Source organism: Convolutriloba macropyga, chromosome 9 (assembly GCF_964194025.1).
Source record: "Convolutriloba macropyga chromosome 9, txConMacr16.3, whole genome shotgun sequence".
Lineage (NCBI taxonomy): Eukaryota > Metazoa > Xenacoelomorpha > Acoela > Convolutidae > Convolutriloba > Convolutriloba macropyga.
This window is the reverse complement of record NC_134476.1, coordinates 4,222,082-4,291,374: the sequence shown is the minus strand read 5'-3', so window position 1 is coordinate 4,291,374 and position 69,293 is coordinate 4,222,082. Positions and strand designations below refer to the sequence as shown.

At 36.4% G+C, this 69,293-nt stretch overlaps 1 protein-coding gene across 2 annotated transcripts; it reads left to right on the top strand.

Moving 5' to 3' along the window:
* Positions 1-37,850: 37,850 nt before the first annotated feature.
* Positions 37,851-57,401, top strand: LOC142345569 (protein YIPF1-like). Of its 2 annotated transcripts, XM_075397672.1 has the most exons (11): positions 37,851-37,955; positions 38,026-38,068; positions 38,146-38,288; positions 43,495-43,581; positions 43,647-43,734; positions 43,949-44,089; positions 44,359-44,513; positions 48,920-49,039; positions 52,435-52,497; positions 53,291-53,306; positions 57,032-57,401. In XM_075397672.1, exons 1-10 carry the CDS (start codon positions 37,935-37,937, stop codon positions 53,300-53,302), a joined length of 873 nt encoding a protein of 290 aa, XP_075253787.1. In that variant the 5' UTR covers positions 37,851-37,934; the 3' UTR covers positions 53,303-53,306; positions 57,032-57,401. The 2 variants fall into 2 exon arrangements, with proteins under 2 accessions (XP_075253787.1, XP_075253786.1); XM_075397671.1 differs by lacking the exon at positions 53,291-53,306 and having other exon boundaries at positions 37,854-37,955.
* The last annotated feature ends 11,892 nt before the right edge of the window (positions 57,402-69,293 follow it).

Genomic DNA, 69,293 nt, shown 5'->3' with positions numbered 1-69,293 from the left:
AACATGAACAAGAATAATTTCGTTACGTTTCTTTTCTCAGATAAAAAATACAAAAACCAATAAATGTCCAATAAAGAAAAAAAGCCACCATGGCACACAAAACTTTTATCACAAAATTCATCAATTTTCTTTTACGGAATTCTTTTATTCCACATATCTTTCTTTAAAAATTATGGCAGTTAAATGAAAATTGGACCTGCCTGTAGATTTATGATGCAAAATTTTCTTAGGATTTTAAATTTACCGTCCGTCAGGATATATCTATACTGCAACTTGAATCTATGTCTCCAAAAATTCGATCAAGAAAACTATTGCGTAAAGTCATGTTTGCTGTGCAAAAGCAAAAAAAAATGAATTTTAGTCAAAGATACATATTGGATTAGCTTTTAGGAATGCTCATTAAAGGCACTTAATCTGAACTTAGTGTAAAACTACACTGAAAATACTCTGTTCTGGATTCCAGTTAGGATCCTTCTTTTTTCTAGATCCCCAGGAAATGATAAGCGACGAAAGAGTTTCATCAGTCAATCACGGAAAAATTTAACCCATTTTTATAAATCGCCATCAATTAAAGTGGGGACTAATTATTCACCAATAACCTTTAATGAACGCAATACAGTATAATTAGCAAAACATGGGGGCTATGCTTTATATATATATATATATATATATATATATATATATATATATATATATATATATATATATATATATATAGTGTAGCCCCCATGTTTTGTTAAATATACCATAATGAGGTCATTAAAATTTAGTTAGTGATTATTGAGTCCCCGCTTTAATAAATGACGATAAAATTTCCTCACAAAATTGTGAAAATAGGTTAATTTTACACGTGAATGGGTGATGAAACTCTTTCGTCGTTTATGATTCCATGGGGACAGAAAAGAAAAGATCATAACGGTAATCTAGAACAGAGTAAAATTAGTGTTGCTTCACACACAGCTCAGATACATTGCTTTTGAAAACGCATTCATAAAAGCTAATCAAATAAGTATCTTTGCTTGAAATTGTTTTGTTGTTTTTGCACAGCAAATACAACTTAGCGCATTAGTTTTCTTACGTTCAAAGTTTTAGATTCATAGATTCATGCTGCACAATAGATATATCCTACAATAAACTTAAAATCTCTAAAAAAAAATTCCATCATGAGACTATACAGGCAGGTTCCATCTTTTTGAACTGCCTACATTTTTAAAAATCACATGTGGAATAAAGGAACTCTGCAATAGAAATTGGTGAAGACTTTGTGTTAAAGGTTTTCAGGTGCCATGGTAGTTTTTTGTCTTTTTTGGTGGGCGTTTATTGTTTTTGTATTTTATATCTGAGAAAAGATTGCCTTTCAATTTTCAACAGTTTTTTGATTTTTACCTTATTTTATCAGATTTTTAGGCAATATTGTCGGATTCAAGTTATAATAAGTTGAAACATCAAAGCAAACGCTAGTAAAAAAGTTCTCATCTAAAATTTAACATGGCAGATCTTTAGAGTATTTCAAAACTGTTTCCTTGAAAAACGATTCCTCTACATAGTTGTCGATTTTTGTCCACGTACTAACATCCCCTACAATCTTTGGGTGCATAAAATTTGCACCCGCTAAACTGCCTTTCAATTTCCAACAGTTTTTTGGTTTTTACCTTATTTTATCAGATATTTTAGGCAATATTGTTGGACTCAAGTTATAATAAGTTAAAACATCAAAGCAAACGCTAGTAAAAAATTTCCCATCTATAATTTGACTTAGCAGATCACATTTTCGGTACTGGTTAGGATAAGACTCTAAAACAAGGTAAATTTATAAGATATTACTATTTTCTCCTCTTTCAAGCTTGCAATATTTTAATATTTTAGGACACAGTTCGTACGTTTTTTGATGTACATTTTCATAGCAAATTTTGAGTAATCATTAATTATCCTTTCCCATGTTATTTGTCGTTTTTTTGCAATTCTCATTCAAACAATAAATCACCGAATAGTCACAATTAGCACAGAAAAAGCTTTTCCCAATGAAAGGGTTGGTTACAAAACAACTTCATTAGGTAAAGATGTGGTATTGTATTAGTTCTCCATAATTCGTCAAAAAATATAACATTTTTTTAAACCAAAAACCAAAAAACGTCATTACTAGCGCTTGTATTGTTTTCAAAGCGAGATTCCTAGATATATATATATATATATATATATATATATATATATATATATATATATAAATATATATATATATATATATATATATATATATATATATATATATATATATAGATATATCATCGCTAGTATGTCTTCAAAGTATATCTTCGCTTGTATATCTTCTTGTGAGATTTTCATTTTGCAATGCAGTTATTATGAATCAAAAAACAAAGTTCATTATAATTTCATAAACGATTCTGAGTTTATTCTGAACATACTGCAAAAGAAAAAACTCTTAGAATACCATCATTAAGTACTGATTTAACATTTACTATTGGAACAGCATGAATCAGTAGTGACCATCTATGACACTCGGGTTCGGGTTGGCCACTGAGCTGAGGTGGGGTTTGGGGGGGGGGGGGTATAATAGTTTATCGGAACAACCATAGAGAAAAGAACACATGCTGTTGTTGGGCATAATTTTTTTCACATGCACCCACCTGCGGGGAGGGAAGGGGGTTGGGACTGGCGGCTTCAGATATTTCCAGAATTTAAGCAGTCAAATTATGAAAACTTAACTCACCCCGAAAGCACCTGATATTATTAGCAGATAAAGGAGAACATTGATTGTCTGGCATGTTGTTTCATCCATAACTGGGATTTGGTAAGGGTAGAGAAATCGGTCCCATTTTTCCACCTGTGCCCGTAAGGAGGCATTTTCCATCTGGTCACAGAAGAATATGTCCGGCGTGATCATAATGATGATCTCTTTAGAGTATTTCAAAACTGTTTCCTTGAAAAAATGATTCTTTAAACATTGATGTCGATTTTTTCCACGTACTAACATCCCCTACAATTTGTGGGTGCATTGTATTTGCACACGCTAAACTATCGTGGTGCATTAACTTGCAAGGATCTTAAAAGTTTACTCTAAAAGTACTTAGATATATTACTAACCAGCAGCTATGCCAAATAAAAAAAAACAATTTTGTCCATTTTACCTCTTTTGTTCCACAAAACATACCTTTTTACATATAAACGGTCCGTAGAGTTTATTTTATGACGACAAAGGAACAATTGCATTATTAAACAATAGAATAAAGTAAATTTACAATGATAAAGTATTATAATTGGTATTATACTATACAATGCCTTCCCAGATCAAGGTGCCAGACAAAAATTAAATGTGATCAGACTAAAGTCATACGCACACGGTGTGTTTCCAGATCCAAAATATTGAGTCGAGCTGACAATTGGTTCGAGCTTCAAAAAGTCTGGATAATGATCTGATTTTGGTCAAATCAGAGGTCATTTCGGTCTAGTATGGTCTCATCAGAGGTCATTTCCGTCTGGTTTGTTCTGAGCAGAGGTGGTTTCAGGCGCATTTCAGTCCAATCAAAAAAATTTGAGCGCATATAGATCTGCTCAGAAACCATTTCAACCGCTTTTTATTAATTTTTTTGGAATTCTTTTACTGAGGAATGTTGGCTATGCTATGAGGCAACAATAAAGCAGCGTTTGGGTCAGATACTCTGTTAGAGTCTGATGGTGCGGTCCAGAAGCAAGGGTTCCAGCTGCTAGCAAATGCCGTTTCCCTTTACAAATGAATTTGTATAACCGCAGAACAAATTGTTTTTAATAAAAACTATTTAAGTTCATCTAAGGATTCAGGAAAATTCACCAACGGCATACTAAACAAATTATTTCTTCAACAATTTGTTTTTTATCAGCAGTACTACTGAATATATTACTGCAAACGCGAGTTTTATGAAAAGAATGTTCTAAAGCAATTTTAAGTTATTTGTAAATAATTGAAACCATTATCTTATCAGAATATTTTAAGCGCACTTGAGTCTGATTAGAGAGAAATTCGAGCGCATTTAAGGCCGATCAAAGGCGGCTATGAGCGCACTTGACTCTGCCCAAAGAGGATTCGAGTGTACAATAGTTTGATCAGGAGTGACGTTCGAGCACACGGTAGTCTGATGAGAGGTAATTTTGAGCGTGCTAACGTCTAGACAATGGTGTGGAAAACATCTGGGCCCATGGTATGATGATATGGGAGATGGTCTGATCAGTGATAGTTTCTTCGGGGTGGTCTAATAAGAGGCAATTTCAAGGACATAAAAGTCTGGTAAATGGTCTTATTTGGATCCGACCAGTGGAAATTTCTGATCAGAGACAAACTTGAGTACAGTTTGAGTACACATAGGGTTCAAGCCTACATCAATCTTTTCAGACGTTACTTCGTCTTTGATGAGTTGATTAGAGATTTTTTTGGTCTAGAACGGTCACTTCAGTTTCGTACCTCAACTTTGTCGTTTTCGCAAACTTCCATTGATTGGCGCATTACTCAATAAAGTCTATTGGCCGGCGTGCTGGCTTGAACTGTTAATATTTGCAAACAGGAAATGCTCATTCAAAAATAACTCGAAAATTTGCACTAAATTTACAAGCAAGTTTAGCTGCTACGTTTGTGGGTAAGCATAATTGAAAAATTAGGCTACGTTTGTGGGTAAGCATAATTGAAAAATTAGCTGCAAAATAGTTTTATGCAGCTTACCAAGACTAAATTACCTGACAACTTTAAACAAAAGATTTAGATCATTTATGTAAAATTTTACACAGCTTCTCTTCGGTAGAAAAATTAAGAAAATTTAAATGAATCAAAGCTACTAACCAGCGCGTTAGAAGGTGGATTAAGAACAACCAAATGTAAGTTACGCATAAGATTAGCTTAGATTTCCCAAATGGATGATGATTTTGTGAAGACATTCGTGCGTTCATTATCAGACTTTCATGAATTTTCCAGTTTTTTGGGCGTTCACCAGACTTTCGTGCGTTTTTGTATAGACTTTCGTGCGTTTTTGCAAAGTCTCAACCGGGGTATTTGTCAGTATAAAAATTGTCTGCTTAATTTAAGTTAATTCTATCAATTGTTTTCTGCTTTTATGTTTGCCTTAGTTTTCTGTCAATAAAGTAGTCTGTGATAGAAAATGAAAACGTTCGAGTATCTTGTCGTAAGTTGGCTTCGAATTATACAAAACAATGATTTTTTGGTTGATAAGTCAAAAAAATCACTTTTCTTTGATACAAATCAAAATTAAGTCAGTTCGCTATGATAATTGGAAGCTTTGTTGTTATTTTACCAAAATTTCCAAATAAAAATTTACCAGATATTAACTGGGAATGCCTTATTATGATTTTTGTATTACTAATGAAGTAATACAGAGGAAACAGTTTTGGAATAATTCTTGCCAATTCAAGGAAATTTTCTCCTGTTCCAGATTCTAGAAATTTTCTCTGTAAATAAGTATCCTAAACTATATAACAGAGTTAATTTGTAAAGTTGAATTTTGTCGAATTTTTTTGTATGTAGGCTATCTGTCCATCAATAATAAACATCCCCGGTAAAAATATTTACTAAATTGTAATAACCAATTTTGTAAAATGTTAATAATCTGAAGGTTCTTTTAATACCAGGTCGACATCAAATTAATTTGATCAAATGTGACTTTTACTTGCTATAAAACGCTAGTTTCTCTTGCAATTTTGTGAAGGCGAGTGAATTCAATTTTGCGATAGTTCACAAAAATGCGAATGCGTGAAGTAATTTGTATACAACAAATTGTTTATTGAGTTTAACGTGCCCTTTCTAAACAAATTTCAAACAATTTAGTGCGACGGTTTCGAATTCTCGTGATGTTTTGAGATGACTTTTAGAATTGAACCAGGTCATAATGTAAATTTGAATAATTAAAAAGGGTAACAGGTCACAAACTGTCTTGGGGTTTAACTTAATAGTCTTGACCTTGTTTCTTGCAAGAATTTGAGTTATTGGCCGTTTCTGATCTTTGTGTTAATTTTCGTTCAAAAAGATATTTAGATATTTTGACCGATGCATGTCTTTGTGATAACTTTTCTTGAAAAAATATAAATTGGGTTATACTGATTTTTGTTATAATTTTTCTAGAAAAACTGCACTTCCGGATTTTCTTTTGCGAAAAGACATCGAAAAAATAATCATCGTTATTATTCAATTCAAGATATTTTTGCTCACAATGAATTAGGCAGACACATATCTTAAATTGATTTGACGAAGGTGTTGGAAAAAAGCAAAATTTCAATTGCAGGAACTGAGCTGTGATTGATTTTAAGCGCAGCTTTCTAGACTAAGGGACTATTTTGTGATTTCTTTACATGTACATTGTGAATGAATAATACAGACAGGGACAGTGTAGCAACCCAACTCTAGTAATAGCTAACTCCATATACTGCTAAAGAATCAGCTTTAGAGAACTCGAACATACTATCGCCAGAACCGCGGCCAGGCATTCTACTATTGTACCAAAGCTGTGATGAACTTTGTTAATTGATATACCACAATGTGTGTTACCCAGGCTCAGACGTGACTTACGAAAAGACCATCTCGACCGAACAGCGGTACGAAAAGACCATGCTCGACCGAAAAGTGGTATGAAAAGACCATTCTTGACCAAAAAATGGTATGACAAGACAATGCTCGAGCAAAAACTGGTATGAACAGAACATTCTCGACCGAAAAGTGGTATGAAAAGACCATGATTGACCAAAAAGTGGCATGAAAAGACCATGCTCAAACGCAAAGTGGTATGAAAAGACCATGATCGACCAAAATGAGGCATGAAAAGATCATGCTCGACTGCAACTGGTATGAAAAGACCTTGCACAACCACAAAATGGTATGAAAAGACCATGCTCGACCAAAATGTGGTATGAAAAGAGCATGCTCGACCAAAAGTGGTATGAAAAGACCACGCTCAACCGCAAAGTGGTATGAAAAGACCATGCTCAACCGAAAAGTTGTTTGAAAAGACCATCTCGACCGAAAAGTATTATGAAAAGACCATGCTTGAGCGTAAAGTGGAACGAAAAGACCATGATTGACCGAAAAGTGGTATGAAAGACCATTCGCGAGCAAAAAGTGGCATGGAAAGACCATGCTCAACCAAAAATTGGTGTGAGAAGACCATGTTCGACCAAAAAAAGGTACGCAAAGAACATGCTCAACCGCAAAGTGGTATGAAAAGACCATGCTCAAACGCAAAGTGGTATAAAAAGACCATGCTTGACCAAAATGAGGTAATGAAAAACCATTCTCGAACAAAAATTATCATGAAAAGGCCATGTTTGACCGCAAAGTGGTATGAAAAGACCATGCGTAGCCAAAAAGTTGTTTGAAAAGACAATTCTTGACCTAAGAGTGGGTCTGAAAAGATCATGCCCGACCAAAACGTGGTATGAAAAGACCATACTCAACAGCAAATTGGTATGAAAAGACCATGTTCAACCGCAAAATTGTATAAAAAGATCATGCTCGACCGAAATGTTGTATGAAAAGACCATTCTTGACCAAAATCGGGTATGAAAAGACCAAGCTCGACCGCAAAGTGTTATGGAAAGACAATGCTCAACAGAAAAGTGGTATGAAAAGACCATCTCGACCAAAAAATGGTACGAAAAGACCATGCTTGACCGCGAAACATTACGAAAAGACCATGCTCGACCAAAAAGAGGTATGAAAAGACCATTCTCGACCAAAAGTGTTATGAAAAGACCATTCTAGACCAAAAATGGTATGAAGAGAACCAAAAAGTGGTATGAAAAAAAGTGGTATGCTCGACCAAAAAGTGGTATGAAAAGCCATTCTTGACCGAAAAGTCTTATGAAAAGACAATGCTTCACCAAAACGTTGTATGGAAAGACCAAGCTCAATAGCAAAGTGGTATGAAAAGACCATGCTGGACTAAAATATGGTATGAAAATGCCATGCTCGACCAAAAAGTGGTAAGAAAAGACCATGCTTGACCAAAAAGGGGTATGGAGAGACCATGCTCAACTTCAAAGTGATATAAAAAAACATGCTCGACCAACAAGTGGTATGAAGAGACCTTTCTCGACCAAAAAGCGGAAAGAAAAGACCATGCTCGGCCAAAAAGGGGTATGAAAAGACCATTCTCGAACGAAACATCGATACTATTGGCCAAATTCAGTTTGGCAAGAAGAAGTGGTAATTAAATTGTCCTCTTCCACCAGTCATTGTTGATTAATTTGTCCTCTCCCTCCCTTCATAGTTGATTAGGCTTACGTGTTTTCATAAAGTGTTCAACTATTCACTTAGCCTGAAACAATGAATGCCTATAATGAGAGCTCTGTATGAATGCTTTGCAATACTGTTTTTTGTGAATTATTACCTAGCTTTATTTTTTTCTTTGAATTTTTTTCGTTCAAGTTGACTTTGATGCCAAAAATGTCTCGTCAACGCCTACTCAGCGTATTTCAATTACAAAGTTATTTGAAGCTTCGTTTGGTTGAAATCATAGATAGATAGGCTGTGCAACGTTGTGATATAATCATTGGGCGATTCTCCATTCTTTCAAAATGGATCAACATATTTTCTGAAGCAGATTGAAATCCAAACTTTTAGGACTGCTTCAGCAACCACAACTTTTTTGTTATCTCCTTCTTTAATTCAAGAAAATGTTGCAATGGAATTGTTTGTACTAATTGAATACTTCAGTTGAGTCTTCTTGAATATTTGCAAGGTTTTTGGTATATGGTCAATGTAGGGGTTGACTATGTAGGTGCATTGTTTTTGCAGCAATTGAATTTTTTTCTTCTTTAGCTTTTCATTTGAAAGCAAAATCTGCTCATGCTCGAGCTTGTTCAGCTCCAAGTAAATGAAGCCAATTTTTTATACACGTGCAAGATCGTTAGTACGCGAGCGCCAAAAGAACTTCAGTAGATTTTTTGGAATCGGGGCTTGTAGATACCAAAAACCGATTTGATATAGATTGATATGGATATTAGTCCCTCAGGAGATCTGAATATTGTTCCAATAATTTCATGCAGCAGATTGATTTGTGCTGGCAGGGAGTCATTTAGGCATATTTCATTGTACATTGAAAACGCGTCTTCCTCTACAATGTTGATTTACTTTCATCTATAGATGTTTTGCAAAATATCAATGTTTCCCGAAGGTGCCTGTGACTTCAGGTTCCTTTAATGCGCTGACGCATCCTTGCTCAACGTTTTTAACTGCTGGTTTTTAATATCAATTTTTCACATCGGGGCTCCTTTATATGATTTGCCCCAGTGAAAAGGATTACCCAGGTCTGCATTTCATGTGTTCGGTAGGTTTGGCTCTGGTACACTCCCAGCGGACTTAATCTGCTTGTTCAGATCCTACAATGCTTGACTGCATACAATTATTTTGAAACCATAGCGTTCTATGTCCCACCACGTCTTGATACTATTGGTCAATTCAACTTTGAGAGGAGGAAGTGGTAATTAATTTGTCCTCTCATACCCGACATCAATGCTTGAACTGTCCATCCCAGTTCTGTTAGACCGTCAAAAGTTTTCTTCTGTGATCCTGTTAAGTAGCTATGTGTGCCTTGTAGCTCAAACGTCGTCGCCAAGATTGATCCTAGTTTCCAACTATTTGAAATCTTTTTTCGAGAGATCACTCATGTGACTGAAAGAATTTCCAGTCCATTTCTTACAACCCTAGGTTATGTCTTTCCCTTGAGATCGAAAGGTGTGCAAATGCTTCAATCGATTGGCCCTTCAAATGCATTCCACCTATTTTGAGCGTCTTAACGTTTTTGTTCAGTGCAAGCAAATATGTTGAGATGAACATCGGCGGACTCTTTATAAGTTTCTGTGAACACTTTACTCGATGAGTTAAACTGTTGACCGAATGTCAACAAAAACGGGTGTTTTGCCTGTTACCGACACTTTTATTTCAAACAGAAAATATCTAAAGTAAGATCGCTAATCTGGCTGATGATTGTGGCCCCCGTCTTTTTGGTTTTCCGAGTGCAGCAATCAGTGGTGGGCAGAGTTTGCTGCTCAGCTGGTACCGGGTTGTGTTTGTTTTATTTCACTAACCGAGCTTCCCTGGCCCTGTTTTCAATCTTGAAAAAATCAGCACAGTTAGAAGAACTCGAGTGATCTTCATTATTGGTCTCTTGTAGACTCCTTGCCTTATCCAATTTTTCTACTCAAAGAATGACACTGTCATAGTCTGCAAATGCCTCCGTGAATGGAACCAAATAATTATTTTCTCCTTTTTCACAGTATTTAACCAAAGATACGAGATGCCCTTCTTTATGTTATTCGTTCGCTGTAGACTGACATTTCTTCCAATTATTCTAACTAGACCAATACTCTTCGCAGGCTCTATCCCAAACTAAAACTTCAGAAGCTCGAGTTTGTGGAAATGTCTTTTAATCTTCAGCAATTCATCTACTCGTGATAGGAAAGGTGAAAAACAGTTTTGTTTCCAAGCAGGAAGTAATTAGTAAATTAGGAGCCAAAAATTCTTCTTCGTTAACGGCTAAAATGAGAAACGTCAACGGTTTCCACTACATTTTTTCTGACTAATACACATCCTTGTTAAACGTTCCCCAGGACTACACATTCCAAATGTACTCGGCCCAATTATGTTTCTGCTCCAATACAATTTGTCCTGTGGTCACTAATCATTGTGTTTGATTTAAATGTTCGTACAATAAAGTGACAAATTCAATGAAACAACTAACGGTGTCTAACTTGTTCCATTTTTTGTGTGCGTGTGTCACTCTAACACTTAGGCAAGCAAACAGAAGTCGCCAGTGCTTTAAGTTTCTTGTTCCAGCCATCAACGTGGAAGAGCCAAGGGAGTCCACTTCAAAAATTGCAAAGGTCTTAGAAGACTGACACTTCGGTTAATAATTGAATAGCTGCTTCCATCGTGTGTACTATTCCTCTTATACAAAGATTACACATATCAATTGTCAAATTTATAGCAAATGGTAGGCCTAGGACTCATATCTTCTGTGGGGTGATGTTTCTTACATTTTCAATGCCTTCATGTTGACTGTTCTCGTGTTCATGTCCCAAAAATAATTCAACTGCGTGATGTTTCCAATGTGTTTTGGCTGCTTCGCATTAAAGTCTAACCGACTTCAGTGTACTCACTATTTCGCATGAAGTAGTTTCTCTTCTTCAGTGTACTACTCTGTATTTGGCCTGAAGTTCTTTCTCGAGGGTTACGATCTTTTGAATTTATTATACCTTTTTTAAAAAAAAATTTGGTTTTGAGAGACTTCTATTCTTTACCTAACTCTAATTTAAATTTAAAGATGAATGACTTTCTTTTTCACAATGTGTTTATATATTTTATTGCCTCTTTGCGTTTAATCAATGCTAGCTGTATTCATGCCATAGTTTTCAATAGCTTGATGAAATTATTGTGTTATCACTGAATCTGCCCAAAAAAATATTTTTCAATTCAGAGTGTTTGCAGGAGCTGCGCGGGTTGGTTTACATCATCTCAAGCAAACACTAGGTTCACTTTTTGTGCAATTTGTGACTGCGTTGGCCGTCTAAATTTATGCCGTAAACCATTCTGGCCCAGTACTCACTTCTCCTAAGTTCATCTTTGGTGATGGTGCCAATATCCGCTTGAAAGTTGATACTGATTACGTGTTTTCATATCTTATTTCAACTAATCAGAAACATCAAACTCTTATAATGGGAGCTCTGCGTGCGTCCAATTTCCATTTTATCTTCATTTCATTTTCACTGAAATAATTTTTTCAAATTGGCTTCAATGACCAAGACTGGTATCATCGGCGGCAATCTGCATTTTTCAATCAAAAATAATAAGTCAAGCGCGCATCCCCATGGTTGTGATAATAAAAATGCCACTGCACTCATGGTCTCATAGGAAAAATGACCAAACACATTACTCTATTTTTGGTGCACCTTTGTGATAAATTTATTCTATTGATGTTTTTTTCGGCTATTATTGGGAGATTCTTCCAATTCGCCAGGCGATACTTTGATGATCCATGGTTGTCCATTCTTCGAGCACACGTTGTATAGAAGGTCTTCTCATATAAACACTGAACGGAGCAAATTTCGCGTTGAGGTTGAAATAGCAAAAGCATTACAAAAAAATTGTTCCTTGAGCTATTGGACTTTCTTTTTTGTTGGTTCTTCTCAACAGTTGACATTTTTTGTCAGCAACAATCTTTTGTAGTGCAACTACTTAGGAATCTTTCATAAACGAGTTCAATATCATTTGTGATGAATTTTGAAATCCAATCTTTTAGGACTTCTTCAGCTACCACATCATTTCTGTAATCTCTTTCTGTAATAGCCAAAAACAATACTGATAAAATCTTTCTTTGAGCCGTTGATATCTATTTTTTACTTGAGGATTTTTTTCAGTAACCGTTCCTTGTAGTACAAATATAGAGAAACATTTCGTTTTCGGTTCAGCATCCACTTCTTTTGTGACTCCTTTTGAACCTCAAACTTCTGGGACTGCTTCAGCAACCACATTGCTTTGCTTATCTCCTTCTGCAACTGTAATTTATTCAACGTATCAATTCCGTCTTCTGGTGTTTTTACAATTTTTGTGATATGGTCAAGATACAGTCGAGAGCAGTAAAGAAGTCAAGCATATCGATGGAATTGTTTTTTTAACCAAATTTATGATATTGTCAATGTAGGGTTTGGTTTTCGTAGGGGCATTGCCTTTACTGCAATTGTATATAATACTTCTTTAGCTAGATTCTTTCATTTGAGAACAAAATCTGCGCAAGCTCGATTTTCTAGCTCCCAGTAAAAGCCGCCTATTTTTGAACACACTTACAGGTTTGTTAGTTCGTGAACAACATCGAGACTTCAGTTATGATTAATCCCGATCGGGAACTTGCACATACCAAACAATGGGATTGATATCGACTGATATGACTACTACTTTCTCAGCAGATCTGAATAATTCAGTCCAAGCAATTCCTGCTGGCATTGGTCATTTGGCCATATCTCATTGTACAATGATAAAGCGGCACACTTTAAACTGTTTGTTTCCGTTTTAGCCATAGTTGATTCGCAAATATCAATGTTTCTCGAAGGTGCTTGTGACTTCAAATGCTTTTATTGTAAATACGAAACCCAGTTCAACCTCTTTATCTATTGACTGCTGATGGAATCTTTCCAGATTTGCGCTCCTTTGGAATGTTGACCTCAACGAAGAATTTGGCCCAGTGCTGAGATTTAGGTGTTGGGTAAATTTGCCTCTGTTTCTTTCCCAGTAAGTTTACATGCATTTCTATTGTTCTAACTCTGCATTTCCTTCTCTACTTGACTGCCCATAATCGTTTTGGAACCATAACGTTCTATTTCCCACCATGTCTCGATACTGTCAGCCAATTTGATCATGGTTTTGTCTTCCTGCACCCGTCATCGGTCCACGGATTACTCATCCTAATTTTGTTGGATCGCCAAAATTTTTAATCCATGTTCCAGTCTTGTATCCCAGTGGGCCTTGTAGCTCAAACGTCTTGGCCAAAAATGATGCCAATTTCCATCCACTTGAAAACCTGTTCGAGAGATCACTCAAATGACTGATTGAATTTCCAGTTCATATGTTATAGACCTAGTTTGGGTTTTTCCCCATGAGATCAACTTTTTCGCAAATTTCTCAATTGAAAAAACCTTCAAATAAAGTCCAGGCAGTTTGAGATTAACTAGTTCAATCTTCAATTCAAGGTATGCAAATATGATGTTGATATCGGCATCGGTGCTTGGACCTTTAATTTTTTCTATGAAGTTATAGTCCATGAGTAATACTTTTAAACCCATGTCAAAGAAAGCAGTTAGTTTTCTTGTTACCACCGCTTTGAATTCAAAATGAACTACTGGAAGTAAAGTCGTAATATCGGTTTTCTGGTTGATAGTTGCTTCGCTATGATTCACATGGTAACTGCCCTCAACTGTATATTGATCATATCATAAATGTTGTTAAAAAACCAATAGACTCAAAGAAGAATTCAATCATTGCAAAGAATTCGACTGCTTCAATTCCTTGGGTTGCAGAAAGAGATGTGCAAAACGATGTGGTTTCTGAAGCAGTCCTAGAAGGATGTAGTTCAATCTGCATCACAAAGGAACTGGATGTTGAACCCAATATAAAAGTTTACTCGGTAATTGCACTACAATATATGGTTACTAAATCTTCAAGTGTGAGGAAGAAACAATATACTAAAACAAACGGAAACCATAAGGAAAAGATGACAAAGCTGCTTACTTGCCAAAGCTGTAAGTGTGTACTGTAAGTGTTTACTTGCGAAGAAAAAACAAACCCTTATCACACTTCAAAACAAGCTGAATGACAAGATGTTATTCTATGAATTCGGTAATGACTCAGTAAATTCATTGGGCTGCTGGATACAATAGCATATATGCAGCTAGCATTGACTGAACTTACAGCATTAAAAAATATAAGCATTGAGGAAAAAAGAAAGTAATTGGTATTGAACTTTAAATTACATGGGCAGTCAGGAAAAAAATGAGATCTCTCAAAACCTGCAACGCTATAGAAAAATCAGGTAGTTGAAATATTCTTGGGACATGAGCACATTTAAAATAAAGGCGATGAACAAAAAAGAACATCGCCCCAGAGACTCTAAAAATACCATGCCTACCATTTGCTATAGGTTTGACAAATGATATGAGTATTCTTTGTAAAAAAGAACTAGTACACATGATGGAACACACTAAAAAAAGTTCAGGTAAATTTACCTTAACGCAGTTAAGGTAAACCTTTGTTAAGGTAAAATTAAGGTAACAATTACCTTAACTTTACCTTAACTTGAGTTAAGGTAAAAAAAATTACCTGAACTGTGTTAAGGTAAAATTACCTTAACTTAACTAAACTTTTTTAAAACTTTCTGCAGTACATAATTGTATATTTTTAGTAACGTTAAGCAGCAATAGCTGCTTAAGCAGCTATTGAATTTTCAACCGAAAGAGCAGTAGAAGCTTCAATAACCTTTACAAATTTTGAAGTGGATTCCTTTGGCTCTTTTACTGTGATGACTGGAACAAAAGCCCTGGTGAATGTTGTTTAATTGTCTAAGTGTTAGAGCGACACACACACAAAAATTACAACAGTTAGATATCGATAGTTGTCTCAATGATTTTTGTAAATTTATTGTGCGAAGATGCAAATCAAATACAATGATAAGTTATAACGGGACAAACTAATTGGTAGAGGGACAAGTTTTTGGCCAATTGTGTTGAGCCCTGGGGAACGTACAACAACTATGAGTATTGGGCAAAAAAATTAATTAACACTAATTTCGAATGTTACAAACAATAATTTTTAGCTCCCAATCAATTGGCAGCAAAATATATTTCACTTTTTGTATCATGCACAGAAGAATTTCTTGACCGTCTAAAGATATTTCTTCCAGCTAAAGATATTCTTCCAGAAATATCGTCAACCTTAGTTTGAGACAAAGTTTGCTAAAAATTACTCGCTTACTAATTATTGGCTAACTTCTATTTGCTAAGTAATTGGAATAATTGGCAAAACTGAACAAACTGAGCAGTAAAATTAGGTGGCATAAGAAGCAGAACTAAAAGCCGAAATCGATCCAAGCCTAATTTTTGGCTCTGTTAACGTAATTAATTATATTATTATTCATCTGACACGAGAATGTTAAAAGAACCACCAACTAAAAAACTAAAAAAAGGTCTGTTTTAGTATCACCAAATGTTTACAAAAACTAAGAAATCTAATTTAATATTTCTTCAGATTCAACACGATAGGTTAGCGGGTAATTCCTATTTAGGTAATAAATATTGGACAGAAATTCAAACGATTGAAAACTTTACGTTTACAACAAATTTACGTTGAAATGATTCCGTTACAGTTGACATTTTTATTTACAATCAATCAAAAATGAAGGTTCCAGTCGCAATTCACGTTTCCTGTAACCTATAGATTTTGAAAACTTAGAGAGAGACTTTTAAAATTAGAGAGATTTAAAAAACTGATCAAATGAAACTGAAATACAAAGCAATATTGAAACACAGCCACAGGGTGGTAAATTTAAAGCCGCTGTTTTTTCTCTGTATGTCAAGATAATGATTGCACAGCAAAATTATGCTTGCTTTGTTGACGTGCATAGTCTACGCAATGCTCATAGCCACGCACAATAATATCTTTCTTTCTTTTACGGTTATGGCGATAAACTTAGGCAGAGAATTAAGAAATTTTGCATTCTATTAAATATTTGGAATTGATTTGAAATGTTTGATTAATTTTGGCTATTAATTATTGGCTACTTGCAACTCCTAGCAATTGTTTTTTTGATAAACGGAAACCCTGACTAACTGCTGCTGACCAACAAATGGGAAATAATATATGATGTTATATGATACAATAAAAAAGAGCGTAGTCGGTTTTATCGGGGGCACTAAATCAACTCCTAAGTATAATTATGAATACTGAGTGTTGGCGCCACTTCAAATGAGCTACAAAAGCCATCGGACAGCAAGAAATAACGTTTGAAACTGAAAAAACTAAGAAGTTGTCACAACTCAAAAATAGTCAAAACTGAAAATTTTTACAAGTTGGGACCGAAAAACTGTACACCCCCACCCCCGATTTTTGGAAGGCAAAACCCGAGCAACCCGAGGATATGGCAAACGGTTAGGGTTACCTCTAAGCTACTCATGGACCCAACGAACGTTATTGCATCACACCCACAAGTGTGGCTATTAGCACTTAAATGGTGCAAATTTGGCATTTTTCGATATTTTGTTATTTATTGTTAAATTTCTTAAATTGTTTAATTTATTATACTTTAGATGATCATTAAAGGTCAAAAACCGTACATTCGAGGCATCTAGAGCCACGTAATAACCATCCGTGCTTATGTCAACAAAAATAAATATTGCAGTAATTTGAAATTTACTATGTAAACAATGACCTAAATCATTTTCTTGATTAACCAATCAGAAGCAAGTAGCAATGATGTTACAAATGATAAGTATTTGATTATTTACTTTAACTTAATTGTTTGAATAGTGAAACCGAATTGTTTTTAGAACCATTAGAAACTGTTATACAGAGCAGTTGGCTCTCAGATTGACTAAATTTTGATTCTTTGACAACTTTAGTCTTTTTTGCTAAGTTTTGCTAGATCTTAAGATATTGCAAGTTTTAAGTAAGTTGAGCTTACTTAACGAGAAGTTAGCAACAGTACTAACTACTGGTTGAAGCCTTACAAACCTCAGCACGAGATTGAACATAGACTATCACTAAGGATTTTCTTAACTTCAATCAACAAAATTAAAGTTACAGTCCTTTAATACGTCCGAGCGACTAATTATTTCTGCGAGATCGTTAGTCAATTGAACCCAGTGAAGAACCAGGCCGGCGTAAAATTCGAGAACCAGCCTGTGATATATCGGTTCCACTGAGATTCTTGAGCAGCCGCAACATTTGGTCTGCCGACCCGGACAAAAACAACAGCATTGACACGAACAGCAACGAATCTTCGATTCGACCTGGTGGACCAAAACACAACCAGCAACGATGGCCTGCAAAAGTTCCAACAGACATTGGAAGACAGCTGATTTGAAAGCGAGTGGTCAACTCAAGACGTTAGAGAAAGAGCAAGTTGACCTACTCAAGTCCTTCTCCCGACACCTCAAAGAGCTAGAAGGCTACACGACACAAAACAAAACAATGACGGCCGAAGGTGCTTATCGATGTTTCTTCGAGACGTACGAAAACTTGGAAGACAAACAACAACAGCAGAGGTTACTATTAAAACCAAAGTTTTTTGAAAGCTTTGACAAGCTTTGACACCAAGCGTATGACACAAAATGTATGTTAGAAGAAAAGAGTAAAGTTTTGCGATGGGTAGTTGACAAAGTACCAGATCTCCGAGACATTGACGATTGTCGCGCAGTAGTCGTTGACTACCAGAAAGATACATTGCAAGTGTACAAATTATTGGAAGATTCCGTTCCAATAGAGAACGAATTGTTAAAACTCGAAAAGAAATTGAAAGCAGAAAATTTAAGCGACTCCGAAAAACAGATTCTGTGTAATCAGGTGGAACGGTTATTAGAAAAGCTAGATGAAATTTTCGCAGAATTTCTTCAAATAATGAAGACAGAAGCTTGTCCCCAAGGGTTTGCGAATTTCAGTAATGCTAGAAGTTACTATCGAGACTTGATCAAGCAGTACAGGATCAGCAAGGATTGTGGAAATCATACATCACAAGTGTCATCCACATAGGCTGTTGAAAAAGACCCAAATGAATTTGTAATTCATACAGGAAATGGAGCACTAGAAAACGCTGAGGAGAACGTCGAGGTCTCTTCCAGGCATTCTGCTACACAAGGAAGCAGAAAACAACCAAGTATCGCTAACTCGCGATTATCGAGAAGGCGAGAGATCAAAGAAATGGAGCTCCAAAACCTAATAGCTAAAAAAGAAACAGAGCAACGACTGCAAGAGTGGCAGTTGGAGTTAGAGCAGGAGCGTGGAGAAATAGAACTTCGCCGTCAGCAAGAAGAATTGCGTTTACAGCAGCAACAACAACAACAACGAGAAGAAGAGTTACGTTTATAACAACAACAACAGCAACAACAACGAGAACAAGAGTTACGCTTACAACAGCAACAACAAGAAAAGATATGCTTACGTCTAAAGATGCAACAACAAGAGGACGATCTGCGTCTTCGACAGCATTAGCGAGCCCTTGAAAACAAAAGAAGGAAAGCAGAGGCCGACGAAGAACAAAGACGTCTGAAACTTGAGCTCACCAAAGGAAGCTCAAGGGCATCTGGATCAGTGACAGTTGAGATAGAAAGTGTTGGATCAAGACGCAATCAGGAAAGAACAGCAGGGTGGGCAAAATCAGTGGCTCAACAGTCTGTTCCTAGACGGCCACTCTCTCCAGAAGTTGTTATCGACCCTTCAACGAATGTCACACAGGACAGAGTTGACAAACGTTTCAGCACCTACCCAAAAACTACCCCGTTGTTCCAACATGGTGAAGAATTTTTCTCGGCGCAACTGACATAACCGAGCATTCTCAAGATACCAGAAATCCGTAAACCAACTAGAGTAATGAACCCAGCCCCGCCGTTGACAAGAACGACGTTTCAGCAGATGGGAACATCAGCAGTTCAAGACAGAAACAGGAGTCGGAGTCCCATTAACAACTCTCGAAACAGGTCTGCCGAAAGCAGAAACAAAAGCACAATGAATCATACCTCTCCCCAAGTCATTTACCAACCAGTACCAAGCAGAGGTGCCAGTGGCTTGCCAAAACTAAAACTGACTGAGTTTTCAGGAGATCCTCTGGAGTGGCCAGAGTGGCCAGGTCTTTTTGATGTTGTTGTTCATCAAAAGCCAATCAGCGATACAGAAAAGAGGCAATACATCAAGATCAGTCTCACGCGTCAAGCAAACGCAGCAATATCGGGAATGGGATTCAGCTCGCAATCATACTATCATGCTTGGGATATACTCTGTGAGAATTATGGCAGATCAGATGTCATAGAAAGCGCTCAATTCAAAAAAATACATACTCATCTTCAAATTCGACACGACAATTCTACGAGCATCGTAAAATTTGCAAATGTGGTTACGAATGTGGTGAACACCTTGACTCAACTTGGAGACACATCAGACCTAGAAGCCAAAGCAGGGCTAAGTTCAACAACGAAAAAATTTTCGCCGCAACTGAGAGAACAGTGGTTGCAGTATACGCAAGATCGTCGACTTTTGAGAGGCAATCTGATTATTTTCAAAGAATGGCTTGCCTCCAAAGCTGTAATTCATGAGAACTTGTTAGCACAGACAAACTCGTCGTTTGACAGAAACAAATTTCAAAGCCGCATTAAACCGAAGACGAGTACTTTCGCTTCAAATGCTTAAGAGTCAAGCAAACCCAAGAATTTTGAATGTCTCTTTTAAGAGGGACAAAACCCCGTTTGGACTTGTAAAAAGTTCAAATCGATAAAAGTAAATGAACGACCAGAGCAGGTCCAGAAATTCCGACTGTGTTTCATTTGTTTGAGACCAGGTCACATGTCGAAGGACTGCAAAAGCAGGACATGCAGTGTACCCAGCTGTGGAAGGCGACACAACGGGCTTTTGCACAGCGAACTACCGAAGAAGGAAACTACAAAGAATGTCTCAGATGCTACAACGGCAGTGGCAACTAAATTCACCCAAGGAGGACTGGTACGAATTAAGCTGACAAACGGAGACTTAAGCCTAAATGTACTAGCAATGTGTGATTCAGGATCCTCGATTTCTTTTGTAGACAAGTCAGTGTCGTCTTACCTTCAACTCCAAGGCCGCAAAGCGTCCTCATCAGTAGCAGGGATCCATGGCTCACAAGATGTCAAGACTGAAATAGTTCTGATAGCTGTTTCAGCGCATGAGAACTCTCAACCATTGACAACATTACAATTCTATGTGCACGAGAAACTGAATTTGGGAGACCAGATTGTGGAGCTGTAAGAGTTGAAAGACCGCTACCCACATTTGAGGGACTTGCCAAATCAGAGCTAAAATCTAAGAGAGGTTCAAGTGATTCTTGGACAAGATTGTTACGACATTCATCATCCCTTTGAGTTCAAGAAGTCGGAAGACAAAACTGCAGAGTGGGCCCTGAGTGGACCCCTACCAGCGAAGCAAGCAGCAACTCTTGCAACCACAGCAACATCAATTGCAGATGACAAATTGGCAAACCAGTTGAGTAAATGGTGGGATATCGAGTCCTACGCCTCAAACTGCGATGTCACATTGCATTCAAAAGACGAACAACGAGCAATCAAGACGTTGGAACAAACTACCCGATTCAACGGTGAAAGATACGAATTTGGACTTCTGTGGCGAGAGGAAGAAGTGAAGTTACCGAACAACTTCTACTCTGCAATGGAGCAGCTCAAGTCCCTAGAACGACGCCTACAGAAACACGAGACGCTACGAAAGCGCTATCAGGAAACCATTGACACGGATGTCAACGCTGGATACGTTCGGAAAGTTGACCAAACAGAACTCAATGAAACCCGAAACAGGCTACAATGGTTTTTTCCACATCATCCCATCATAAACCCGCACAAACCCGAAAAGTCAGAGGAGTTTGCAACGCAGCAGCAAAGCACAAATGTGTAGCCTTGAACGAAAAATTTCTATCTGGACCAGACCTGCTGCAGAGTCTGATCGGAATCATTTTTCGCTTCCGAGAACACCAAATAGCTTTATCAGCCGACATAGAAGCAATGTTTCTTCAAGTTGCTGTCCCAAACGATGACAGCCGATGTTTGCGATTCCTCTGGAAAGAAGATCCAGAGCGGAGAATAGACGTCTGTGAGTATACACGCCACGTTTTTGGGGCGAAAATCTTGCTGACTTGTGCGAAATACGCTTTGCACCAAGTGGCGAAAAATAATGCAGTCAACAACAAAAGTCCCGTCAGAACGGTTCAGCGAAAACTCTACATGAACGACCTCCTTAAGTCAGTCAGAACACCTCAAGAAGAAATTGACGAAATGGATAACAAGTGACGATGAAGTCAAGTCACAGATCCCAGAGACAGACAGGTCAACGAAAACTTTCGAAACAGAACCACAATCATCTTCAATCTTATGACTCAACTGGAATGTGGACACAGACAGTCTCATTGTCTGTCGTGGAACTGAGCAAGATGTTCCGGCAAATATAACTCAGACAAATGTTCTCTTGTTTGTCTCAGCAGTGTTCGACCCGCTTGGAATATGTTCACCCTTCACAATACGAATGCGATTTCTACTCCAGAGCATTTGGGCAACAATGGGACAAGCATGGGACAAAGAGTTGTCAGCAGAACACTCAATACTGTTCAGTGATTGGTGCTCTGATTTGAGAGATATAAGGACAATGTGAATAAACCGACTTTATTTTGAAAACGGATGCACAAACCTGAGACTTCACATCTTTAACGATGCACCAAAGGAAGAAATGTGCATTGTTGCATATCTGCAAGATGAAGCAACGCTACAACTGACATATATAATAGGGAAATGTCGTGTGGCACCCATCAGACATATGACAATACCGAAGTTAGAACTCCAAGCCGCAGTTTACGGAATTCGTCTCAGAAAGCATTCTCAATGAGCATGATGTCAGAATTGAAAAAATATATCATTGGACCGATTCATCAACGGTCCTACAGTGGCTACAGGCACCGCACAAGTAACAACAAGTGCTCGTTGCGAACAGAGCAGCGGAAATACTGGAAAATTCATCGATGGATCAATGGAGACACGTCAAAGCTGTCGAAAACCCTGCGGCATCGGAACCCGAGGAATGTCCATCGAAGGCCTCAAGGAGTCCTTATGGCTAAACGGGCCGGCATGGCTCCAGGCAGATGAAGAAAAGTGGCCGAAGCCATGGTGTCAGGTGAACGAAGTTGAAGCTAAGGAAGCTACCAGTAAATAGCAAATAGCAGAGAAATCTCCAAAACATTAAAAATTGCCAAATTGTCAGAATTCATAGAAGAAGATGGAACAATTAGAGTGAAAGGCCGACTGAAGCATTGAAACCTTGATTACAATGCAAAACACCTAATAATATTAACCGCGAAACATCTAGTTGTACAACTTCTGTTGGAGAGAGCGCATCGAGACAACCTACATGAGGGCACAGAATACGTGAGAAACATGCTCCAACAAGAATACTGGATCATCGGGCTGAGAAATGCATTAAGAAAAGTCAAGTCGAGATGTATCAAATGCAGACACAGGAACGCAAATCCAATTCACCTACCGATGGCGGATCTACCCCGAGAACGACTTGGTGAACATGTGTTCTCATTCAATCATACCGGAGTCGACTACTTCGTACCCCTTAAAGTGAAGTTCCGGAGCTCCTCACTTTGGTGGAATCTGAGAAAGACTGGTTCAAAGTTGCAAGAGGGTTATGATGGCAATCTTGGACAACAGAATCCTCAACGACAAGATACTCAGCACCGCAATGTGTCTTGCAGAGCAGGCTCTCATCGCAAGACCCCTGACAGCAGTAAGTGACGACCCTGAAGATTTGACAGCGTTCACATCAAATCATTTCTTGCTTGGACGAGAGAACGCGAGTGCACCATTCCTGGCATCCAGTGAACGCTACTACAACCTGAGAAAATCTTTCAAAACGGCTCAAGCATATGCCGACATGATCTGGAAAAGATGGACTCGTGAATATCTTCCACAATGGAATCAGAGATCGAAGTGGTCAAAAGAACATGTGCGAAACCTGAAAGAAGGTGAGTTAGTTTGGCTATTAGATGACTCTGTGAAACGCTGTGAGTACAAACTTCGAGGAATCATTGCGATCTTCACTGGCAACGACGGAGTTGTGAGATCAGCGGGAGTCAAAATGGCACATGGAGAACTAAACCGGCCAGTCGTGAAGTTAGCGCCAGTATTCTACGATGGTGTTTCCGAGATCAAAAACAGGGCCGGCGATGTTGGCGCCACTTCAAATGAGCTACAAAAGCCATCAGACCGCAAAAAATAACTTTTGAAACCGAAAAAAACTTAGAAATTGTCAAAACTCAAAAATGGTCAAAACTGAAAATTTTTACAAGTTGGGACCGAAAATCTGTACACCCCCCATTTTTGGAAGGCAAAACCCGAGGAACCCGAGGATATGGCAGACAGTTAGGGTTACCTCCAAACTGCTCTGGGACCCAACGAACGTTAATGCATCAGACCCACAAGTGTGGCTATTAGCACTCAAATGGTGCAAAATTGGCATTTTTCGATACTCTTTTATTTATTGTTAAAATTCTAAAGTTGTCTATTTTATTTTACTTTAGATGATCATTAAAGGTCAAAAACTGTACATTCGAAGCATCTAGAGCCACGTAATAACCATCCGTGCTTATGTCAACAAAAGTAAATATTGCAGTAATTTGAAATTTACTATGTAAACAATGACCTAAATCATTTTCTTGATTAACCAATCAGAAGCAAGTAGCAATGATGTTACAAATGATAAGTATTTTTATTATTGAAAAAGTCAGAAATGAAATAATCTGATAAAGTCCTCCTTCTCAACGCTGATACTGGAAGCCAATTTTTGTATGGTTTTTGATGCTGATGAACAAGCACCTCCTGTTCAAGTGAAAATTAATGGAAAAAGGTGGCTTACTCGACGTCTATTATCTTTTGCTCGTATTTCTTCTTTTTGATGGACTCGTGACATTGGGCAACTCTTAGCGTACGGGTTAAACTCCTTGACGTCAAAAAATGTTATATTCTATTGTGATTTGAAGATGCCATTAGCTTTGATATCAAGTCAAGCGTCGTCATCACTTGTGAAAATTCTACTTTAGAAAGTTAGACCTTATAAACTCTGATCACAAAGCCTTTCTTCATTATTGCAGACCTCATTGAGCAGGTTGGCAAAAAAGCCACAGATTTATTTGTGTCTAATTTTTGTAGAGCCACCTTTTTACCAGTGAAAACGATTCGCTACTTTAAAATATTTTGAAAATGCTTACGCTGATGGAAGTTTTACGAGAGTTCATCCATATTCAAGGGCAACTCCATCTCTAAACTCTCTCTTGGTTAAATCGAAATGATTTCATTCCAATGGAGGTAGTGCGTTTAGCCAGCATGATGCTCTTTTTTCCCGTGTCACATCTAGAGATTTAGCCTCGTTTTCATTCATGAGATGTTTCAACGCAACGTTTTCGCTCGAGCTTGTTCCTGCTATTCTTCTTTGATTTTCTGAAGGATTGTCTTCCTGATGAAATTCTGCATCTACAGTTTTTTGAATCTGCAAAGGCGAACAAATCCGAAAATATCTCTCATATTCGTCTGCCTGTTTTCAATTAGAAGAGTGCTTAGGCCACCTTCGTTAACCGAAATAGAGAAAAATTTCCGTTATCTGTCATTGTAAGATGAAAGGTTCAACATTGTAGGGATAAGATTTTTCTCAATCAGTTTTTGGCTTCCCTGACTCTCAGAGTTTGGCGTAGTCCTAGCAAAAAAGTCGTCTTATGGTGCCTACCATTTTTAAGTTATTGGTGCACATTCTGACGGGACACCTTACTATGCTTGCCGTGTTTCTTAAGCATGTTAGAGTAGTTATTGAGTTTTTTCATAAAAATGTAGAAGCTTATGAAAACAAAAACTGAACACAAAACCCGACCCTCATCAACATGAACAGCTAATCACGAGGACGTTTTGATATAGTGAATATAAGCTTCGCGAAAGGTAACGTATTAAAAGCATTCGTAAAACGAAGTTACGAATTGTAAAGTTTTTCTTGTTATTAGCGTGAGAGCAGGCTTCACTTCTGGTCGTCCGCTGATTGTAGAAAATTAAATGAATTGCAATCTAATTAGTAGAATGCTAGTGGCACCAATTAGAAACAGCCGGACGGAATATTCAAAATTGAGATTCGGAAATAATATTTTAGAAAACTTGTAGAAAATTGAGCTAAGAACCCTGCTTTAAACAAATAAGCTAGGCAACAGAAAACAGAGAGACAGGTCAAATACGTATCAGCACAGGACAGTTTCAATCAAAAATACACAACGCGATAGAGTGTTGGGATGTAGGGAAATATACTTAACCCTTAAAATCTTGTCCTTTTTCAGAGACGATAGAAATGTCAATTAAATCATAAATTGATTTAAAAAAGCGACTGTTTTTGAACATTATGTTCAACGTCATGTTTAGAAATTAAATGAAATCATTTACAAACTATATAAACTTGGTTTTGAATATAATTCTAAGGATTGATTTAAAATAACAACCATTTTTTGAATTTATTTACAGTTTAAATCACATTTACTACATTTCATTTGCACTTTCTACACTAAAATTAATTCAATCTTTATTCCCAAATTTTTTGAAAATCCCGGCTATAGTGCTTTCTATTCCTGAAAAGAGATTTTTTACTTCCAATCCTATCTTTTCACCTATCTTTTTTCCGGTCTTGTTATTTTTTTACTTGTTGGGGTAGACACAATTTCGAATTAACATGTACCAGAATAAATTTTGAGTTGCAAAAGTTGAAAGTCAATTTTTTTTGTATTTGAAATAATACTTCATTGACAGTTCCCGTCCCCGGTACTCATCGTTGTCACTTAGAAGAGTCCTTTTTTGATGCTCCAAAATTTTAGAGGTAACATGTCAGTTTGTTTGGCCATCATAGGTGGAACTGTATCCATTAAATGTAAATTTACTTACCACATGTGATTTCAGATTCTTATCAAAAGATTATTTCAGGGTGGGCAAGTAAATTCAATGTTTCCTCGTTGTGAAATTGATTTGATTATCATGCAATTTTTGCAGTTTACTTGCAAAATGTTGAGTAATGTTTCCTCTGTATGGAACAAAAAACCTCGGTTAATCTCTGTTTGTTCAGACTTTTAACTAATTTAAGATGTTGTTCTTTTTTGGGGGATTTTATTGTAAATATTTCCTTCTTGGATTTTTTTCAGACGTCGTATTAACGATACTGGATGACCGTTCAGTTGGATATTGATTTTCAGTAAAGATCTTTTGATTTTTCTTAAGAGATACATCAAAAGATTGTCATTCGCTGGTCGCATCAAAAATCCTATGCACAGTCCCTTGAATCACATTTTTACTATGTTGTATCGATGCACAGCTGCTGAAAATTAGGATTATGCTTGTATCGGTCCGAACACATAATCCGAAAAACCAGTGCGTTGAAGCTGCTGTGTTCGGTTTCGCGGATTCGCTCTTCGTACTTATTTCGCTTGATGCTCTCGTGATATTTTTATGTATCTTTTATGGTCTTAGGGCAGCTCTTTGCGTGAGGGTTGAAAATCTTCGCATCGAAGAAAATGCAATTAAAGCGGCAGACTTTTTACCTGACGTCCAGTTGAGAGTCATCATCAGTAGTGGTGGAATTACTCAAGAAAATTTCTCCATCGGGCGGCTGAAGTTTTCGCTCCATCTGGACATCGTGGCAAACGTCATCCATCAGGTTTGCAAACACGTCTTTGATTTCGTTGTGTTGTAGGTGTTTATACTTGCCTTTGGCGCAATGTAGGACATGAGTGAGGCTAAATTCTTTCCCGCATGGGCATATAGCTTGCGTGTTCTTCGCTTCCCAGGTGTAGCGAAGTGCTATTTCATCACGTAACTCAGTCTTCGTGAGGTCAAAACCATGTTTTGATAACTGAAGTGCGTTAAGCCAGCTACATGCTCCGTTCTCCGAGGCCAGCGAGATGGTATAATTCATTTCTGGTAGATTGTGTTCTATTCTAGGTTTTTTCGAGATGAGTTCACGTTGCATATCAGCTTTCTGTCTGAAATTGTTCTTGGTTTTTTCTAATTCACATTGTTGAATTCCGAAAGAATCATTATTGAATGACGTCAATGGACTTGAGAGTTCAATTGATCGCTCAAACTTTTGTGAAGATTTTGTGGGAGGGCGATGTTAAGCCCACCCATTCTGAGAAGGAGAGAAAATGGTTCTCTTTGCCCTCGATGTTCCGTTTCATTCGGCCAAGTTGCTCCTGCACCTTGTTAAAAACCCCGTCCATGGAAATTTAGAACGCGAGAAGAAAATCAACTTCTGTTGAACCCCCTTCGTCAAACATGCATAGGAATTCTGGGGAGAGGTGAGAGCAAGTTGACCAAGTCTATCCAATCTTTATTGTATATTTTTTCAGCATCTTTTAGGAAATTTTTGCTGGCCTCAGAGCATTCGATGACGGATCCCAGAACCCGACCGCCCTGCGTAATTTCCACATTTGTGCCTGCACACACAGTTGACGCTTGGCGCTCACCTCCTGGCTTAATTATCATCTGACACTTCGGAGGATCAACATGATATCCGTAATTGGGACCAAGCTGAGTGAGCTTGTCGAAGAGTGCCCTGATATCTTTCAAATTACCGACAATGCTACCATCATCAGCATACCATTTTGGTGTCAAGGAGTCATTGTGAAGTCTTGTAATTAGGGGTACGATTGCGATTCCATACCTTGCCAACGCAAGGGGATCGCCTTATGTTGTACTTTTCTGAGGAAGAATGGCCGACTTACCGATGTGGAGATGAGATGGGTGGCTATAGGAATTCTATAAGGCAACCTGCAAAGATGGGCATACGGATTTTTTGTTCTCTAATGCTGTTTGTCCATTGTGCACGTTAAATGCGTTTTTGGCATCAATTAGTAGAATTGCTTCGTTTTCAGGATCATCAAAAATGTGGCGAATTGAATGTATGGCTTGTTCTTCGCCGCATTTCTGGCCCCGGCACAGCTGCATGTTTCTACCGATGTATGTTATTTCTTGCCTCATGCAGTCGACGATTATGCGTCCGGTGACAGTGATGCGAAGCATTAGTTCACCAATACCAATAGGTCCTACTCTTGGACATTTATCCAGAACCACTAGTCGAAGACCATTGAATGCAATCAAGTCATCCGGTGGTATTATGGACGCGGCCAGCCTTTTAGCAAATTTGGCAACAAGTTTGCACAGATTCGTGGAGGTTTGCCCGAAAGCAGAAAGTAGTCTACGCCAGTCATCGGCAACGAGACCTGAAGGCCCGGCACAGCCATGAGTCTTCATGGCATGTTTTTAGACGAGCCTGGAACTGATTTTATCGAAAACAGCGGGGTCGTAGAGAAGCGTGCGTGGATGTTCGCTCTGAATGCAGTTGGGCTTGCAAGGGTTGCCCCTCAGGAATTTTGTCGCTTGAAATCTCGAGGACCGGTCTAACGTCAATGAGATCGTTAGGGGCAAGCAGGCCGTCTTAAGGCTCATCCGAAAGAACGCGAATGACATTACTGAACTCACCACAAGGCATTAAATTGTTGAACATCTTGAGTTCAGAGTGCTGCTTTTTGTTCCTTGAATTCATTCTCCTTTGGATTGCCTTCGCTTCACAGAACAGTTCTGGGAAATTCCAGCTCTGCCATGTAGGCAGTCTACGCTTGATAGTCTTATTGTTTGATCCTTCGTCCGTGTTCTTTGTTCGACTGAGGGTTAGTTGCGGAAGTATCATACAGAGGGTCAGAGATATATCGGATCTATCCGTTTTTACGGCAATCGGGGCAAGGACACTGCAAAGGGCTTCGGAGAACTGTTCCCCTGTATTGTTCATACTGAGCGTGAAGTCCTTTAATACGTCCGAGCGACTAATTTTTTCTGCAAATCGTTAGTCAATCGAACCCAGTGAAGAAGCAGGCCGGCGTAAAACTCGAGAACCAGGCTGTGATATATCGGTTCCGCTGAGATTCTTGAGCAGCCGCAACATTGAGAGTATTTCAACATTAATGCGTCAGAAGCGAAGAATAGAGGAAATGACAGACATCAGAACTGTTATCAAAATAGTTATATGATATTAGCAATCAAGGTGTTGTGATCCAATAATGTGTAGCATTGATGAATCAAAATTTTTGAAAGAACTAAAGAAAAATTTAGAACAACAAACTCAAAGTTTTTATAATACCCTTTGCAGTGTTTCCTATCTGCTCTCCTACTGATGGGCAACAGTACAAGTAGCGTGCGCCGCGAATGCAGAGTATGAAGTAACGCAAAAGCTCCAAAACGATTTTTGTCCTAATGTAACGCAATCAAGTCTGAATATGAAATGTGAATCTTCTTTTTCTTCGCTTATCCTGTTAGGCAACTCTGTAAGGTTTTCAATGCTGATGGATGGACTCCTCCTCTGCAGGCAAAGATTATGGATAGAGGATGGTTTTCTCGATATAGATTAACCTTTTCTCGTATTTCAACTTCGTGATGGAGCGGTGATATTGATTAACTCCTAGCGAATGGAGTAAACATCTTCATAGCAATGATTGTGATTCGTTTACAGTTTTTGGGACAAACTAAGTCTATTGCCAAACACATAAATCAATCACGAAGCAGCAGAACATTTTTTGATGTGAAAGGGTTAAGTATGTACGCTAAGAGTTGCCTAATATCAAGAAACAGGAAATTTACATTCGTTTAAACTTTTTGAATCCATTTGAGTTTTTTGATTAATTCTGGCTTTTAATTTTTTGGCTACTTGCAGCACTTAGCAACTGTTTATTGATAAACGGAAACACTACCTACCCGCTGCTGATCAACAGATGGAAAATCATTATAAAATATTATGCGTTATAATAAACAAAAAAGGTCAAATGAAAGGACGCTCCGCCTCTAAAGTGCTAGTTGGTTAACTCGGGGCACTAAGTCAACTCCTATGTATTTTTATATATCCCGATGGTAATGAAACATTATAGCATCATGAGCGAAAGAGAATGAAAATGACAACAATCAAAATTTTAATTAGAGAAGATATATGACAATAGCAATCAATGTGTTGTGATACAAAAATGTGTAGCCTTTTTGAATCAAACTTTTTATAAGATTTAAAGAAACTTTTAGATCAACAAACTCCAAGTTTTGTAATATCCTTTGCAAAGTTTCATATTGACTCCTCTAAAAGAGGGCGCAACGGCAGGAAAAATATGCCGCGGAGGCAGAGTATGGAGCAACGCAAAAGCTCGAAAATGGTTTTTGGCGTAATGTTCGTGAAAAAGTCAGAAATGAAATATTCTGATAAAGTCCTCCTTCTCAACGCTGATACTGGAAGCCAATTTTTGTATGGTTTTTGATGCTGATGAACAAGCACCTCCTGTTCAAGTGAAAATTAATGGAAAAAGGTGGCTTACTCGACGTCTATTATCTTTTGCTCGTATTTCTTCTTTTTGATGGACTCGTGACATTGGGCAACTCTTAGCGTACGGGTTAAACTCCTTGACGTCAAAAAATGTTATATTCTATTGTGATTTGAAGATGCCATTAGCTTTGATATCAAGTCAAGCGTCGTCATCACTTGTGAAAATTCTACTTTAGAAAGTTAGACCTTATAAACTCTGATCACAAAGCCTTTCTTCATTATTGCAGACCTCATTGAGCACGTTGGCAGAAAAAACCACAGATTTATTTGTGTCTAATTTTTGTAGAGCCACCTTTTTACCAGTGAAAATGATTCGCTACTTTAAAATATTTTGAAAATGCTTATGCTGATGGAAGTTTTACGAGAGTCCATCCATATTCAAGGGCAACTCCATCTCTAAACTCTCTCTTGGTTAAATCGAAATGAATTCATTCCAATGGAGGTATTGCGTTTAGCCAGCATGATGCTCTTTTTTCCCTTGTCAAATCTAGAGAGTTAGCCTCGTTTTCATTCATGAGATGTTTCAACGCAACGTTTTCGCTGGAGCTTGTTCCTGCTATTCTTCTTTGATTTTCTGAAGGATTGTCTTCCTGGTGAAATTCTGCATCTACCGTTTTTTGAATCTGCAAAGGCGAACAGATCCGAATATATCTCTCATATTCTTCTGCCTGTTTTCATTTAGAAGAGTGCTTAGGCCAACTTCGTTAACCGAAAAAGAGAAAAGTTTCCGTTTTTGGCTTCCCTGAGTAGACTCTCAGAGTTTGGCGTAGTCCTAGCAAAAAGGTCATCTTCTGGTGCTTTCCATTTTTAAGTTATTGGTGCACATTCTGACGGGACACCTTACTATGCTTGCCGTGTTTCTTAAGCATGTTAGAGTAGTTATTGACTTTTTTCATAAAAATGTTGAATTTTATGAAAACAAAAACTGAACACAAAACCCGACCCTAATTAACATGAACAGCTAATCACGATGACGTTTTGATATAGTGAATATAAGCTTCGCGAAGGCTAACGTATTAAAAGCATTCGTAAAATGAAGTTACGAATTGTAAAGTTTTTCTTGTTATTAGCGTGAGAGCAGGCTTCACTTCTGGTCGTCCACGGATTGTAAAAAATTAAATGAATTACAGTCTAATTAGTAGAATGCTAGTGGCACCAATTAAAAACAGCTGGACGGAATATTCAAAATTGCGATTCGGAAATAATATTGTAGAAAACTTGTAGAAAATTGAGCTAAGAACCCTGCTTTAAACAAATAAGCTAGGCAACAGAAAACAGAGAGACAGGTCAAACACGTATAAGCACAGGACAGTTTCAATCAAAAATTCACAACGCGGTAGAGTGTCCGGATGTAGTGAAATATACTTAACCCTTAAAATCTTGTCTTTTTTCAGAGACGATAGAAATGTCAATTAAATCATAAATTGATTAAAAAAGCGACTGTTTTTGAATACTATGTTCAACGTCAGGTTTAAAAAAAATGAAATCATTTACAAACTATATAAACTTGGTTTTGACTCTAATTCTAATGATTGAGTTAAAATAACAACCAGTTTTTGAATTTATTTACATTTTAAATCACAATTACTACATTTCATTTGCACTTTCTACACTAACATTAATTCAATCTTTATTCCCAAATTTTTTGAAAATCCAGGCTATAGTGCTTTCTATTCCTGAAAAGGGATTTTTTACTTCCAATCCTATCTTTTCACCTATCTTTTTTCCTGTCTTGTTATTTTTTACTTGTTGTGGTAGACACAATTTCGATTTAACATGTACCAGAATAAATTTTGAGCAAAAGTCGAAAGTCATTTTTTTTGTATTTGAACTAACACTCAATTGACAATTCCCCTCACCGGTACTCATCGTTGTCACTTAGAAGAGTCCTTTTTTGATGATCCAAATTTTTAGAGGTAACATGTCAGTTGGTTTGGCCATCATAGGTGGAACTGTATCCATTACATGTAAATTTACTTACCACTTGGGATTTCAGATTCTTATCAAAAGATTATTTCAGGGTGGGCAAGTAAATTCAATGTTTCCTCGTTGTGAAATTGATTTGAATATCATGCAATTCTTGCAGTTTACTTGCAAAATGTTGAGTAATGTTTCCTCTGTATTGAACAAAAAACCTCGGTTCAGACTTCTAACTAATTTAAGATGTTGTTCTTTTTTGGGGGATTTTATTGTAAATATTTCCTTCTGCATTACCATTTGGTGTCTCAAAGAGTGAATTGTAAGTTTTTGTTAGGAAATTTTGCATTCTCAATGTAATCTAGAGGGTTCTCCTTGACAGTGCACACTATGGCATTCACATACCTCTTGAATCTTCTTTTATCTCTTTTTTTTCTTGACAAGGTATCTAAAAGGGCCGTGTACACCATCCAGCAACGAAGGATGTAGACCGAAAAATAAGAGATGATGAGTAGCACTTAACCGGAGGCTGCACTCCAAGCTGTTCGCCTCCAGACATTGTTAGGACGGCCCAGTCACAAAAATAACTAACAAGTGGATAGGAAAGCACCTATATATATATATATATATATATATATATATATATATATATATGTGTGTGTGTGTGTGTGTGTGTACATATACAAATATATAGCACACATAGGGAACTGGTATGGAGGGATTAAAATAAAAATGAAACATCAAGGAATATGCAAAGGAGTGAAATTAAGCAGCCAAATATTCAGTGCAGCCTTCCCTCCTCCACGATGGCGCTAATCGAAGCCACGCTGAGACCACAAGGCTTGAGGGCGCGACATCCCCTCAAGCAGAGAACACAGCTCCTCAGATGTGCGAAGTTGATTTTCGTTTGGATGTTGCTTATAATGTCAGCGTACAGCTGTCCGCGTTTTTTCGCTGATCTTGGTTGCGGTTGGGAGTTGTTTCATAACGCTTGACGCTGATAGCCCAGCACCACCCCAGCCTGCAAAAACCAATGCGTTGAAGCCGCTGTGTTCGGTTTCGCGGATTCGCTCTTCGTACTTATTTTGCTTGATGCTCTCGTGAAATCTCTATGTATCTTTTGTGGTCTTAGGGCAAATCTTTGCGTGAGGGTGGAAAATCTTCGCATCGAAGAAAGTGCGATTTAAGCGGGAGACTTTTTCCCTGACGTCCAGTTGAGAGTCATCATCAGTAGTGGTGGAATTACTCAAGAAAATTTCTCCATCGGGCGGCTGAAGTTTTCGCTCCATCTGGGCATCGTGGCAAACGTCATCCATCAGGTTTGCAAACACGTCTTTGATTTCGTTGTGTTGTAGGTGTTTATACTTGCCTTTGGCGCAATGTAGGACATGAGTGAGGCTAAATTCTTTTTATTCTGGTTTTTTCTAATTCACATTGTTGAATTCCGAATGAATCATTATTGAATGACGTCAGTGGACCTGAGAGTTCAATTGATTGCTCAAACTTTTGTGAAGATTTTGTGGGAGGGCGATGTTAAGCCCACCCACTCTGAGAAGGAGAGAAAATGGTTCTCTTCGCCGGCGATGTTCGGTTTGATTCGGCCAAGCTGCTCCTCCAACTTGTTCAAAACCCCGTCCATGGAAGGTTTAGTACGCGAGAAGAAGCTCAACTTCTGTTGAACCCCCTACGTCAAACATGCATAGGAATTCAGGAGCGAGGTGAGAGCAAGTTGACCAAGTCTGTCCCATCTTTTTGTTTTGATATTTTCAGCATCTTTTTGCTGGCCTCAGAGCTTTTGATGACTGATCCCAGAACCCGAGCGCCCTGCGTAATTTCCACATTTGTGCCTGCACACACAGTTGACGCTTGGCGCTCACCTCCTGGCTTAATTATCATCTGACACTTCGGAGGATCAACATGATATCCGTACTTGGGACCAAGCTGAGTGAGCTTGTCGAAGAGTGCCCTGATATCTTTCAAATTACCGACAATGCTACCATCATCTGCATACCATTTTGGTGTCAAGGAGTCATTGTGAAGTCTTGTAATTAGGGGTACGATTGCGATTCCATACCTTGCCAACGCAAGGGGATCGCCTTATGTTGTACTTTTCTGAGGAAGAATGGCCGACTTACCGATGTGGAGATGAGATGGGTGGCTATAGGAATTCTATAAGGCAACCTGCAAAGATGGGCATACGGATTTTTTGTTCTCTAATGCTGTTTGTCCATTGTGCACGTTAAATGCGTTTTTGGCATCAATTAGTAGAATTGCTTCGTTTTCAGGATCATCAAAAATGTGGCGAATTGAATGTATGGCTTGTTCTTCGCCGCATTTCTGGCCCAGGCACAGCTGCATGTTTCTACCGATGTATATTATTTCTCGCCTCATGCAGTCGACGATTATGCGTCCGGTGACAGTGATGCGAAGCAATACTTCACCAATACCAATAGGTCCTACTCTTGGACATTTATCCAGAACCACTAGTCGAAAACCATTGAATGCAATCAAGTCATTCGGTGGTATTATGGACGCGGCCAGCCTTTTAGCAAACTTGGCAACAAGTTTGCACAGGTTCGTGGAGGTTTGCCCGAAAGCAGAAAGTAGTCTACGCCAGTCATCGGCAACGAGACCTGAAGGCCCGGCACAGCCATGAGTCTTCCTTGCATGCTTTTGGACGAGCCTGGAACTGATTTTGTCGAAAACAGTGGGGTGGTAGGGAAGCGTGCGTGGATGTTCGCCCTGAATGCAGTTGGGCTTGCAAGGGTTGCCCCTCAGGATGTTTGTCGCTTAAAATATCGAGGACCGGTCTAACGTCAATGAGATCGTTAGGGGCGAGCAGGCCGTCTTAACGCTCATCCGAAAGAACGCGAATGGCATTACTGAACTCACCACAAGGCATGAAATCGTTGAACATCTTGAGTTCAGAGTGCTGCTTTTTGTTCCTTGAATTCATTCTCCTTTGGATTGCCTTCGCTTCACAGAACAGTTCTGGGAAGTTGCAGCTCTGCCATGTACGCAGTCTACGCTTGATAGTCTTATTGTTTGATCCTTCGTCCGTGTTCTTTGTTCGACTGAGGGTTAGGTGCGGAAGTATCATACAGAGGGTCAGAGATATATCGGATCTATCCGTGTTTACGGCAATCGGGGCAACGACACTGCAAAGGGCTTCGGCGAACTGTTCCCCTGTCTTGTTCTTACTGAGCGTGAAGAAAGTAGGCTTCCATGTGACGACCTCGCGGTGTATTTTGCGCACTGTTAACGCGTGATGAGTCTTTAATTTGTCCTAAGAATTCTCTGATGATGCGGTGACGGAACGTTCTGGGGGGGGGGGGGATGCGATGTTGCAGGATTCATGAGTGCAATTTCGAGAACGGTCAAAACATTGTGTGGTGCCAGCGTTGCAATTGCTGTTTCGGTGGCTGCGGTGACCTCAGAGCAGCTTTTGCAGCTGAAGTTTTTGGTCCAATCTTCCGCTGCGGCTAGACTACTGCATTTCAATTGAAAGTATTTATAACACGTATGACACCAGACGCCCCCTTTACGTAGGGGACCATTTCCGAGTGGACAAAAGGTTTGATCAGCCAACAGGCTACGGGCTAGGAGTGGGGAAAACTGCACTGAGGGGGACTAGATTAAATTAATTAACGGAGCGTAAAAACAGCAACAATATTTAAAGTATTGTTATTGTATTATTATTATATTATGTTATTATATACAGTAATGATGTTAAACAGAATACTAGTGAAAACATGGTTTACATGAAAAGAGAAGTGCACGTTGTCTTTACAGAACAGGTTAGGTTCAAGAATTTTTCTAAATGAGTAAGAAACAATAAACAACTAAACGGCACAAAAATCAATATAATCATACAAAGCGCAGTTAAGGGCACTGATTTTCTTTTTTATTAGGCGTATAATTTTGAGAATAATTAATTTATTTGGGCTAAATTTAAGAAAAATTGAGCTGAAGGGGGAATTTTTAATGCTCTATGAAAATTTCAATACTACTACGTTGATCATTGAGACCAGCAATTAGTACAACAGTGTTCATCTTCTGATTTGTGTATTGATTGATAACATCACAGAGATCTAGCAGTTTAGCACCTCGATAGGAGTGAACACAACCCTTTAATTGAACCTCGTCTTTTTATTTGGTACGAAAAATACCCAAGACCAAGTCCGAGCAGCTGGAGGGAAGAGGGTTGTCATCAAAACGTCCCATTCACGGAGCCTGCTAACATTCAAAACACAAGAAAATGTTCTAATAATGAAACCAGTTAGAATGGTACGACCTGAGGTGATGAAGGAAGATGGTTGGCATCAAAACTTCCCATTCACGGAGCCTGCTAACATTCAAAAACTCGAGAATTTGTTCTAGAAATGAAATCAGTCAGAATGAAACGACCTGATGTGATGAGCCGGGTTGGGAGATTGGTTCACTCGCCTGGGATGGCTAGACTCGAAAAGGTGTAGGTTTGATTCAGCCCAGCGCTCATACGTATTTGAAAATAGAGCTGAGGTAAATTTTTTCGGGGGCTATATAATAAGTTTATCAACAATTATCACAGCAAGTTTATCACAACAATTCCTGTGTGTCCTCTTTCGTACCTTTTTCCGCACAATAGCAACAGATCCATACAATTTTCTGCATGTTATTATACTCCGTGTCAGTGATACCTTGGCATTTTGTATAAGCCAGTTTTTGCATGATTCGCACTCGACCCGTTCCCCTCGGAATGTAACGCGTCGCCTTCAATCGATGCATTTTACCTTCGTGTCAAGAGTTTTGTTCTCCCTTCCCTCATTTGGTAAGGATTTTTCAAATGGTTTCATCCACACATTTGCCAAAATTACAGCCAGCGAAGCAACCATTGCTAAACCGTCCGATTGAGTGTGCCAAATTTTATTACACTTTGTGAACATTCGTAACGGCTAGTCTCAAAAGGCTCTTCATAGCTGACTTCGTAATCTCAGGAACCTCGTCACTGGAGTACAGTTTTTAATAGCAATTTCAGTTGCCGCCTTTCAATTTAAGCGCAATTTCAATGTGCCGCCCTGAGTTGACTGACTACCCTATAAGGGGAGGGACATTTTTTTAATTGGCCTTTTTTTTATTGAAGGTAATTTGGAGGCAGCTTTGCTGTTTATAAGCCCAGATCACAACAGTACATAATAACTCTTGGGTCTCGTTTTTTTATTTTATTTCGAGACTTCAGGACTATGAAGCTATTGCAGCTAGTTTATGGTAATCTGCCTGCTATTTTTATTTTAACGAATGGTAAAATTGTGATGTCCTTTCAAAAGGGATTATGATTTCAGATATGTCAATGGTAAGCTGTTTGATAATTTCACATGTTCAATAAAAAAATACTTGAAAGGGATTTACTTTTGAGAATTTAGGATGAACACGACGTAATATCAGCTCAAGACTTACAGTTTGGCGGTAAACCAATAACGATCAATCAAATTAAATATTGCTTATTTTCTAGCTCCTTATGGGAACAAATATATTTTTTACAGATTACAGCAGTGGCACTGAAAATGGAAAAGAAAAAGCCAGTGTTAATAGTCAATCGAATTCTACCCCTGCTAGGATACCTGTGCTGAATGCCTCTCAAGACTCTGAGGATGATCATTTTTCTGACCATGATGACAAGTCTAATGTAAGACCGTAATCTTTTTGTTCCTTTTAGTGTATTGAAGTCGTCTTTTCACCAACTATTAACCGACCAAAGTTCTTTTGGGGAATGTTTTCTTATAATTACCGAAAAATAATGTCAGTTTGGCCGAATTAATCTTGGGTTTGAACAGCTTTTCTTCTGGTCTTTGAAAAGATGTATTAGACTTTTAATGCTTTTCACGACTCCAGTTAGCATTGATTTAAATGCACTCGTTTTGAACTGATTCGTTCAGGTCCTCACGGGAAATTTGAATGACACTTTTTAACGTTTATTGAATAAATGCTGCGAATCAGTTTTTTGTTTAAATTAGCTAATCACATTTCCAAATTGTTCTTCAGGTCACAAATAACCTTAATTGGACCTCAATTGCAAAAGTAATAAAAAAATATTTACGAAAATAAATTTACGAAGTCGAAAACATACTTTCGAAAGAAAACAGAAGTCAAAATTGGCAGCAAGATTAAAAAAAATAATGAGGTACTCAAATTGAAAAAAAAGCCAGTGCAGGAGTTCTGACAAATGCGAATTGGATCTTGCAGCGCGCGTAAAAGCTTCTAACACATTCACTAAAAATCATCAAATTTAGAACGCTGAAAACCGGTAATTTGTATAACACTTGAAGTTACAAAGTGATGAGTGTCACTTTTTTGAAGCACTTGAGCCAATGGGCCCAATATCGGTCAGTTCGGAAAACTTATTTTGAGAATGTGACGGTCCTTAAAATTTCGAATCAATTAAACTGATTTAAACATGTACACATTATCAGATAGAATATTCTAGATTGATGCAAGCTGTAACTAATATTTGCTTAGTAAATAGAGAGAGCTAATTTGGTAGTAGCAGAAAGTTAACTATTTTGAAACCTCAAATTTTGCTAATTTTGAGAGAATATACTTACTCAATAAGAATATATAGAAGTTGTCGATCCACAGCATCAGAAGACAAACCGCTCAGCTGAAAACCTAAATAATCAAAACCCATTTTGGAAATTGTGCATGCACACACGCAAACAACTTGATTAGTACATTCATGCAGTAAATCTAACTACCTCGTGCAACAAGAAGAGGAAGAATTCAGCACACCACATGGTGACAGGAGTGGGGACAGGAGTGGCAGTCCATCGTTTCTGCGGTATATTGTACTGCAAGAGTATTTTACAAATTTTAAACTGCACCGGTTGAATAGGGGTTTATCGGATGATTAACAATCTTGATCGATCATATTCTGTTCAAACTGTTAATCATCCGATAAACCCCTATTCAACCGGTGCAGTTTAAAATTTGTAAAATACTCTTGCAGTACAATATACCGCAGAAACGATGGACTAACAATTGGCAATCAATTGACAAATCAGGTGGAACCAACTATGATACGATCAACTTTCTATGGCCGTAGGAACAGCATCATCAATAAATTCTCAATTATTTATTCTTGGACTTGAATATTCAAATTTGGATCTCGGATACAATATTTTTTACTCGGAATTCTATTGGCCCTTTTGGCTCTTCTTTTCTATTTCGACTGATAACAACTGGACTGGAACAAAGTGGCAAAACTCGTAAAGAAAACTCAATTTTGACCGTCAAAGAAAAATTGTAGTAAGAAAACTTTTGTGCCCGGAAGTTTCCTGAAGTGGGGGAGTGTGACGGTCCTTAAAATTTCGAATCAATTAAACTGATTTAAACATGTACACATTATCAGATAGAATATTCTAGATTGATGCAAGCTGTAACTAATATTTGCTTAGTAAATAGAGAGAGCTAATTTGGTAGTAGCAGAAAGTTAACTATTTTGAAACCTCAAATTTTGCTAATTTTGAGAGAATATACTTACTCAATAAGAATATATAGAAGTTGTCGATCCACAGCATCAGAAGACAAACCGCTCAGCTGAAAACCTAAATAATCAAAACCCATTTTGGAAATTGTGCATGCACACACGCAAACAACTTGATTAGTACATTCATGCAGTAAATCTAACTACCTCGTGCAACAAGAAGAGGAAGAATTCAGCACACCACAGAGAAGAAAATAATCATTTGAGAAGAAAACTAAAATTAGTGGTTGATGAGCAGAAAGAGAGGGTTGACTTGTCACCTGGAACGAAAACACCTCTAAAAATGCAAAGCTCCGTTGGACCTATAAATATTGAAGGGGAACCTGTCACAGAATTGTCCAGTAACAACAAAGTAAATACAAACAAACCGTGTATGATAGGTGTATGATACTTATTGCTTTGTATGGTTTCGTTGTAGAGATTCAATGGAATATAGCCCACCTAAACTAGACTACGAGAATAGGTTATGAAACTGAAGTTGCTATCAGAATCAATGTTTTGAATTGGTTGCCTCAGGATTAATCAGAAAAGCATATCTGTTTATTTGAATTAATAAGAATGCGAGCATTTAAGAACCTGTCACAGAATTGTCCAGTAACAACAAAGTAAATACAAACAAACCGTGTATGATAGGTGTATGATACTTATTGCTTTGTATGGTTTCGTTGTAGAGATTCAATGGAGTATAGCCCACCTAAACTAGACTACGAGAATAGGTTATGAAACTGAAGTTGCTATCAGAATCAATGTTTTGAATTGGTTGCCTCAGGATTAATCAGAAAAGCATATCTGTTTATTTGAATTAATAAGAATGCGAGCATTTAAGATAATGGAATCAGTTCTGAGTTTTTAATTGCTCTAAAACGACGTTTGCAGCAATTATATTAGTCCTGTTGGTCTTTTTTAAATGCGATTTTTCGCCTGACCGATTTTTCGTCTGACCCATTTGACTTTTCGTCCTCAAAAACTGAATAAAAAGGTAGCGCCCAGCGGGTATTAAGTTCTCTTAGAGCCTTTCAGCACACTAGTCTCCAAGTATGCGATTCACAGAAACTGTTTTGGAGATTTAAAATTATGGTGTGAAGGGCGTTCTTAGAGGGTGACCCCCCAAGGATGTTAATCTCGCAAGATTCTTGCAAAAGGACGTCAATCTTGCAAGATTCTTTTAAAAGGATTTTAATCTTGCATGATTCTTGCGAAAGGATGTTAATCTTGTAAGGTTATGGATAATCATGCAAGAGTAGCATCCGAACCCGACTCGAGTTGTTTGCAGACAATAACCAAAAACTCTCTGACGTATAAAAATTTTAGATCTGTCAATTTTTTGTAAATATTAATAAAAGACTCGTGCACCCGACGAGTAACCTGTCTATTTGGAAATGGAATCTACCAAGAATTTTGAATAGCCTAGACCACGCAATAAAAGCTGAACCTCATCTAGATAATTTATCTTGAAGTGTGAACTGCCACAACAACCCAAGAAAAATTCAACTTTTTTAATAAGAAGCAAAGCCTTGTACACCATCTTTGTATAAACGTACGAAGTAAATTGTGTTAACATGGTTGATAATAGAAATTTGAGAAATAAATATTAACCGCATGAAGAAATCTAAAAGATGAACGAAAACAATTTCGATTTCTGGCAATGACAAATTTGTATGCTCTCAATTTAGTCAGCTCTTATGGAAAAAAGTGGATTAAAAGGGGGGGGGGGATTTTTTACCCGAACTTATTCCAGAGAAGGTAATTTCAAATGGTGTCCCATGAATAGTTCTTATTGTCGTTAGACTAAAAAGTTTTCAATTTCTCGTTTTTCAAAACAAACGAAATTTCGAAGAATCTAAAAATATGGTGTTGCTTATTCAAATAATTAAAAATTTAAACATTTTTATCCATTCTCGTCGTTTTTTATTTTTAAAAAAATTTGGATTCTCATTTTTGAGACGTATTAATTACTCTAGAACGAAGTTCATAGCAATATTGTAAAAGTGTTGGTCTTTTTTATGCAATTTTTTGCTTGATAGTTTTTGCGCTTTTCTTCTAGATCATTCTTTGGCTTCTCAAGAGACTTTTTCCGCTTTCTTTCTTCATTTTGAGTGATCTCTTGTTCTCACTCCGAAGTAAATTTTGTTGCTAAAATAATAACGTTTGCAGCATAGCAACAAAAAGGGACTGAGAGCCAAGTGATTAGTGCTTCTGGTGAGGGATCGGGAGGTCCATGGTTCGAATCCTGGCGTAGTCAACTGTTTTTCCATCCGACCGTCGTTCGAGAGCAATTCTGCCGATATTAGTAGTTTTATGTTTTTTTAAAAAACCAAGCGAAAAAAAATTAGCTTGAACATTTTGTTCTAGAGCATTCTTTGGATTTAACTTCTTGTGTGACTTTTTCACGCTTTACTTCTTGATTTTTTCTTGACTTTAATTGCTCTTATTCAGAAGACAAGTATGGTTCTTAAACAAAAGCGATTGTAAGATAAGTATATACAAAGGCGTGGTAGCTGAGTGGAAAATGTTTTATTGCTCGAACAAAATTTGAAAGTAATTATCGTAAATTTGTGTGTCTTTTTGATGCAAAATGTTTGCTTGACCGTTTTCTTCTTGAACACTTTCTTTTTGACTTCCCGGGTGATTTTTTCACTCTTGACTTCTTGGTTTTTTGAGTGGTTCGAATTGCGCGCATTCAGAGTTTAAGTTCGTTGCTAAACTAAAAGCGATTGTTTAGTAAAGACTGTGCATAACCCGTGTAGCGTAGTGGTTAATGTTGCTGGCTCTCATCCGAGAGGTGGTGGATCAACCCCCTCCAAGAAGATTTTGCAGTATAATAGTTTCTCTAGACTATGCCCCGATCTAAATTGTTTTGCTCAACAGGCTTGCGAGAGCAATCTGTCAGATATTAGTCGGTTTATGTTTCTGGTTAGTACGCAGTAGGTTGGGGGTTCGAGCCACTCGTGCGGAATTGTACCTATCAAAGTTTATCTTGGCTGCACGCCCTAAATCAAATTGCCCCGCCGAGAGCAGTTTGTCCGATGTTAGTTGGTTTTTTTAATTTTTCTTTTTCTATAATGAGTAAAAACCGTGAAAATTTGACTGAAAAAAGTCTGCTTTCCCTCCATTAAAAAAATTAAGAACAATGAAACCTAAAACGTTCACCTTAAAAAAAGCAGGCTTTCAACGGTAATTTCTCGTTATGTGAGAAATTTTTTGCGGCTATGCTTTCGAGCAATCTGTTGGTTCTGTTATTATCAGTTCCAGATGGTCATTTTTGTCTTTTGTAATATGATATCTGCTGTCATATCCTATATCCAAAGTTTGTTTGCTCCTAAAATATTGCTTTCACTCTATCGTTTTACAGCTCCTAAGCCCAGAAACAGCCAAAAGCAAACAGAGGTTTCTTTCCTTCGAGTACTATCAGTCATTCTTCGACGTCGAAACGCATCATGTAAGCTGTTCTTAAAATTCAACTTTGTTCATCAGATATTGATTTGAAATAGGAATTTGTTTTAGGTTTTGACAAGAATGCAGGCATCAGTTATCTTGAGTTGGCGCAATAATTTTGTGAAACATTACCTGCGTCCGAATCCCGATCTATATGGTACGGTTCTCAAAAGACTGGTATATTTCCTGTTAATGCCCCCAATTACCCTCGCCCAATACGTTTTACAAAGTGTGCTTCTAAATTATGTTAGTTTTCATACATAATATGCGTGTGGGGGCTGCAATTAATATGATCTCATTATGCTAAACTCATTTATGGAGAAGATTCCAAACTTTTAATAATCTTGAACCAAAATAGTTTCTAATTTCAGGACCTTTTTGGATTGCAGCGACGCTTGTGTTTGCAATAGCCATAAATGGAAATTTTTCTTCGCTTGTGAAGAACTACAGTGGTAGTGGGAAAAACTCAACGCAGAAAGTCACGAGCCAATGGGCATACGACTTGGATACCAGTCAGTATACTGAGTCGATCTTTTCCCTTTGAGCCCCCCAGTACATTTTACACACCCTAGATACAGATCACGTGACAGGACATAGTATTTCATTATTTAGAAATGCGGCTCGTGTGCTTGGGGGGGGGGGGGGGGGGTTGGTGGGGCAAATGATATTTATTCACTAAGCTGGCAGGCACAAATAGCAGAGATCTGAAGACTGCTGATTTTGCAAGTCAACTGTTTTTTTTAAAAAAAATTGACAGAGAAAGTAAGGTTTTGTGTTTTAGTATCAACAGCTGGTTTGATCATGTCGCTGTATTTGGTCTGTGTACCCACACTGTACTGGCTGTTCTTGAGATGGAGAAAGAGTCTTAACATGTTTACCCTGTTGGAAATTGTGTCTCTTTACGGCTATTCTCTAACTATATTCCTACCTGCATCGGTTTGTTATGATTCTATGCTCTTTGAAAATCGAATTCATCAAAATTAGTTTGACCAGTTTTTTTTGAAAAACAGACAATGCATTAGTCTTGGCATTGTTTAATTGTGGTCAATAGCCGCCTCAGCTGGCTAGTATAGCGCTCCTATTTTTTTTACAATTCAGAGAATTTGAATTATAATGGGGCGCTGTCTTTTTTTAAAGATCTGTTCACACATTTTAATGATTTTTGAAGTCAAATTGGAGTAGTGATTTTGGTCACGCAGAAACAGGAAGTGGAGCGAAAAAGCGAGTGGTTTTGCGGCGTGAAAATTTTTTTGCTCTAATTTTAAAGTAGAGTGAGAAAACGGTGTTTGAACAAAAAATTCGCTTTCTCGCTGGTGGTTCTTTGTTCACATGCGGCAATTTCACTTTGATTTTTACTGTTTTTTCGATTTTTTGGATCGAATTTTTTTCTAAATGGTTTTCCCAATCCATTCCCACTCCGTTCTAGGTCTAGTTTTCTGTGTAGTCAATGAAAATTCTTTGAATTGTGCGTCAGGACTTGTCCTGCTTTTTTTTTCGTCGTCTGACGCTCTTTTTTCGTTTTACATTTGTTCACACAGCAAAGCTGAAAAAGTTAAATTTTCTGAATGACTTCTTCTTCTCGCTAACGGCATTTGCGCGCGTGACGTCATTTCTCACCCGCTTTAGCGAAAGTTTTTAGGTTATTTGCGTGATTAGATTTTGATCATACGTGACTTACCTCACTCAATAAAATGACTTTTGCACTTTAAAACTTAGGTTTAATTTGAATTTGTTTAAGGCCAAAGGAACTCATATATGCAGTAAAGGTCCCTAATATTAGGCTTTTGTGGAATGAATTTTAACAATCTTTATTGATTTATCGCTGAATGCTTTTAGCCTAGTTTTTTGAGCAGCGTCGATTTTTTTTTCAATTTAGATCTGTATCTGTTTCTATCTCTATTATATGGCACGTAGGTCTATTCTTTCGCAGCTATTCCGGCAATCTGCCGGCGATGTTCAATTTTTTGGATTGGTTCTTTTCTAAATGGTTTTCCCAATCCATTCATGGTTCATTCTAGCCCTAGTTTTTTCTTTGAACCAAATTTCTCGGTAGTGGTTTTTTTTGTTCACATGCGGCATTTTTATATTGCTTTTCCATTTAAAAAAATGTTATCTATTTTTTAGAAAATGGTTTTCTCAATTCACTCATAGTCCGTTCTAGGTCTTTGTATAGTCTATGAAAATTTTTTTGAATTGTACGTCAGGACTTGTCCTGCTATATTTTTTTTACTTCGTCGAATAAAAATTTTTCGCTTTACCTCATTTTGCCGCTTTTTCGACATTTTGCGTGAAATCTTTTTTACTTCTCTAGGCTAGTTTCACTCTTGTGTAGTTTTGCTAAAAGTGTTTTTAGACAGCAGTTGCTCAGCAAAGCAATTCAGAATGAATAGAGTCAGTATCAAAAAAACGACATTAGAAATAGAAACATGATAAACCCATAGAGCCCGATTTTAGATGCCCGTTACTCGAACTTTGTTCTTAGTTACCATCTGTAATGCTTATTGGTATTGATGCTAGCCCCTTTTTGGTCTTAATGCGAAACAGGAGCATGTTCAGCTCCTAAATGACATCAAAATATTCCGGCAATCTACCGGGTATGTTTTAATTTGCATTTTGATTCAATGATGAAGGAGTGCTTAATTTTTTGAAAATAACGAATTCCAAACTGGTGAAACTAATTTGTTCTCTGATAGCAAAAAAATAGTGTTTGGCTTGGCTTTTGCTAGCCCAGGGGTTTCAGACTTCTTACTAGACTATAAATATGCGATTCATGGAAACTTTTGCAGACCGAAATTCATGGTGTGAGGGGCGGTATGTAGAGTTCGACCCCTCCCATCAGCCCTCCGCCCCCATGCGCTCCCCCCATGCCCCCACCCTCCGTGTGCTTCTCCGCTGTGCTCAGCTCACGCCCCTTCAATTAAGGTAAATCTAACCATCCTAATTGGTAGCTAGCTACTGACGAAACCAACCGCTCGCCACTCGTTTGATAGTAATTCGCCCGATTGTTATGTTTGAGTAAATTTTGTCTTTTATCAAATTTTCATATACGTGGCGATTAAAATGAGCTGTAGAGTTTGACGATTAATTTAATTTTGAAGACATAAAAGTTAAAGAAAAATTTGCTTAATTTTATGGTTTACTAATTTTGTTTTTTTTATGCAAACTAAACTTGACTGATTTTTATTTTCCGAAAGAATTTTTTTGTCCTGACTTCTTCCGCTTGATCTAAATTGCTATCTCATTTCCACATTCATAAGCTGCTAATCCTTTGCTTGAGAGTAGTTTATCCGACGTTAGCCGGTGTTATTAACGCCAAGTTTTGTTCTATTAATTTTTTTAAATTGGCGGAAGGTTCTTTAGTGTCTTATTTGTTTTGGTGGCTTAAATGCGCAGAAAGATGTCCCGAATGCGCCAAATTTACGGATTTCTTTTAAATTGAAAACGTTCATGGGTTTTTGACTTCAGATAGAAATGTTTTTTGGAATTAATCTCATCTTCGTTTTTGTATATTGCACGTTCTTTATGTTTTGATCATCTAATACTTACTTGTTTGGATATCAGGAGCTCAATTTTGAATTTGATGTAATGGTTAAGAGTCTCTGCTTGAAGTCACTGAGAACTCCTGGCGTTTATCGAGAACCGCGAAGCGGTTCGAGATATCAAGTCAGAATTTCGAAGTGACTTCTGCAGAGTCGCTTAACCATGCTTAAAACACGAAACGCGCACGTTTTAAAATGACGAAAGTCAACGAAATTCAACTTCTGGCTAAGTAGCAACTTCGGCATTTTGACATCTGGCACTGCAGACTTCCGGCATTTTAAAATGTGCTTGTGAGTGTTTTAAGGTAAGTTATTCACTTTTCTTCTGGATTGTAATATAGGGCTTGTTTTACTAGGATTATTCATTTTTCCTTGTCATAATTTTTTGTCCAATGCACGAGTTTCCCTCTCGTTTAATTTGAATCCCTCTCGTTTTGATAATTTTAGCCGTTTGTGTAAGCTCAATTTAGTCCGAGTAACTTTTTGATGAACACATATGGATGATTATTCAAGAGATAGAAAAGGCAGGAAGTGGACGGAAAACGCGTGTTTTTGCGGCGTGAAATTGTTGTTAATTGCTCTCAAACGCAGTCTGTAGTAATTATATTAGTCCTTCTGGTCGCATTTTACTTTTCGTCCTAAAGAACGGGGTAAGTATTCGTCGTAGCTGTCACTAAGTTTTCGATTCACTAAAACTGCTGCAGAGAAATAAATTAGTTATGAAGGGCGGTTCTTCAGAGGTACCCTCTTTTCCAACTCATTTCACCCGTAACCACGCTCTACCCCCACCTCCAATTAAGCTGAAGCTGGCATCTCTCATCTCTAAGTTGTTGGTAGCTACTGAGAAAGTCATCCGCTCGCCAGTCGTTTGAGAGTATTTCGCCCGACGTCAGTCGTTTTTTTTCTTTAATTCTTAAGTAGACTAATAAAGCGGAATTTGATTTTTACGATAAGCTTTCTCGAAAGTGGTTTTTTGTTCAGCTTTGGGAATTTGACTTATGTTTTTGTTTTTTTAAGGATTTTAACAAAGGAGCACTATATAATAAAGGTTGTTGACAATAAAACAGGGTGACCAAAGTAAAGTAAGCAATTTGAATATTTTCAGACAGTATTTTCGAAACCATTTGATTTGTAATTGGTTTTTATGTTGCATCAGCAGCTCAATGAAATCAATAATTTACCCATTTACAGCAAGGAAATTTTTTGTAGCTACTTTAGCAATCTATAATTTGGTATAGTAAGAGCTAGTAAATTATATGTTTGAAATGTAGTAAAATTGAAAATGTTAATGTTTCTGAGTTAAATATGGGGATTGCTGCAATAGAGAATCAGCAAGATTCCGTGCAAGTCCACTTGTGTCATGATAAATATATCCAATGGCTGCATATATTCAATCATGTCCAAGAAATAAATTCTTTTTTTTTTCTTTTTTTTTATAGTACGCAGAGGAATAATAATTGGTAGATGGCAGCTCCGGTGATTGTAAAGTAAGTAGTTATTTATTTATTATTCTTACCATATTTTGGGTAGATGGTAGACTAGTAGAGATGACTTAATGAAAAGAGAAAAAGTGATAAAATTCATAATATATGTAAACATATCAGAAATGATTTTTTTGCCTTTTCTTTTTTCATTATTTCATCTGTACCAGTCTACCATCTACCCAAAATATGTTAAGAATAATAAATAACTACTTCCACTGGAGCTGTCATCTACCAAAAGATTGATAGCGAAAATTGAGTGAGGGTGAAACTTCCGCAGAATCTTTTTTGTGAACTTTTGATTATTAAACAAGAGTTTCAGCTGTTATGGTTGATACCAGTTGTGGCAGTACAGTGGTCAGTTTCGATAGTGGCTCTTCTAATCTCATCTGCTGCCTTGTGTCTCGCTCTGTGGCCTTCACTTCAAGAAGAAGACATGCCAGTTAGTTCTCAATCTCACAGAACTTTTCTCAAACTGTTTCTTCATTTCTTCCTCAAACTGTTTCTTCATACTATGTAATTAGTAACTTATTGGTACCGGGGCACCTTTTTAATTGCTGACAATATAAAATTGGTGCTGGTGAAATCGATTTCTTTTATAATCAGGACTTTTTCAGTGTGGGCACTCCTTTTTACTGCATGCCGCTAAATGATATTGGCATGATAATTTGGGTTAAATGTTCGGACCCATCTTAATGGGGGGTGAACTATATAGTCAACTGGCCTATCGATATATTTCGTCAATTTTGCTAATCAATATGTTAAAGTTGTTATCCATAGTGTTATTGGTTTTTACCTTTACAGACAAATGAGTGTTGCTGATTTGTTTGATCCGATTTTTCGGCTAAATTTTCTCAGAATTCAGCGTTTTTCATCAAAAATGGCACCAAATACGTATCCTTAGCTCATTTCGCTCATTTTTGTGGGAAGCAGAATCCTAAAAACTGCTGACACAATTTTTTCAAACTGCTAAGAGGGCTAGTTTTCTTCCGTTTCCTATGAGAGTGAAATTTTTGGCGGTTTTTCGCTAATTTAACTCGACAGTTATGCAAATCCATCATTTGTTTTTGATACATTGACCTTTTTTGTCAAATTGTCTATTTCACTGAAAATAGGAGTAATTACGTGTTTTCAATAGACGAGCAGCAATAAAAGCGCTAGTTTTGGTCGTTGGGTTTTGCAATCCAAAAATAATTTGGATTGTATTGAAGCGCTGTCTTTCGCCGTTTTTGTTTTGTTACTTACTGACCGTGATCATTTCAAATCAAGGCCGGATTATTGAGATATCCCGTTTAAGTGCAAATTAGGCCCAATGAACATATGATAAAATTTTAGTAAAGAAATCGTGGTTTTTATGGCTTCAACGCCAACACTGCGGAAAATTTTTTGTGAAAATGTGAGTTGTGCCGGTATTCGTTGTTTTGTAGTGCTATGACTTAGTCTCGCTAATGACAAGTCTAACCGGTTTTCTAAAAGTTCTAAAAGATTTAATTGCTCTTGAATGAAATTTTTAGCAATTATTGTAAACGTGTTAGTCTTTTTTATGCAATCTTTTCACTTGACCGTTTTTGCACTTTTCTCCGTTTTTGCACTTTTCTTCTAGAACATTGTTTGACTTCTCAAGTGACTTTTGAGTGATCTCTATTGCTCTCACTCCGAAGTAAAGCTTGTTGCTAAAATAAAATCGGTTGCAGTATATCAACAAGAAGGGCCTGATAGCCGAGTGGGCAGTGCTTTTGGTTAAGGATTTTGAGGACAATGGTTCGAATCACGGCGTGGTAAAATAATTTTCCACCCGCCTACATTGCGAGGGCAATTATTCCAACATTAATCGGTTTATGTTTTTTATTGCATCGAAAGAAGGCGTAATTGAGCATATGCAATGTTTCTTGAGACTAAATTGTGTTTTTAACGGCTTTGGCTCTGTTTTCTCGCAAATAGTTTTTAGTTTTTGACTCTATTTGTCGTCTACTGTATTTTTTCTGTCGTTTGACATATTCCGGCTATTGAAAGTTTTCATTTGATTCTTGTTTGGGTACAAGTGAACCTATATAAGGATTTCAATTGATAGTCTATGGTTTTAATTTTAATTGATAGCGCCGTCAGCCTCTCAAACGGCTATTTTTTAGGCGCTCTCCTGTTTTTTACAATCCAAAGAATTTGAATTGCATTTGGGAGCTGTCTTTTTTAAGATCTGTTCACAGATTTTCATTATTTTTGAAGTAAAATTGGTCACGCCGGAACAGGAAATGGAGCTAAAAAGCGAGTGGTTTTTCGGCGTGAAGTTTTTTTGCTCTAATTTTAAAGTAGTGAGAAAACGGTGTTTGAACAAAAATTCGCTTTCTCGCTAGTGGTTTTTTTGTTCACATGCGGCAATTTCACTTTGGTTTTATACTGGTTTTTCCATTTTTTGGATCGGATTTTTTTCGAAATGTTTTTCCCAATCCATTCATAGTGTCCATTCTAGGCCTAGTTTTTTGTTAGAATCAAATTTACCTTTCGCGCTATTGGTTTTTTTTGTTCTCGCTAACGGCATTTTGACATTGATTTTCTGTTTTTTAATCCGATCTTCTTAGAAATGGTTTTTCCTATTTACTAATAAATCGTTTTATGTCTAATTTTTTGTTTAGTCTGTTTGTTTGAACTGTACATCAGGACTTGTCCTGCTATGTTTTTATTCGCTTGACCTTTTGATCACGTTTTACATGAGCCAGGATTTTCACGTTTTACTTCTGACTGACTTCACTCACTGTTTCAACTGAATGGATTTAAAATTCTTTCAAGCATTGAATTACGTAATTTAGTGAATACGGTCAATGTCTAAAGAGCAAAATCAAAATAAACGGGTTAAACCCGTAAAGCCCGGTCATTAAGCTTTTTTGGGTTAGGTTATGCAAGCTCATTAGAGCGATTGCTAGCTGATATTTTTGTATTAAGCTTTATACATACCCTTCAGTTTAGAATCTGAAGTAAGTATAGGTTTAGAATCTAACTGAAACTGCATGCTCATTTAGAACAATTTTTGAAACTTAGGAAAATTTTTTGTCAATTTCTATCTCTTTTTTTCTTTTTGTTTCAATCCCGATGTGCGTCTATTCTTTTGGCAATCTGCTGGCTATGTTTGACTTTGATATTAATTATTTTCAAAAAAAACATAAGCGGTTTTTAACTTTGACCCTTTTGTGGTTTTTTTGTCTACCTGTTACTTATTCTCATTAAGGAAATGGCCCTTATTTTTTCTGGTGACGTACAACTTTATTTTTTTTTAGTTTATTGTTGTATCTGATGCGATTTGTCTTTGTGATTAAGTGCTTCTTTTTTAAAAGAAAATAGACATTGACTTTGTCGCAACCAATGCTGCTGCTCTGTGTTTTTTTTTCTCGTAGTCTCAGTAGTGGCAGGTCTCGTCGGCTCTCTAATGTGGAATTTTATTCATTTAGTGATTCGAGTTTAAAGAGATTTTATTCATACACCAATTTTTTTTCGAACAGTGAGTGTTCGAAAGTTTTATTTCAGAAAGTTCTGAGTTTTCTGTTGGCAATTTTTTAACGCGATTTTTTTTGCCGTTTTCGGTCTGATCGATTTGATTTCTCTGTTCAGTTCAAGATTTAAAGAGATAGTTTGCTGAAACTGCTGAAAGAGCCCCTTCGTATCATGTGGAGTTGAGTTCCCTAAGCTCAACCTTGCTAGAACCAAAGCCAGTCTCGCGCCAATCGTTTTAGAGCGATATTCGGAAAAATTCCGTTATGCTTTGAACTTCCGGATGATTAACTCGACCCAGCCGAGCGCTTTTTCAGGTTGCCCCATCCTTGGAAATGATAACTAACTGCTATTTAGGTGTCGTTTGGAACCCTGACGGCTGTGGTGTTATTGCAAGGATTGCTCGTTATCTGTTTTATGGTAAGTCTTAATGTGACGTCATTTGGAGATCTTCCAATTGCGGCTTCATTCGCAGAAAACTCTACGACGAATGGTAGTGAAAGTAATGCCACCTCGAGCTTGGCTAATATTTCGTCCAATCAGAGCAAATTATTAAACAGTTCTGCTACAAACCATGCAAAAAGTGCCCATTTAATGAGTCAAGCTTCAGAAAGCTCGATTTAAGGAATCGAAGATGAAAAGATTTGTGGTGGTGGAGAAAAGAAACTTTGCAACATTGATTGTTGCTGCAAAACTGCTACATGTATTTAGGCTCTCTACTTATAATTTCAAAAGTGTACTAATTTTTCTGATGCTTGATTTTGTTCACAACGGTCCAATTTTTCCTTTTAGCAATTATTGAATCCACCTTTGAGGCGACAATTTGTCAGAAATAGTAGGTTTTTCAATTTGAGAGATTATCAATTTTTGTAACCATTCATTGTACCAATTGAAAGTTTTGTTTTAGAGGAGTTAGTTTATTATTTTGGTTTAGATTGGGAATGTAAAACAAATAGTTTAATTCCGGTGACATGAGATACTGTGGCAAAGGAAATGTATGAATGAAAATAAACAAACTAAATATGCTGCAAGCTGTCGGTAATGGGGCAGAAAAAAAGATGTAAAAATTTCAATGATGTAGCAGTTTTTGCCTCGCTAAAGATAACTAAATAGTAGCAGCAATAGTGAAATAAAGTGGTATGTTACAGCTCGTTGGCATCTGTTCTATTTGTTTGGCTTGTCTGTCGTAAATCTGTTTTCTGTTGCTGTTTAGCTCCAGCTCTAGCCAGGTACTGCATATTGGGGAAGGGATCTACTATCACAAGTTTCTGTGAAAATCAAGTGTTTTTGATGTGTTTCAACATTAGATGTAAAAGGCTTGGGAACCCTTTGTGCTAAAGCCGAAAACGATTTTATACGATTCTTTTAACGCTGAACATTTGATGATGAAATAGGAGGATTTTCTGGATGAAAAAAATTTAACATGAAGTATTTTTGCGTGAAAAAGGGAAAGAAAATGAATGAATTAAATATAAAATGATGTGTAATTGCTACTTGTTGATACTAGAAAGATGGTCATGCTGTTATTTTGATTTAATGATTCTAAGTTTCATTTGAGGATATTAAATGTAAGTGTACAAACGTGAATAGGTGATGCGAGTGATAATTATACCAAAATTTTTTTCAAAAATGATATTACAGTGAATATATTTATTTTACAATGAAAATGCCGAGAAAATTGTCATCAATAATCTCATAATTTATACAATTGAAAATTGATCCTAAAACATTGTCGAAATATCGACAAATGCATAGTCGGATTGTTGAACGTCGAGGCTAAAAGAAATTCAATTCACCGGGTAGAAGGGTTGGGGGGGGGGGGGGGGGGGGGGATTTTGGTACATTTTTAATAGCCGCCCTCATCTTCTCAGCCGGCTATTATAGCGCTCCTATTTTTGCAATTCAAAGAATTTGAATTGTATTGGGGCGCTGTCTTTTTTTAAGATCTGTTCACACATTTTCATGATTTTTGAAGTCAAATTGGAGTAGTGATTTTGGTCACGCCGAAACAGGAAATGGAGCGAAAAAGCGAGTGTTTTTATGCGTGAAATTTTTTCGCTCTAAATTAAAAGTAATGAGAAAACAGTGTTTGAACAAAAATTCGCCTTCTCGCTAGTGGTTTTTTGTTCACATGCGGCAATTTCACTTCAATTTTTACTGTTTTTTTTCAGTTTTTTGAATCGGTTCTTTTCTAAATGGTTTTCTCAATCCATTCATGGTTCATTCTAGGCCTAGTTTTTCTGTTGAAACCAAATTTCCATGTCTCGCTAGTTGTTTTTGTTCACATGCGGCCTTTTGACATTGATTTTGTTTTTTTTTTAATTTTTTTGATGTTTTTTTAGCAATAGTTTTCCCAATGCACTCATAGTACGTATTAGGTCTAGTTTTTTGTTTAGTCAATGAAAATTCTTTGAATTGTACGTCAAGACATGTCCTGCTATGTTTTTTTACTTCGTCGAACAAAGAAATGTTTCGCTTTACCTCATTTTGCTTCTTTTTTAACATTTTGCGTGAAATCTTTTTTGACTTCCCTAGGCTAGTTTCTCTCTTCTCTCATTCTGCTAAAATTGGTTTTGAACATCAGTTGCTCAGCAAAGCAATTCAAAATGATCAAGAGTCGTATAAAAAATTGAAATCAGAAATAGAAACGGGATAAACTCATAAAGACCAATTTTAGATGCCCGCTATTTGAACGTCATTCCTACAAGTCTTAGTTACCATCTCTAATGCTAATTGGTATTGATATTAGCCCCTGTAGCCTCTCTCTAAGAAGTAGAAGTATTTTCAACTACGAAATGCCATCAAAATAAATCGGACTTAAAAAATGTTTTTGTACAATATCTTAATAGCCGCACAGCGATAACTGGGGCTATTATTGGCATTCTCTTGGTTTTTTTTTATTTCGTCGTCATGATTTTTGTTACGACCATATGACGTCACAACCACTTTTTGTTCATTCGTTCACGCAATTTCAACTGAATTGCATGTGTGACGTCATTTTTCGCTCTTAGTGGAGCGAGTTTTTTTTGTTCATGCGCGTGATTAAGTTTTTGGTCACACTTGACTCACCTCACTCTCAAAAATGAGTTCCTCACTTTGGAATTGACTTTTATTTACTTTAATTCAAAGAGATAAGGTCAAATGAGTGTGTGCCACTCTAAATGAAGGTAATTTGAGATGAGCTAATAGAGGCAGCAATAAGTTTAAGATTTTTAATCAAAATATAACAGATCAGCCTTCAATGAAAAGACGAATTTTTTTGGTCTGTCTTTTTACTGTTTTTTTTAGACTGCCGATCTACGAATCTATTGCGGCTATTTTCTGGCAATCTGCCAGCTATGTTTCTTTCAATCCCAATCATGCTTTTAGTGGAATCAACGGCGGCTATTTTCCGGCAATCTGCCGGGTAGTTTAAAATATTCTGGCATTCCTAAATTTTAAATAGTGGTCATTTTAGCACATTATGTTTTTTTTTGGCTCATTGGGTTTTTTGGTACATCGTGTTGAATGTGATGTTGGAACGCATCAGAACACTACTTCGCTTGCTTCTGCTCCTGAATTTTTAAACGTTAAGGAAATATTCTCCAAGCTTGATGCAAAACAAAAATATGAGCTCGGTTTAAAATGGTAGTTTATCAGTTCCGCGAAAGCCGAACATTTAATTAACACAATTAGGTATGTTCCTTGAATCGAATCGTAATTTAAATATGAAGAATCGTGATTTGTTCTTCAAATTTCACGCCTATTTTGCATTATCTCAGCAGGTTATGGCAATAATTTGAAAAATTAACTGGCAGAACAAAGATACTTAAACTAGAAGTCTCATCTTTAATTGCTCTGGAACGAAGTTTGAAGCAATTTTTGTTGTCTGGTGCCTTTTTTATACATTTTTTGCTTGACCAATTTACATTCTTATTAATTATTCTGAAGTTTTAAAAACAAAGATGTTCATCAAAAAAAAGTAAAACTGATATTTGAAGTGCAATTGGGTAGACAAACTCAGAAAAATGCTATATCGGTTGTGACAAAAGGCAGCAGAAATTGTGAAAAAAGTCAATTTATGGGCATTTCTGAGAGGATTTAAAAATAAATATTTTTTAAAAAAATTTGAGCCCTATCTTTTACCGTTTTTTGCAATTTTTTTCCTCAAAAACGCTGATAGCGATTGAAAGATTGAGAAAACTTATTGAAAGTTTGAAAATTTTATGGTGTGAGAAAACATATTGTTGATAAAAATTGTAGATTTTTCATTTTCTTTTACCTCAGAAACAGTTGAAATCAGTTTTTTGAACAGTGAGCATATCCTATATTGTAATGACGTAGACTTAATTTGAAAAGTGTTCTGAAATTTTTTCTGAATTTTCTGAAAATTTAATTACGTTTTGGCATATTTGTAACAATACTGGCCAATGAACTGCTTACGGGAAATTTGTAAAATATGGGAAGACTTAGCTGATGTCAATTTGTTTCTTTTTCACTGATCTGGGGCTCGATGATCAAAAATCTTGCTTTAGGAGTGTTGTTATTGCAAAATTTAATTTTTGAAAAACGGAGTTTTTGTGGGTGCCGATTTCTTTGCTAGCGTGGTTAGCTGGCTCACTTCCAAAAAGTAGATTAATCAATCTAATGTGACAAGACTTGAAAAAGTGTTCTCGCCCCCACCCCCAATATAGTCGCTGTAAAACGAGTTAATCGTTGTCAATGTTATTAACTGCTTTCGAACGAAGTTTGAAAGTCGTTATGTTTCTTTTGATGAGGAAATTTCTTTATTTAAGAATTTCTCTTTTCTTTGAAGTAGGCGTCATTATATTCCAGCCCTTACCTGTCGTTCGTGAGCCAAACGTCCGATGCTCCTCGGCTATGTTTCTGTGTTGCCTGATTCCATTTATTGCAATCCGAGATTCTTCGAAATCTCCAATCGTGTGTGGTATAAATAATGTTAACTGTTGTTTAGGTGTTACTATGACTGGCTACACGGAACCGGGATCTAATTGGAGTAGTTGGTTCGCCTTCAATTTTGTAGAACAAAGTTGGTTTCAAACTTTTCATCAAACAGAACTAAGTCATTTCTTCACAGGTGCTGGCCTTAATTTCATTTGTACAATCGTTTCAAAAATGCAATCTAGTATACTGTGGGATTTTTAATTGTTTCACGGGTTAAGGGATGTTGTGTATATATTGAATATTTTGTGCTTTCATTGGTAAAGATGTTACAATTTTGTTGAATTAAATACTGTGTACACTTGAATATAGTTAATATAATTGAGATTGATTGTTGACTACTGTACAATGTTTTCAACAGTTTACAGAAATTTTGTGATGTTTGTTTTTAAGCCACGGGAAATGAATGCATTAAATATAGGCTACTGATTGATTAATAGAAGGCTTCAGCCTCTCAGTGGCTATTATTTGGACTTTCTCCTTTTTTTTACAATACAAAGAATATGAATTGTATTGGTGTGCTGTCTTTTTTCTTAAGATCTGTTCACACTTTTTTGGCCTTCTCTTGTCAATGAGAAGTCAAAGCAGAGAAATGATTTTAATCACGCTAAGAAGAGCGAAAAGCGAGTAGTTATAAGGCGCAATATTGTTTCAAACTGCTTTAAAGTCAATTGAGAGAAAGGCGTTTAAACATTTTCGTTTTCGAGAGCGATTTTTTCACATTCGGCAATCTGACTTCTCTTTCTGATGCTTTCTCTCCAATTTTCTCTCCAAAGTACGAATACTTTTTGAAAAGCAATACATGTGTTTTCATAATGCATAGTTGGTCTCAGTGGCTCCCTATTGAGGTTTATTCAAGTTAATTTACTGAGTTGAATAGAAATAACACGGTTTTAACAAATATCCTCGAATTTTTGAATTTTTCCTCTTTTATACTTTTAAGCGTTCTATAAATCAGCCTAATTATGGACAGCTCTAAGTAGCTCTTTGCGAGTTACAATTTAATCGATTTAACGGTTTTATTCATATTTAACGGTTTTCACGACTTCGACAGGACTTGAGTTCAAAAAATAATTTTTTCGATTTTCCCCGTTTTTTGAGCCGTCTAGTGGATATGTCACTTAGTCTCTAATGATAGATCTCATGTGACATTTTATTAGGCATATTTGTGTTAATCAAAAATTTCAATTCAAAACTGAAATTCAACCGATTTGAAGCAACTTGTGTCTGAAATTTAGTAGTTATTGTATTTCTACATTTGCAAGTTCTGGTAGTTTTCTTTGTTCTGTCACTGAGTGTCACAAATAACATGTCTTGAGGTTTTTCAATGTGTCAATTTACGTAAATTTAATGGTTTTATTCGTAGCCGACTAATTTAACGACTTTGACTCGACTGCATTAAAAATTTTCCTGATTTCCTGGATACCGACGGTTTTACGGGACTATTTCTTGTTCTGTGATTAAAAATAGGTTTCCTTTACTGTCTTCTTGGGAAAAATTAGGTCCATTTAAGGGTTACAGTTTACTAAAAATTAGTTGTAATGACTTCAGCATTAGTTTTTTTTCGAAAATTTTAACTTTGATTGGCTGCATTTGTTGCTACTTTTGTTGCGTAGTCCCCAATTTTTTTGTCTTAATTGAAGTTGATAATGCTTTCTATCTATGGAAATTAACACAGAAGCTGAACGTTTTTATCGTTGCTGTATTAAATGACTTTGATGTCATTCAATTTCAATAAAAGCGTTGACATTTTTTTGCTTAATGCTTGTCGTCCTTTAGCTCAGTCTGTCAATGTTTTTGTACAAAATTGCAAGTCTAAACTCCCATTGTGTGAAAGTGATTCACAATTGACGTTGTTGGACTTGATATCTTTTCTAAATGAGAAATGAAACTAATTTGTTTTTCAGATTTTTATAATGGTCTTTACTTTCGTGGACTTGTTGGTCTATGACCTGTTTATTATCTGAGGCTGAGCTACTGAATAGGCTGAAAGTGTTGTCTTCCGATCTTGAAATTGTAATTATTCACGACTGGTGCTGATTTATTTTTGTTTTAATTGGCTTTAACTTTTGATCACGTTTTTCGTTTTACATAAGTCGCGAATTCCATGTTTGACTCCCGGCTTACCACACTCTGTTTCAACTAAAAGGATTTTGAATTCTTTCACGCATTGAATTACGCAATGTAGTGAATACGGTGAATGTCAGAAGTGGAATATCAAAGAAAACGGGATAAACCGATTAAGCCCGGTCATTAAGCCGTTGTGCATTAGGTTATCAAAATAAAATCATTGGAGCGATTGCTAGTTGACATTTGTATTCAGCTTAATAGCTTTCAGTTCTGAAATTGGTTGAATTATAGTTTTAGAATATAACTAAAACTGCACACCAAATGAGAACACTTGAAACGTAGGGGAAAAATTCTGTCGATTTCTTTCTTTTTCGGTCACGATGTGCGTCAAGCGCGTCACAAGTATCTATTTTCCGGGCAATCTGTCGGCTATATTGAAATCTTTTAAAAAAAATGACATCCATTGTGAACAACGCAGCTGTTCGAGTTTTAAGCGAGTGGCAAAATTGCAGCCGTGCGAATGTGTATACTTGAGTAGTTAAACACGCAGCCTAAACTTAAAAATACCAAAATCTGGAAGTCAAAATGCTAGAAGTTACTATATACACCGCCAGAAAGACTTTCGTCATATTAAACGTGCACGTTGCGTGTTTTAAGCAGTGTTATATGACTAGTTATATAAATTTGCTTAAAACACGTAACTTGCACCTTTAATATGACGAAAGTCATTTTCTAACTGTATTTTTTAACTTCTGGCATTTTATCTGCTCAAGTATATATTGCTATTTTGGTGTGATGTGGGTAGCTTCCTCTAGAAAATCAAAATAACATATGATAATGCCGGACGTTAATAATCTGAAGCGCAAATATGGGAAGTGAACAATTAAAGCTTGAAATGAAACGGTAAAGTGAGAAGAAAGGAGAAAAGAACCCCAGGCAAAATCTTAAGAAAATCTAAATGAAATGTCGGGCATGTTTGCATCAGTTTTGGGGACTGAAACAATTGTCAAAATAAGCGTTACCATACTCCTTGGGCAAAGGCAAAAAAACCCAGCAAACTCAGCTCTAAGACATCAGTTTTATACATTGCAATGCTTTTAAGACTAGCCTAGCCTTTAGCGACGGGGCAAGGTAGTTAATTGCTCTCAAAGGTTGTAGCGACATCAGTCTTATGGTCTTTTCTGTGATTTTTTGCCTGACCGATTTTTTGTCCGATCAATTTGACATTTCGTACTCCAAAACGTGATAAATAGGTAATCCACTGAGGGCAGTACGTTTTCTTGGATCTTTTCCGTTTGTACCCCCAGTACGTTATGCACTTCCAGTTACAAAACGCGTACAATTACGTAGCAAATCATTAGGTAAAAAATCGAACGTGCGTCTGAAGGGTGCAAATAATATGCACCCACTTAATTTGGGACATAAACAGAAATGATCCGATCAGCCTTACGTCTAAACAATCTAGAATGCAACTCAACGATATTTTTTTGAGGAGACAATTTCATGGCTAGAAGGGCGGCTCTTATTCTTAAAAGTTAGACCTTCACATTCAGTCTACTTACCCTCAGTCACCCACTCACCACCCCACAGCCAATAACAACTTGCGATTTGGACCCCCTCTCCAACACTCTCAACCCTAGCGCTCCGTCTCCATCGCGTACTCGACCCCCCCCCCCCCACCACCAGTACTAGCATCTCTAAGCTTCGTATGGCTACCTCCGAAAAAAAAACGATTGTTTCAGAGCAATTCACCCAACGTTAATCGGTAATGGTTGAGTAGTTTTCATCAGGGCTAGAGGATACATGCTAGAAATGCTGTAAGTAAATCGGCATCCGAAGCGAAGTATTGGAGAACTTCTTTTTATTATCTGCAAAGCTGTAAGAAGTTGAAATTAGATATGCTGGGGGTGCTCTGGGTTTTCTTTATCGACAGAATTTGGATTGTATTGATGCGCTTTTTTGCGGCGCGAAGAAATGTATTGGAGAAGTCTCTTTTAAATAAATTTTATTAGAGTGAATTTTGAAGCAGCAAATGAGTCGCTTGAAACTTTTTTTGGTGGTTTGGGTGCTAATAAAATTGAAAAATGGATTAAGAAGGTAGTGGTCGTTTGATCATACACTATTTTTGAGAGCGTGAAATTGAGGTGCGAAAATAAATTCTTAGCCAGCGGAGTTTTTGTTCACCCTCGCCTTCTTGAAAAGTTTTTCTTTTCATATTTTCTATCTAATAAGTTTGATTATGATATTATATAGATTTTAGATTTGTTTTAAAGGTGGTTTGAATATTTTGAGCTAGATAGTATAAGTTTTTGGCTAAAATGGAGATTATAGATGTTTTGCTGAGTTTAAGGCAAATTTTAGTCATTGTTTATTTTTGTTTTATCTTACTGCGATAGGTACGATTTGAAGAAAAACGGTTTTATTTACGGAGTCTTCAGATGACAAATGAATACACTTTTGTTATGCAATATTTTTTTTTCGTTGAGAAATATGACAAAAAATTGAAAAATTCTGCAATGTTTTAATTTTTTGTTGGTTTTTAGTGTTTTCTATAGTCTCAGATAAATTGCCTAAACTATTACGACTTGCCTATTGTTCTGAAAGCATTTTGACAACCTTATTAACCTTATTGCATAAAAGATTTTTTGGCTTCATTTGTCCCTGTAATATAAAAAAATTCATTACTTTCTAGTTCTCTTAAGTTCAAAATTGTCTTCAAAGTTTATTTTTTATCAGTTTTATGAAGTTAGATCGAAATTAATTTCTTAATGAATTGACTTCAAGTGTTTTTTTAAATTCTCGCGAGAGGTTGAAGTAGGTACATATTTTCAATAGTGGTTATTTTTTTCGAGTTATTTCTGGAAATCTTCCGAATATTATTTTAAGATCTGCTCACACATCTTTGCGGCGGGAATTTTATTTACTTCCATTTTAAAGAGAAGTAGGAAAACAAAATTCAAAGAAACAGTTGCCGAGAGATCTTGGGTTTGAACCTCAGCAATGTCATTACTTTTGACATCCAAAGAAACCTATAAGATACACCCACACCCCTTCTACATTAAGTGAACCGCATGTCGTGTCTAACTTTGATAGAGCTGGTTGATCTTTTATTAAAGATTCTGAAGAATAAAAATATATGCAGCAGTGAAAAACGTTTAACAGCTGATCAATGGTTAAATCACCATTGATCAGCTGTTAAAAGTTTTTCACTGCTGCATAAATTTTACTCTTCAGAATTTTCAATAATATCAGCTCTATCAAAATTAGACACTACATGCGGGTCACTTAAAATATGAGGATATAATCAGACTCTTTCAATTTTTTATATTTGTTTTCAAAATTAATTTTTTTATTCAGCTTCCAATTAATTCTAAGTAGTAGTAAAGTGAGTGATAGTCCCCCGGGGGGGGGGGGGGGTTGAGGACCCCCATGTATTAAGATAGGGTATAGCGTATTTTTCGGGATTTGGGTCCTCTCTAACGTATTAAGATAGGGAATGAATTTGCATGTATTAAGATTAGGTATAGCGGTATCAATGTATTAAGATAGGGTATAGGTTGCATGTATTAAGATTAGGAATAGAATCTGCATGTATTAAGATTAGGAATAGAATCTGCATGTATTAAGATTAGGAATAGAATCTGCATGTATTAAGATTCGGAATAGAATCTCAATGTATTAAGATTAGGAATAGAATATCCATGTATTAAGATTGGGTATAGCCGCCATGTATTAAGATTAGCTATAGCCGCCGACATGTATTAAGATTAGTTATAGCCGCCGACATGTATTAAGATTAGTTATAGCCGCCGACATGTATTAAGATTAGTTATAGCCGCCGACATGTATTAAGATAGTGACTGAATTTGCATGTATTAAGATTAGGTATAACCAACATGTAATCAGATTAGGTATAGACTACATGTATTAAGATTAGGTATAGTCTACATCTATTAAGATTAGGTATAGCCTACATGTATTAAGATTAGGTATAGTCTACATGTATTAAGATTAGGTATAGACTACATGTAGTAAGATTAGGTATAGCCTACATGTATTAAGATTAGGTATAGTCTACATGTATTAAGATTAGGTATAGTCTACATGTATTAAGATTAGGTGTAACCTACATGTATTAAGATTAGGTATAGTCTACATGTATTAAGATTAGTTATAGTCTACATGTATTTAGATTACGTTTAGACTACACGTGTTAAAATTAGGTATAGTCTACATCTATTAAGATTAGGTATAGCCTACATGTATTCAGATTAGGTATAGTCTAAATGTATTTAGATTAGGTATAGACTACATGTAGTAAGATTAGGTATAGCCTACATGTATTAAGATTAGGTATAGTCTACATGTATTAAGATTAGGTATAGCCTACATGTTTTAAGATTAGGTATAGCCACCATGTGCTAAGATTAGTTATATCCGCCAAGTATTAGGATTAGTTATAGGCGTCGCAATGTATTAAGATTATTTATAGCCGCTGACATGTATTTAGATTAGGTATAAGATCAGGGGTATTTTTTGAGATTTTTTGAGATTTTTGTACAAATTTACGCTGTTTTTTTTCAATAATTTCTGAATACTCTCTTCTGATTGGTTGAAAATACCAGTTTTAAAAATCAAATGAGTTGAAACAGGGCATAACCAGACACAGATGACACATTTAGCGAAAAAACAATATAAAAACAAATAAAAGTGGTCAACAAATTAAAAGTTGACTAGTACTATACAACTTTCGTCAGAGTGAGCAGTTTGCTATGTGGTGCAGTTTTTAGCATTAAAACACAATAAAAAGCTCAAAATTACGCACAAAAGATGTCAAACAGCATAAAGTCTGCTAAATCGAATCAAACTTTACAAAAAATTGGCTGAATTTTTGCAAAATTCTTGCAAAATTTTGCCTCCTTTTTGCTTTTCAAGCTAGGTTTTGATCAAATACCTAATTCTGATTGGTTGAAAATACCAGTTTTAAAAATCAAATGAGTTGAAACAGGGCATAACCAGACACAGATGACACATTTAGCGAAAAAACAATATAAAAACAAATAAAAGTGGTCAACAAATTAAAAGTTGACTAGTACTATACAACTTTCGTCAGAGTGAGCAGTTTGCTATGTGGTGCAGTTTTTAGCATTAAAAAACAATAAAAAGCTCAAAATTACGCAAAAATGATGTCAAACAGCATAAAATCTGCTAAATCGAATCAAACTTTACGAAAGTTTTACTTAAAACTGAAGTCAAAAATTCACAATTTAACCTAGATGTTTTAAGATGATGTATAGCCGACATTAAACAGCAAGATGGCGCAGTGGTAGTGTGCTGGGCTCATAACCCAGAGGTCGGTAGATCGAAACTATCTCTTGCTAATCTGACATTGTCACAGTACTAGTGAAATCGTTATCGCTGAAAACTTGGAAAAACGTCAAATAATAGAAAAGCAAATGAACTAGAATTTAAAAAATCACAGACACAAAATAAACTAAACACATAAAAATACATCCTCAATCTAAGACTGACATTGAAAAAGTATCAGGAAACTGAAAACTGAGGCACAATTACCCGAGTGGGTTAATAAAGTCGATAAAAAGAACAACTTACGTAGCTAACTGAGTAATAGTCACAATTGTTAAAAAAATAATATCGACTTTATTAGTCAGCTTGTTCTTTTTATTCTGTTTCTTGCACTCAATTTACGTCGAAACATGTGAACTACTACCCGCACTCAATAAAATGCTAGTTTTAAAACGAGCTTAGTCGATTAATTGGTTAGAATCTATGCTAAATATTTAGAAAAAGGATAGTTTGAGAAATGTAATGTATTTTTGTCATAGAGTGCTCTTTACCATATGTTCTAGAATAAGTTAAGTACTTGATTTTGATTGGTTGAAAATACTGACTTTCATAAAACAAATGAATTAAACCAGTTCAGATATAGCGAGATTAAAATATGAGCAAAATACTATATTAAAACCACAGAATACTGATCAACAACTTATAAGTCGACTAACGCAATATAAATTTCGTCAGAGTGAACAATTTGTTATGGGATGCAGATTCCCTCAACCAATATACAATGACAAGGGTCAAAATCACGCAAAATTGATATCAAATAGCATAATCTCTACTAAATTGAAACAAACTTGAAAATTTTTAATTCTTTACAGAAACGAATGCAAAATGAAAATTTTTTTCACCCATCAATTTTAACGAATTCTGTTACAAATTAAAGGCGATCAGGAAAAAGACAGCTGAAAGACTAGTGCACTCAATTTCTTGTCAACTAGTACAAAATGCGTTGATTGGAAACAAATTTTGTGAAGAAATGTGACTCTCCACGAGAATTTCTCAAGACAGGCAATGAAAGCAAAGGACTTTGCGCGCCTAGTTCAACCATTTGTCTACGTGATACAGATGAGCTGCAAAATTTAACAGAAGAAGTACAAAACTCATACAATAAACGTTGCATATGACATAAAATTTGTCTGTTCGTCGCATAATATCTGTAAAAATTATAATCTGTTTTCCAAAATATCTCTGGAAAGTCAAAAAAGCAAATAAAATTGTTGAAAATTTGCTTTTTTTTGTTCAGGTTAGCCTAACAACCAAATCATTGAAATGAAATGTACGTACTTATGTCATACTGTTAAAATAAATCAGGAAAAAAATATTCCTACAAAGGAGGATTTCGAATCATTTAAATTATCTTTAGCAGAATCCTAACATTTTTTTCTGATGTAATTTTTCTCTCATTGATTGCTGCCAATAGTGTTACTGAAGCTATTGTTTAACATTAATTTACACTAAAAATTCCTAAAGTCACTTGTTTTCAATATTAGGTGGTAAAAAACTTAGAGCAGAAAATTTACAAATTCAGTTAACAAGATAATTTAGGAATAAAAAATAACAATAATTTTACTTTACAAATGCAACCAATCGGCTATATGAAACTCATTTTCTTACTCACTAGCAGTGCTCAAAGCAGTTAACACCTAAAATTCGTAGTATAAGATAATTGTTATTGAAAAACATAATAATTAGATATCAATAAAAATCAAGTACAACTATTGAAAACAATATTTTGCTAAATTTAGAATGCATCACAAAGTCAACAGCAAATATTTTGTTTTAATGCATTGAGAAACTCAGTTTGTTTTTGAAATGTCATTACTTTTGACATCCAAAGAAACCTATAAGATACACCCACACCCCTTCTACATTAAGTGAACCGCATGTCGTGTCTAACTTTGATAGAGCTGGTTGATCTTTTATTAAAGATTCTGAAGAATAAAAATATATGCAGCAGTGAAAAACATGTTGTGCATGTTGTGTCTAATTTTGAAAGAGCTGATATTATTGACAATTCTGAAGAGTAAAATTTATGCAGCAGTGAAAAACGTTTAACAGCCGATCAATGGTTAAATCACCATTGATCAGCTGTTAAAAGTTTTTCACTGCTGCATAAATTTTACTCTTCAGAATTTTCAATAATATCAGCTCTATCAAAATTAGACACTACATGCGGGTCACTTAAAATATGAGGATATAATCAGACTCTTTCAATTTTTTATATTTGTTTTCAAAATTAATTTTTTTATTCAGCTTCCAATTAATTCTAAGTAGTAGTAAAGTGAGTGATAGTCCCCCGAGGGGGGGGGGGGGGGGGGGGGGGGTTGAGGACCCCCATGTATTAAGATAGGGTATAGCGTATTTTTCGGGATTTGGGTCCTCTCTAACGTATTAAGATAGGGAATGAATTTGCATGTATTAAGATTAGGTATAGCGGTATCAATGTATTAAGATAGGGTATAGGTTGCATGTATTAAGATTAGGAATAGAATCTGCATGTATTAAGATTAGGAATAGAATCTGCATGTATTAAGATTAGGAATAGAATCTGCATGTATTAAGATTCGGAATAGAATCTCAATGTATTAAGATTAGGAATAGAATATCCATGTATTAAGATTGGGTATAGCCGCCATGTATTAAGATTAGCTATAGCCGCCGACATGTATTAAGATTAGTTATAGCCGCCGACATGTATTAAGATTAGTTATAGCCGCCGACATGTATTAAGATTAGTTATAGCCGCCGACATGTATTAAGATAGTGACTGAATTTGCATGTATTAAGATTAGGTATAACCAACATGTAATCAGATTAGGTATAGACTACATGTATTAAGATTAGGTATAGTCTACATCTATTAAGATTAGGTATAGCCTACATGTATTAAGATTAGGTATAGTCTACATGTATTAAGATTAGGTATAGACTACATATAGTAAGATTAGGTATAGCCTACATGTATTAAGATTAGGTATAGTCTACATGTATTAAGATTAGGTATAGTCTACATGTATTAAGATTAGGTGTAACCTACATGTATTAAGATTAGGTATAGCCTACATGTATTCAGATTAGGTATAGTCTAAATGTATTTAGATTAGGTATAGACTACATGTAGTAAGATTAGGTATAGCCTACATGTATTAAGATTAGGTATAGTCTACATGTATTAAGATTAGGTATAGCCTACATGTATTAAGATTAGGTATAGCCACCATGTGCTAAGATTAGTTATATCCGCCAAGTATTAGGATTAGTTATAGGCGTCGCAATGTATTAAGATTATTTATAGCCGCTGACATGTATTTAGATTAGGTATAAGATCAGGGGTATTTTTTGAGATTTTTTGAGATTTTTGTACAAATTTACGCTGTTTTTTTTTCAATAATTTCTGAATACTCTCTTCTGATTGTTTGAAAATACCAGTTTTAAAAATCAAATGAGTTGAAACAGGGCATAACCAGACACAGATGACACATTTAGCGAAAAAACAATATAAAAACAAATAAAAGTGGTCAACAAATTAAAAGTTGACTAGTACTATACAACTTTCGTCAGAGTGAGCAGTTTGCTATGTGGTGCAGTTTTTAGCATTAAAACACAATAAAAAGCTCAAAATTACGCACAAAAGATGTCAAACAGCATAAAGTCTGCTAAATCGAATCAAACTTTACAAAAAATTGGCTGAATTTTTGCAAAATTCTTGCAAAATTTTGCCTCCTTTTTGCTTTTCAAGCTAGGTTTTGATCAAATACCTAATTCTGATTGGTTGAAAATACCAGTTTTAAAAATCAAATGAGTTGAAACAGGGCATAACCAGACACAGATGACACATTTAGCGAAAAAACAATATAAAAACAAATAAAAGTGGTCAACAAATTAAAAGTTGACTAGTACTATACAACTTTCGTCAGAGTGAGCAGTTTGCTATGTGGTGCAGTTTTTAGCATTAAAAAACAATAAAAAGCTCAAAATTACGCAAAAATGATGTCAAACAGCATAAAATCTGCTAAATCGAATCAAACTTTACGAAAGTTTTACTTAAAACTGAAGTCAAAAATTCACAATTTAACCTAGATGTTTTAAGATGATGTATAGCCGACATTAAACAGCAAGATGGCGCAGTGGTAGTGTGCTGGGCTCATAACCCAGAGGTCGGTAGATCGAAACTATCTCTTGCTAATCTGACATTGTCACAGTACTAGTGAAATCGTTATCGCTGAAAACTTGGAAAAACGTCAAATAATAGAAAAGCAAATGAACTAGAATTTAAAAAATCACAGACACAAAATAAACTAAACACATAAAAATACATCCTCAATCTAAGACTGACATTGAAAAAGTATCAGGAAACTGAAAACTGAGGCACAATTACCCGAGTGGGTTAATAAAGTCGATAAAAAGAACAACTTACGTAGCTAACTGAGTAATAGTCACAATTGTTAAAAAAATAATATCGACTTTATTAGTCAGCTTGTTCTTTTTATTCTGTTTCTTGCACTCAATTTACGTCGAAACATGTGAACTACTACCCGCACTCAATAAAATGCTGGTTTTAAAACGAGCTTAGTCGATTAATTGGTTAGAATCTATGCTAAATATTTAGAAAAAGGATAGTTTGAGAAATGTAATGTATTTTTGTCATAGAGTGCTCTTTACCATATGTTCTAGAATAAGTTAAGTACTTGATTTTGATTGGTTGAAAATACTGACTTTCATAAAACAAATGAATTAAACCAGTTCAGATATAGCGAGATTAAAATATGAGCAAAATACTATATTAAAACCACAGAATACTGATCAACAACTTATAAGTCGACTAACGCAATATAAATTTCGTC

Bases quoted from the DNA above. Each gene is read 5' to 3' on its own strand.
- LOC142345569 (XM_075397672.1), top strand. From the start codon at position 37,935: ATGATTTCAGATATGTCAATG. The intron at 38,069-38,145 runs GTAAACCAATAA...TATTTTTTACAG, and splicing joins TCAAGACTTACAGTTTGGCG to ATTACAGCAGTGGCACTGAA. The intron at 43,582-43,646 runs GTAAGCTGTTCT...AATTTGTTTTAG, and splicing joins TCGACGTCGAAACGCATCAT to GTTTTGACAAGAATGCAGGC.